The following is a 71,378-nucleotide window of genomic DNA, read 5'->3' as shown; positions in this document are numbered from 1 at the left end:
GAAATACAATTGTGGCAACGTGCAACGGAGCGAGTCGTAGGTCTGGTGCGAGATACTAGTTGGACTCCTGATCATTACAAAAGTGGCGAGCCTGCCAGGATCCAGCTAGCATACTGACCGATACGACTTCCGTACCGTACAGAAAGACCACCATGGACCTCGAGAAGCTGACAGCGCTAGGCGTCCAGTACGGCCTATCTGGGCATGAGCTCCGCGAGTGGGTTGAGAAGGAACGCGCCAACCAGCGCGCTGAACGAGTCGCTCAGCGGGAAGCAAACCGCGAGGAGGACGAACGACAGAAGGCCGCGGACGAACGACAGAAGGCCGCGGACGAACGCCAGAAGGCCGCGGACGAACGCCAGAAGGCCGCGGATGAACGGCAGAAGGCCGCGGACGAACGGCAGAAGGCCGCGGACGAAAGGCGCAAAGAGCTTCTGTTGCTGGAGCTCCGACTTCGGGAAACGCCGGCAACTGCAGGGACCCAGGAGAACGGCGTTGGACCGGTCGGCACGACACCCCCTGGAGCAATGGTCAATCCCCAGAAGGTTCTCCCCATCTTTGACGAGCGCCGTGATGACCTACATGCATATCTACAGCGCTTTGAGCGGGTAGCTACTGCACAAGAATGGCCACCAGAGAAATGGGCCACGGCCATCAGCATGTGCCTCTCTGGGGAAGCTTTGACCGTCATAGGCCGTCTTACAGCAGAAGAATCGCTGGATTACTCCGCAGTCAAAAAGGCTCTATTGCAGCGCTTCCGCTTCACTGCCCAAGGCTACCAGGAGAAGTTCAGGGGAGCGCAAGCCATGGACGGCGAGACTGGACGACAGCTGGCTGCCCGGCTCTCAGGATATTTTGACCATTGGATCGAGATGTCAGGTGTGCCGAAAACGTTCGAAGGACTCAGGGACCTTATCGTCTCCGAGCAGTTTCTTCGATGTTGCCACGCGAAGCTAATTGTGTTCCTGAAGGAGCGAGACTGCAAGACGCTGAGATCTCTCGCGGACCATGCCGACCGCTTCCTGGAGGCCCAAAATATTACTAACCTTGGGAATGGCAGTGAAGAGCCGCCCAGAGACGGAAGTCATGCTCAAAAGAAGTCGCTAAAATGCTACTTATGCAACCGCACCGGCCACACTGCCCCTGACTGTCACGTCCCTTTTAGAAACCCGGCAAAATGCAAGAGTTGCGGCAAGTCAGGGCACAGCGCTGAAGAGTGCAAAAACGAACCAACCGACCCGGAACATTTTGTCTCGTGCGCCTTCACACGGTTTTCTCAGGGTCATCCAAACCGGGTCTCCACTGCTTCCTCTATGAACGCAGACGAAACATCAGATTTCTATAGCCGAGGGGACTACAAGGCACCTCGATTTCTAGCAGACGGCCTACCCGTTGTTGAAGGGCGTGTACTCGGGCAACCTGTACGCGTTCTAAGGGACACGGGCAGCAACACCGTTATTGTTCGGCGCAGCCTCATTCCCGACAAGAGGTTTTCCGGAAAAACAAAGGAAATCTTCTTTCTGGACGGGTCGGCGATGCAGTTACCAGAGGCGAAGATTCACGTTGACACGCCCTACTTCACAGGGGAAGTCAACGCCATTTGCATGGAAAACCCCACTTACGATCTCGTTCTTGGTAACGTGGCTGGAGTACGAGCAGCACTGAACCCAGATCCGTGCTGGGAGAGCACAAGCAGCCGGGACGAAAAACAGATTGAGCCTTTGAAAGAGGAAAGGCCACCAGCCGTTCCAGTGCTGATGTCTGCCATTGTCAAGGCGCGGAACAACAGCCGTTTTTCCAAGAAACTAGGAGTTATGAGCTCTCTTTCGAAGGACGAGATAGCTCAACAACAGAGCAGCGATCCTTCATTGAAATGGTGCCAGCGGAAAGTCGGCAAGCGAGTTTATTACCGCAAGGGCCACTACAGCAACTTCCTACAGGAAGACAATATTCTGTACCGGCAGTACCACCGAGTGATGGGTGAAACGTACAGCCAGATCCTGGTGCCTAAGCCGCTGCGAGAATCGGTCATTCGAAGCTCACACGAAGGTACCCCGGCCAGTCATCTCGGGGTACGGCAAACGCTTAACCGAGTGCTAAGAGAGTTTCACTGGCCTGGCGTCAACGTTGACGTGCGGCGGTTCGTCGCATCGTGTACCACCTGTCAGCGAACATACTCTCCAAAAGAATCACCGCAAGGAGGTGGCGCAGGTGTCATGGAAACCGGCTGGACCCATAATCGACGAACCCTTTAAGACGTTTTTTGGTGGGACTGAGAATAGTTGTTATAACAACTTTCTTAAAAGGGGGGTAATTGTGGTAAGGTGAACGGAAAGCGTGTGTGGCCAACCCCTAGGACGGTCAGATGGCTGGATCAGGCTGTGGGAAGAGGAGGAAGACGAGGAAGAAAGAGAGGACCGGGTAACCGAAACTGCCCGATCAGTGGTTCGGGCCGGCGTCTTGGATCTCCAGGCCGGCGAGAAGACACGGCGTACCTCTCGTCCTTCGTCCGGAGGAGCGCTCAAACAGCCCTGGTGCCCGGTTGCCTCGCGGCGTAGGCCCGAGGAACTAAACTTCTCAGCAGTCTCGGCCAGTCACCGACGCTGACATCCGAGCCGGGACTGGGGTTTGGTGAGACGCCGAGAGGACATTCTCCAGAGACTTGTGTTTTGCGTGACTGCCCGTCTGTGTGTGTTGGGTGCTGGGAACTATTCGCCAGTCTTTCATTTCGTGGTCTTGTCTTTGTGTTGGAAATACAATTGTGGCAACGTGCAACGGAGCGAGTCGTAGGTCTGGTGCGAGATACTAGTTGGACTCCTGATCATTACAATGGCTTCTTTCATGGATATGCATTTTTTATGTTCTTTGTTCGCTTATTGCTCGCAGGCTTTTATCAAAGATTTGGAAATTTTTAGTGTTGTGAACTCTATGCAGCGAATTCCGACCTGTACGCATTTGGTTAAGCGAAACCTTATAACCTGGCTCCAAGCTACTGTGCTGAAAAAAGATGTTTTCGGTGCTTTGATATATTCTAACTTTGTGTGAGAATATATGCGAGGACGTGAAATAATGCGGTATTTAGGTTATAAAATAAAATAAAGGCCATTGCTTGACAAAAGAGGATGTTCCCCTTTTATTCAGAAAACCTGTCTCAGCCCCACAATCAACAAGACGTGGTTAACTAGCACAAAAAGTGAAGTTAGCAAATTGGTTCCTAGGTTTTATTGGAGGACCATCCCTGCCCAAGATGACAGAGCCGCTCCATTTCATCGAACGGAAAAAAAACTGCTGTGCGCAAACACATGGTGGATACGCATGAGTTGGATTGGGTCGTTAGAGTTGAAATGATTCAAACTCAGGAGCATAATGGCGCACCGCGCAAAAATGGTCGAATCATGCTGTCTACCGAGGCTCCCTCCGGGTATGGTGAACATTTACGTTTCTTTATCCTACACTACTTACTGCTGCTTCTTGTACTAAGGATCACGCTGTGTAGGATAAACAATATCCTACTGGTAGCAAATGAATATTTAATATGTCTCTCTATCCCTGTACGCACAACTGATTGGACCTGCAGTATATTTACTTGCCGTGCGACCCGTACCAAAGAAGCATGCGCTTGCCTTGCGTAACATGCCTAGTGTGCAGCAGAACGGCAACACCAAGAACAAACAAAAAGCACGCACATGACTTCCTCGAAAACAAAAACATCCAGAGTTTGTAGTAAAGTCAACAGGTGCCACCACCGTAATTATCTCAGCTCCTGAAGCCTGTGGCCTTATGCGGTTACATACTCCTCTTAAAAAGGAGTATGTAACGCTGGGAAATTTTTTTGCTGTAACATGCACCCTACAAGTAAAGGAATAGTGGACAAATGATCAGAGGGCGATACTTCAACTAGTCTACGGCTTTCCCTTGTGTACCCAAGTTATAACGCGCGGTTGACCCAGAGGTGGGCAGGACGTTGGATAGTGGTGAACATTATTAAGTAGCTTGTGGTTCATCACTCGTGGCCCACGTTTGAATCATGAACTGCTCAGGTGTCTACAGATGGAGTGGAATTAATTTAAACGTGGGTCAAGAGGGGTCATCCCTGATGGCTCACCAGTAAATGCCCACTACTCACTTGTGAGAACAAATCATTATTTATTCGCCACGGGGAACCTGTGGGTTACTAGTAAATTTTCCGCATGCCTCCAGATTGGGTCATAAAGTGAGGGTGTCACTGCTAGTTGGTAGCCAGCGGCCTACCCATCGCCACAAAATTGGTGACCCACCGGCGAGCAGACCCACTAGAAAGTGATATTTGCGGCTCATGTGGTGACATACACATTTAGACAAACCAAAGTTCACGGGTTACTTGGCCCAAAAGACTTAGTCAAAGGAAGTCGTACCAAATGGTTTCACCATTCTGGAAAATTGCTAAAGAAAGTAAGACATTTCTAATGAACAAAGACAAAGTCCGCTTTCACCGAATGCAGTTCAAGCCCTCGCGAATATGCAAGAAAAATGTGGTCTCTTCAGTGGTGATTTTTTACAGCGGTGCTGTTCAAGCTGTTGGTTGGGCTAGCGAAGGTGCGCAGGCAAACCTAGTCGAACGTTGACATCATTGAGCGCGGCGGCACCGCATTACCGTAGCTCTGGCAGGCGCGCTCAGGCGGGACGCCTGTGGCCACCGGCAGAGGCGCTATGCAACGGCTTTGCTATACGGCTTTGCTATACCGGTATGCCATACAACTCCGTGGGGAGGCGCAATGTAACTGGTACAAGTGCCACACCTAAAATAGCTAACGCAGCACCAATTATACTTGCCCGCCGCTCTCCTCGTTTTTCTTTCTCCGCAACCAGGGCGCCGCGTCCCTTCAACTTCGCGATGCTGCCGCCATCTCTGTTGACCCCATAAAAGCAGGCGCCATCGCAACTCTAAGGCGCAGCTCGATGCGGACAGTTTTTAAAGACGATTGTCTTTCTTGGGCTACTTAAACCCAGAAATTTTGGTCTGTCTGTATGTCTGTCTGTCCGTCTGTCTGTCTGTAACTCGATTCAGCCACCCGACCAAAGTAAAATGCTTACAACGCAATAGTCTTATATACTCACAGCCAAATGTAAACGTCTAAGCCTGGTTTATATGTTCATACTTGTCAACTTTGTTGAACAAGAACGAGATATTACGCGAATATAAGACAGGTAATTAGTACACAAGGGATATTTACAGTGTACCTTTAATAAAAATTTCATGAATGCTTCGTTTTTTGATAAAAAATGATATTCTACATCTACTGAAGAAAACCGCCGCCTCCTGGCGGGATATGAAAAATCACGCGGCAACAGCAACGCAAGGTTCCACTAGCTAGGTTCCGCGTTCTGCTTCGAACGCACGTGGAGCACGGCCACGCGGTTCTATAAACCTTGTAGTCGGCCGCCTCCATTCACGCGCGTCTCCGCCGTACTGCAGATCTGGCATCGAGGAACCCACTCTGTAGCCGTGGAAAGCGGTATATTCAAATCGCCTTGCGCAAACCTTTAGTGTGTTTACCTTGGGATGAGTTCGACGGTACAGGAACAGCATGAAAGGTGAGCGGGAAAGCAAAGGGGGGCGTTTCCTTGGCAAATGTTTACAAAGACTATCGTCTTTTGACGGCATTTGCCACGAAAGGAGCAAATACGCGGCCACTTTTTTTGGAGTTTACTCTTGTGTAGGCCCCAATCGCTTTTTTTGCAGTATTTAGAGGATATCTAGAGCCCCGTTTTACCAACATGCACAAAGTGAGGTCGTTTTGTATTATATATTTTGTCTAGAAGAAAAGGTTTGTGCAGGGTGGATGCCGGTAGCGCGTACGCATAGCGCTCGCTGTGTTTGTTCACGTGTCCGGCATGAAGCGGTATGCTGCAACATCTCAACACAGTTTATGAATGTGAAAGGATCCAACGTGAGGATTTCTAATTACTCGCTTACGGTAATTCTATTCTTGAATTCGCGTGTTTGAGTTGTCGTGCAATCACTTTTCAGAGGGCTTGCGCATGGTTCGCGGCTTTATAGAACGCGTCATTCACAAATGTAGTTGGAGCGCTGCGCTGGCTTCCTGGCGTTCGGATTTCGTGTGCTGGTTGTAAATCATTAGCGGCGCTTAGTCTCAGCCGAACATTTATTACCGACATACATCCAACATTATTTCGTGCAGTTTCGAATGCTTTGACATTTTTGTCGAATATGTTTATTTCCCCTTCGTGCTGTTATAAGCTGATGTGAAAAATAAAAAAAAACGGAAAGGTTAAAGCTCTCGCGTCTCTTTATTGGATACCATGATTATGGCTGTACGTTTGGCAGTGTCCGTGGCGTGGCAATGTTCGGGCAAATGGCGTTAGCAATTACGTCGAGCAGCGAGTCCTGGCTTAGTTGGGCGTATATCCAAAAGGCCGGCACAAAGAAGTTGCAGTTAATCAATGTTTAAATGGCTAGCTTACAATGAGGTGTTGTGCCCTGTTCAATAATAACTACCGTACATCAATGCCAGAAGCGCGCTGTAAGCACAATTTTGAATTCATTTTACGCTTTACAGCCAACATGGATTCATTTTTGGGGTTTTATAATTTACGATTTGCTACAAGCGAGTGGGGTGGCTGTACTGCCAACCGATTCAGCAAACCAAGACTTTCGGTAATCAAGGAAATAATTTATTCTTGTATCTTATGAAACGCGTGGTGCAAAAAATTAGACCCACAGCGAGATAATCCATCGCCATGTTGTACGGGACACGCGTTTTACCGAAAGTTCTGAGCCAAATTTCGCAAGTTGTGACGCCCCGCTTTTGTGCATGTGTGCACGTATAGTGAGTTGAAACATCACTGCTTCCCCGAATTACAGCCCGATACATTAAATTCCTCTTGCAGCGGTCCGTTCAGTTGCGAAGCGAGTGAAAAATCTAGGCACAGAATTCTGGAATAGGCACCAGAGAAGACTGCGATCAATCGACCGGTTAAACTGTGGAATTATAGATTGTGGCCTAGTTCCACCAGGAACAATATATATATTACAAATTGCTCATGCAAATAATTACATTTTTTACTGGACGTGATCGCACACAGGAGTTTTGAATGGAGGGAAAGACACATAAGTTCTTTGTTCTGGGATATATTACGGCACAGTTGAGGCTTTTTTTTTTTCGAAATAAGCCAGATCCACCTAACGCGAATTTGAGAAACAAGCGGCAGTTTACTACCAGACGTAAATGCAACGCTGTCAAAGCTAATACATGATATATGTTATATGTCAGTTAGACGATGTTTATGGCCACAAGTAATAAAAATATGCCGTGAATTTGAGCAATATTGGAGGGGTGAGTTTGGATTTGGCTCCTATTGAATTGAAACACTGAATTTGGTGCGTCATTCGTATGAAAACGTTATTTAATACGACTTTTAAGCATGGTGCGATTGAGTATTGGTGGAAAAGCCATTCACAATATGAAACAGGCCTTAAGAACAGTACAAAATGCATGGAGAGCAGGTGATCCTCTTGGCACCATTAGTAAATCTTGTCGAATTCTTTCCTATGATAATCTTCTTTGGCACGCCTGAAGGCACTCACAAGGTAAACAAGCGTTTCATTGCTTTGCCATTGCTTCCCAAGAAGGATGCTCACATCTTCTGCACCTCAATGAAGTGGTTCGTACTCTCAGGGTTCGGGGAGGTGGGGGGGGGGGGGGGGTTTGTAAGCTGTAGCTTTTTAGTTAAATACTAAAATAATAATAATAACAGTCAAAAAATAAATATAACCGGAATTACTTCGCTGGGACGGGCGCGACGAAATCCAATCATTGTTTATTTCATTTCAGTCTGAGTTTCACTTCGTTCACGTCGTCTTCCGTTCACTTCATCTTTGACATCCCGGACAGATCTATAACCATCTGCTCATTGCCGTCTGAATTTATAATAGGTCATCTTCGAAAAGCGGAAAAAAAAATTCCGAAAACGCCCAATAAACAGCCTGCACAGTCAAGCCAAGAGCAAACTCCCATTGGGCAAATAGATTTGACTCTTTTTGACCCGGGAAACAGCTGGATCTGGCTCAGTTTTGATACAACCTACGATCTCCGTACACGTTTTCACGGTGTCATCTCAACTATTTTCTTGACACGCCTTTTTTAATGGGAAGTAGCCGAGGTTTTCTTGCCATTGCAGTTTTATTCGATTTAGTTTCGGTATCTGGATCTGGCTCATTCCGTAAGAAAAACGCCTTAATTGTGCATGGCAATAACGCAGGAATACATGCGAAGCAACTCCAGAAGAGAAACCATATATTACAATGATTAACAAGAGAAAACAATACGACGTATTAGAAAAAGTTAATGGCGCCACCAAAAAAAAAATTATTGAAACAAAAGTCTGTAATGACGTCGGGCAGGTGGCTTGTGCTGCTGAGGTGGTTTGAAGTGAGAAAAAATACTGAGAGTGCCATTTGGTATAGGTTTTTAACTCCAAACGTCTTCAATATGCTTTTCTCAACTGGGTACGTAGTGAAATGATCCGATTGAGAAGGAAAAAAATCACCACCGAGTCTTTGATGCGTCGCAAACACTCCGCAGGTATAGGGAATAAATGCGCTGCAGAAGAGTGTTAGCCACCGCTCAACCGTGGCCCAGTCAAATTTCGTGTCCGCGCATCTGCGCAGTGCCATACTCACGTTCACTTTGCGGACAGCGAATGCGTTTAAGAAGCGCGTTACTCGACAAAGAAAAAGTCCTGCTGAAAATATATTTGCCCGTTGTGTTTTCCTTCACATCGCAACTACCGGATACACTACGCCGTTGACAAATGGGCTGAAGTAATCGCGCACACAGCAAATGCACGGCCTTATGTGTAAGGCAAACGTTCAGACGTAATGAACGGCGCTCCGTGCACTACCCATACACGGAAGAAAGGGCGTACAGCCAATGCTGGCCTAATATGCATTTCAAGTGGGCACTCAAACGTGCGACAATTTAACAAAGCAATAACTGAAGTTGCAAATCAAACGTACGTCAACGGCGCGATCACTTCATTAGCTGGCACAATTTTTTTTGCTAACCGCTAATAGTTTCAATACTTTCTCTCAATACCCACAATGTGCGGCGCCCCGACCAGGCACATATTACGCAGAAAATTGCTCCAATACCATAACAGCGGCTTTCAATATCACAGGCGCTCGTATACACAAACATGATTTCCCGCAAGAAAGAGCTCACACGCACTCGGAACACCCACACGCTACACGGTCTGCCGCAAGCATACGTCGACCAAAACAAGCGTGAATTCGGGTGAGAATAATTTCTGCGGCACGGCAACCTCACGACAATCCGACTGGACATGCTACGCCACTGGTACTTAGGCGAGGAAGTAAGCGCGCACACAAAAATACACGGCCTCCGGTCCAAAACGAAGCTTATGACGTGACGAACTCTCCGCTGCTCGTAACGCCAACTCAGAAAGGAGTGGACGACCATTCCGGAGCGAATACACACTTCTGCGTAAGTGGCCGCTCAAGTGTGCGCCTACTTCAACAAAACGATAACAAAAATTCCAAAACTTAACTCGAAAGGCGTGATAACAGCATCCGCTCGAAGTTTCCCGTCAAAATCTATGTAAAAAAACTTTCGCCTAATTGCAACACGTTTCCCTGTCGGTATTAAGAAGTATTTTGCCATCCCTGATCCTATTCGAGCAGCCGAAGGTACAACACACCGGCATCGCTAAGCAAAATAATGCGGCACTGATGCCACATTTGTTCGAAACAAGCAGCTAATTCTTAGTTTTCTATCCACTGGCGCCTACGATAAAGCTGGCTTTGAGGCTGCAGGCTCACATAGTCACGTTTAAAGGCATCAGCTGGCCACGACGCAGGCAGAAAAAAAAGTGCCCCCGTCGCATGCCCCCGCGCGAGGGACACCAGTAAATGCAGAGCATTGGGGGTGGTCACGTGGCGTAGGTTGTGGTAGTTGGCGGTGGTAATTGTAGTTGTTGTTGTCGTACGGGTGCGTCGACGGCGCTTGAAGGCCAAGTACGACGAAATGCACGAGGCGTTGGAGCACGGGGATTTTGCGAGCTTTTACGAGTTCCTGCGCGCCTTCGACGTGCGGTCCGGGGAGGAGTACTCGGAGATTCTGCGGGCTGGCGCGTCGCGTCCGTGCGTGCTTCACGCGAGGACCCCCGCCGAGAAGCGCGTGAACGCGTTCAACCCGTGGATCGGAAGGGTTCTCGACTCCAACATGGACCTGCAGACCATCCTCGACCACTACGCGTGCGCGTCGTACGTCGTGGACCACGTCAACAAGGCCGACCGCGGCATCTCGTTCTCGTAACGCGGGGTCCGCCGCTCGCCGCTGACGTTTCGAAGCCGTGTCTCGCTATCGATTCGATGGATCCGCAGCTCGACGCTGACGACTGGCGGCGGCCTGTCGTTCTCGACGCTCGGGATCGGCCGCTCGACGCTGACGCTTCGCCGCTGCCTTAGCGCGCGCAGTAGAGGGAGAGGAGGTAGCACCTGCTGCTGCAACGCCTCTTTACAGCGCCGGAGCACGCGCATGCGCGTCCGCACCTGTTGTTGAGAGCGGACAACGCCGAGGGACGACGGGTGACAGTGCGAGTTAAAGAAATGCTCTGCATTTAAAAAACGGCAGACCTGTCACGTGAGTCTTTCGTGGGCAAATGGCGGGCGGCGCTGCTCGGCGACGTCCGGCGAAAAATAAAAGGACAGAACGCTGAGGAGCTAGGGAAGGATCGCGGATAAGGGCGAAAGGTGACGAACTCGTACGTGGGCGCTGTCAGTTATTTAAGGGCCTTAGGTACAAGCACGGCTTCTGAAACGCGTCGCGGGGTAGCCCGCTCTATCGCTTTACGTGACGAGTGGGGCAATTTTGACGGAGAAAAAAGCGAAGAAATATGCTAAACTGAAAGAAGTGAAAAGGCCGAGAAGCGATAAATTTAATCAACTTCTTAATTAGTGTCGCACACTTCAGACCACACAAGGCGAACGGTGGCCACACTACGTGTACAAAAAGGTTGAGCAAACACTCGTGCCAATTCGGCGTCTGATAACCTTAGAACTTCACCGGAGAGCCACTGGGCACGCGTACATTGTACATAACATAATGGCCGAGTGTCTATTGCTCTTTGAGGAGCTATCGATGGTACCACGTAGAAAACGTGTTTGAGTCTCAAAGTATAACGACGCAGAAAACATGATCGAGCTTAATCATAAACTTTGCTGAGCCAAGAATAATCTCGGTGGCGTCGCCAGCCTCGCTGTTGGCCCAGTCTTCGCGCCATTAGTGTGCAGCTGCAACAATTCTTAAAAATCGCTGGGCTTCTGTCCTCAAACGACACTGGAACCCATAAGTGCTCTGTAGATAGAGAGATAAAGAAATAAAGAACAACATTTATTGCCGGAGAGTGGCCCTGAAAAGTGGACACCTTGGACGGTCTTCCCTCCCCCCCCTCCCCCCCCCCCTAGCCGTAAGCCAGGGTTCCTTGGATCCTGAGATAAAAAAAAAATCCTTTGTTCAAGTGCTCTCCTGTCTCCCCTTTCTATGCTCGTCCGCCTTTTGCGCTACACGAAGTCATAGATCCTAAGGTGGCTTTGGCCACCCGGACCACTCTGAGTCGTGGCTCCGGCATGAATCTGAGCACAAGAGTACCATTGTTATATTGCGTTAACATTGTATCTATTAGGTGTATTGATATCCGAATCGCTATTATTGTCGGTAGTAATTTTTAAGCTCATGGGACGACCATAATGCCACGAACCATGTCTTCGGTTTGTTTATGTTTTTTTTTTTTGCCGACCGTCTGCGCCGGGCCACGTTATCTGTATTTTCCGTGAGCCCAGTGAAGCGCATGTTCTATTCTTTATGCCTCACGTGTAATCTCCTTTGATTGAAAGAGTTGCGGGCACTAACGTCGCCAGCCTAGAATAATACTCTAAGACTTTACTGTCGGACTTCTCTGCTGTTGCGCAGATTGGAGAGGTATAAAGCATGGTGTGTATACAAACGGTTGAGGAAAACAGGGCTTAGAAATGTTTTTGTTTAATTCTTAAAGCTGGCAGCTTCGGTCGACCCAATAACGTGACTTTGGAGTAGAAATATCTATAAACACACCTGCAGAGTAGTTGGAAAAATAAACACGTAGGGCCATCACCTTCAAACGGTCAACGCGGTTCCTAAATGACTTCCAGCAGTACGAGATGACAAGTGAGATCAAACATTCGACCCTCACGTACCCAGACCTTTTATGCGTGTTTAAGTTACGCCATAGGTTTGATGTCTCTTTGCATAAAATTATTCGTATACTGAAGTACCAAATGTTTAGCGCACATTGAGGAATTGGAACAAACTTGGTACTGGAAAAATTCCAGTGAACTAAGGACACGTATTATTCCACAAGGAAAGTTTGCGTCGTGTAAACATTGCGTTTTCTTTTATGTGCTGAGCATACCCTGCACTTGCGCTGCGTAGTGTGCTGGCTACTGTCGTGTTTGTCAAATCTATTCTTCTTCCATTTCCAGATTTGCCTGTTTGGACAGTGTGTGTCTTGCGCAATGTACTCCCCTCAATGGGACGACTGTGACAAAAGCTGACTTATATATGTTTGTCTGAGATCGACACATGTAAAAAGCTTAAATAAAATGAACAAACAGTCTCAGAAGAGTGCTTATAAAATGTCAAAGCTTGTTCTTTTTACTTCGAGTCAGACCTGCCTCGTAGTTCACAGGCATGCGATGCTTCCATGAGGCAGTTAGTATTACAATCTTGCGAACTCTTTGGCTGCACTGCTGTGCGTAGGTGAGGCCAAGCACGAAAAATTACACCATACATAACATAAATGTACCCATAGCTGAAGGCTGGGAGCCAGTTCCGCTCGAGCCCGATCACCCGTGTTTAAATACTACCGAATAATCCAAAAGTTAGCGTGCCGAGCTCTAGAACAAACGTGCACTTCAATTCATTCTTGCCAAGGACAGCCACCGACTGGAACCACCTTCCCGCCTCCATCGCCAGCAACCCTGACCTATCATCGTTCAAGACGGCCATTGTAAACCTTGTATAAACCTTACCCACTCCTCTCCGTAACGCCCTCCGAGGCCTGGAGAGTATTGTAATAAATAAATAAATAAATAAATAAATATATACAAGTTTTGTGTGAGCACAGCAGAACTTGCAGCTGACTTGTTACAGCAGGGGTTGAATATTCAATGGTAGCGAATTTCGTTTACACCTGGTACAAGCATATTTTTGTCCGGTAATATTGTACGCTGGCGTTCTAACCCCTATTTCAAAAAAAAATCTCAGCGAAAATGTTGCTTAAAATTGTACTCTTGTTACTGACGTCGGCCTTTATTTCGTTTGTTCCTCCCGTCACGCCGCATTCTAGGAAATAGAATATATGGGTTCCCGCCATCTCCGTACCCCAGGTTTTCTATAAGGAATAACGTCAACTCGAAATATACTTGTGTGCCATTGACAATTCGCCCAAAATAACGGTTCACAATGAAGAGACTGTTTGCGCCACGCTGTTGAAAACACTTGGCTAACACGCTTTATTTTATTTTGTAGCTACATATGCCAAGAGGATTGCATATGAGTCCGGCTGTGCCGGTAGCTGCATTGCTTTAGCATCCAACGAGGTAATAAAACCTGCGTACGGCTCCGACATCGTAATATAATAATTTTTCTGCACTACGTGTGAGAAGCTGATAGCCCCGATGTTTCAGGAGTTTTACCATAGCGGATGCAGCCTAAATGCGCTGGTGCCTATTTTGTGTTCATTCGCCATTACAGAATTTGTATGATGTACTTTTCATATCACTACTCTTTTCGATATAGCCCTGCTCACTTGCCGACAGCAGCGCCACGTTCAGCGTCACTAAGCTTGCAGACATCCAAAAGCCCTGTTTGCGATTCGTATTAAGACAGCGTTTAAATGGTTCCAGAACATATAGGTCACACTATCATTGTTTTTTTGTGTGTGCATCTAGCCAAGTCATGAATAAAAGCTTCAAAAATGCTGACGGGCCATATTGATCCGCCATGTATTCACCGATCTCGAGATGAGAACTTCAGGCTACACATACTGCTTGTGGGATTATGTAAATTGTAGCAGCGTAACACAAGCGATCTCAGGCCTCACTAAAAGAATTCGCTCCACTACTGAAGCTGTGGGGAGTTTCAAGTGTACTTTTATATATGATTCAACGCCTGCTGGCCAAGTTTTGAGCGCTAGCCTTAAAGGAGCCATGAAGACTAAATACAAGTTTATTTATTCAAACTATTTCATGTTTTATAGTGCCCCCGCTGCTTCTCCGTATACAAACGATGCTTTATTCCCTGATAAAGTAATCAATTTAGGTTACAATATTGATGTTCCCGCTAAATCGTGTGTTTTCGTCACGGCAACCGACCGCTGTGTAGCCGATTCCGAAGCCTTGTTTACCGTTAGTGAAACTAGATGGCGCCACCATACCGTTGCAAGCTGTTTTCTGCGCTGGGTGTGTTTTTGACCATATTTAAAGCTGGCTTGTTTTTGTTCTGGGAGACGAATGAATGAATAAATTTATTATAGAAAGGATGTCACTCTGGCCTGTTGGGGGAAATATGGAAGAGGTTCGGGGTTAATAAAGTTTAAGTTCTATTGACGAGGTAAGCCTCCTTCACGAAGGCCCACAGTCCAAGTAGCACGTCGTTGGCGTTATCACTTGGTTGGCGTTATCCCTTGGCCCTCCGATCGACGTCTGTCCACTTCCCTACATACTGGCCGGAGCGCTGATACGTCGGCATCAACGTCTGGCGAGATGGCATGAGAGTGTCATCACCTCCTTTGATGATTAGGCCCATTTAACATATGCGTGGAACTCCCGATGTTGCTAATCTCGCCAATGCTAGGTTGCTTTAACTTGCTTACGTTGTGGAGTTCCGCAGCTCAACTTCTATATGCACCGCGCTGGGCTCACCTCCTCTCGTCATTGTGCTCTTTGTGATGAACCCGAAACTATAGAGCATTTTTTCTTACATTGCCGCGGTTTCTCTTTAATGAGAAAATACGTCGTTGAGCCAATTCGCCGCCTTCGACCTACCCTTTCAATGCTGGTCGTACTGTCGTTTGGTGCCATTTCGCTTGGGTTTACTTAAAGGAATGGGGTTACATCCGTCCACACCTACGTCTCAGAGACTAGGCGTCTACCCTGTTAGCCGCTCTTCTTGTACACAGACGAAAGAAGAGCCTTTTCTTGCAAATTTCCGCAAAGCCTTTTCTTGTGAATTCCTGCATAGTGCGCACTTTTCTTATACAAATTCCTGTATTTGCTCTGCGATAACCCGCCGCGGTGGCTCAGTGGCTAAGGCGTTGCGCTGCTGAGCGCGAGGTCGCGGGTTCGATTCCCGGCCGTGGCGGTGGCTTTTCTGATGGAGGCGAAAAGCAAAAACGCCCGTGTGTACTAGATTTCGGCGCACGATAAATATCGCCAGTTGGTCAATATAATCCGGAGCCCTCCACTACGGCGCGCCTCACCGCCTGCGTTGCGTCGGTGCGTTAAACCCTACAATGAATCAATCAATTTGCTGTGCGATGATTCTGATCAACATATTTTTTCTCCAATTTCTTTTTCATAAATCAGGCACGTTTGCCCCAGTAAAGCTCCCGATCCTGACCAATCCCCCAAGTGGGTATGCGCCACAAAAAAAGGAACAGCAACAACAACAAACAACAACAAATAGAGCGCATCGCTCTGCGGCCACATCTTGTAAATACATCACTTCACCATCGCCCATGGTTCGCCTCGTCATTGTCCTCTCGCCAGAGCAGCAATATGTTGTATGAATCAAAAACACCTGCGCAGAAATTCATACCGCTTGGCATAAAGCTGTGAAAGTTAAACGTTTGATTTCTCTGTTCCGGTTGGTTGCCGTAAATTTTTTTTTTTGAAGTTGACCAAACAAGAAAACACTTGCATGACGAAAAAGTATGTTTTTTTATGAGGTAACTCCGTGCTCGACATTTTACGAAATGTGCGTGCGGAGTTGTTGTCCTGAGGGGCCTCGTAGGAATGGAAAAACTCCCACCTCCCCTCGCGGGAACCCCTGTGTAGATGCGACGCATAGGGGGTTCACGTTGCAGCATTGGACAGCGGAGGAACGGCGCTGGAACGATGGAGCGGAGCGGCGCAGGCACCGTGTTTTATAGCGCGCATAACGGTGAGGGGACGCGCCGGCGCCAGTGCGTCTGCCGCGGCTATGACGCAACACAATCCAACACAATCCACTTTAATCCAATCCAATCCAATCCAATCCAAGCCAAGCCAAGCCAAGCCAAGCCAATCCAATCCAATCCAATCCAATCCAAGCCAATCCAATCGAATCCAATCCAATGCCCCTCGCGAGAGAGTGTTCGCTATGGGAGAGGAGAGGGGGTGAGCGGCGGAGAGCGCAGCTCGCGCGGCGAGGAGAATGGGGGAGGGGTGTGGACGGACAACGACAACGCCGCATGGAGGGAAAAGGCGAGTGAATGAGATGCAGTCGCATCTAAAATACTTGCTCACCCGTTCTATGCGGATTGAACCGAAGCACTCAAGATTTCACGTCGTGGTTGCCTGTGGCTATAGCGGGATACTTGGCTTCGGGGAGATTATCAGATATGAATAATTGTGCGTAAAATCTCCAGGTATGGCTCCCAGAAAATGTACTGCTTATGAATCAAACAGTTCATTCATACTATCTGAACAGTGTCACCCGTAAGACATGCTTTCACAGCAAACTGCTGCAGTTTAGCGTAAACCACTCCAATGTTATTATGGCAAGTGATAATACTCCCAAAAAGGTGGAACATTATAAGAATGCCGTGGCAGGCTACTATAGATTTTTCGGTTCAGTATCATAGCACTGTTGTTTCAGGGCTTCTAATGCTGCAGGTTGCTTTTTCACCAATTCTCACTACCAATCTGGGTTGCAACGGTGCTTAATCATTTCGTCGAAAACAACGAGGTGGTGATATGAAGCTAAGGAAAATGCTACGGCGGTTTGTTTGTTCGTTTGTTTGTTTTCAGATTTGCCTGTTTGGAGAGTGTATGTCGCGCGACGTACTTCCCTCATAGAAAGACTGCGAAGATCACTAACTTGTATATGTTTGTCTGCTTTCGAGACAAGTACAAAGCCTAAATAAAACGAACAATTAGTCTCAGAAGAGTGCTTACAAAATATTAAAACTTGGGCATTTAAAATTTTTATTTATTTTTTTTACTTATTTATTCATTCATTTTTATTTATTTGTTTATTTATTTATTTATTTATTTAATGAGCAATACTGCAGGTCAGTAATTTCGCCCTAGTAGCAGCGGCTGCACATCATCCCTAAAATATGAACAAACTCAAGAACAGCAAAAATGATGAAAACAGTAAGGCAATATCAACGTTAAAACATCAAAGTTTACAAGGTGGCACTGGAGTCCTTTCATAAGATAGCGGGTTCAAAAATTTTGGGGGCAAACAATTTCATACGGAGACTGTTCAAGGAAAAGATGTAAACTTGTGTGCGTTGGTTCTAGGGAAAATTGGGGATAAGATTACCCATGGCTATGTCTAGTTGTCCTTGCAGTAATACGTTTTATGAAATTAGGAAGTACGGCGAAACTTCGGCTAAATGTTGCCACATCTTACGACAACCTGATTTTTGCAACGGACAAGTTAGTACACACAAGTTAGGACAAGTTAAGTCCTGGTGAATTGCCGCTGTGCACTATCACCGTAGGCAGATGTTACTCCACTATGAGCAAGTAAACCCGCCACGGTGGCTCAGTGGCTAAGGCGTTGCGCTGCTGAGCACGAGTTCGCGGGTTCGATTTCCGGCTGCGGCGGCCGCTTTTCTGATGGAGGCGAAAAGCAAAAACGCCCGTGCGTACGAGCTTTCGGCTCACGTTAAAGATCCCCAGGTGGTCAAAATTAATCCGGAGCCCTCCACTACGGCGCGCCTCATCGCCTGCGTTGCGTCGGCGCGTTAAACCGTACAATCAATCAATCAATCAATCAATCTGAGCAAGTAGTACAGCCCTGGGAATATTTTGAACATTGCAAGAGCCATTTTCGCGATTTTGTGAACGTGATATGATTATAAATTACTGAAGAAACGACAAACAAGCTACGTGGAAAAAGACAGACCAAGGTCGCGGGTTCGATTCCCGGCCGCGGCGGCCGCTTTTCTGATGGAGGCGAAAAGCAAAAACGCCCGTGTGTACGAGATTTCGGCGCACGATAAAGATCCCCAGGTGGTCAAAATTAATCCGGAGCCCTCCACTACGGCGCGCCTCATCGCCTGCGTTGCGTCGGCGCGTTAAAGCCCACAATCAATCAATCAATAAAAAAGACAGACGATATCACGCATATATAGCAATGTCCTTGCGAACCAGCACGCCGGTTGATATCCAGGTCCGTCCCTTTGGCGGTCGGATACCGCATGTCAGCAATTGCAATTCTTAATTTGTTACAGAGTATAGCAAGTCCTTTTCGATTTTCTACGGATTGAAAAGAAAAACGTTGTGCTCTGTTGTCTCCTAAGAAAGCTAAAATATGTTACTTTACGCAATGTATAAAAAGAGTATGAATGATTCTAGAGCTTGCACTCGCTGCACACTGTTTTTCAACCCTTTCACTGACTCCCTATACCCCCGAGCCTATTAAAAATTGTCAACCCCCTCCTCCCTCCCCTGTCACATGGAATCTCAAGCGCCCGTGAACTGCCTAACATTTCACTTCCAACGGAGTTGCTGGAAGTCTTTCACGCGATTCTGAAGGCAGGTAAAAGATTCCTAAAGGTAGTAAAATCATCAACTACATTGTTATGGACACGTCATGAGGCACTACATCTACCAAATTTCTCACATAAGAAGAAACATTAGCGGATCTAAAACAGTCCCCTGTGGAGCCTCTGAGGTAACAGAAAGTGCACTAGACGAACAATAATCGATTTCCACAAAGTATTTTCTATCGGCTAGCCACGAAGCAATCGACTTAATAACGTACAAAAGTAACTTTATACACTCAAATTTATAGAATAGTTTGGCATGAGGTACTCTTTCGAAGCATTTAGATAAGTCTAAAAAAAGAATCTCAATTTGACCGAATTGATTTGACTACTTGTCTAATGCCCAAAAAATAAGCTTGGTTGTAGAAGACTTTTTCGAAAGCCGTGGTGATTAGCGGACAAAAAATAGTTTTAATGACAAAATACTGCATAATACTCATGATTATGTGTCCTAAAAGCTTGCAAAAAGTACTACTAAGCGATACAGGAGGGTACGTTCGAGAAAATAGCCGGTCGCCGGTTTTATGTACTTGTAGCCTTGCTCCGGAGGAATACGATCATCATAATCATTATCGTCAACCGCCTATTTAGGTTCACTTCAGGACGAAGAACTCTCTTGTTTACCTCCACCCGCTTCTGTCCTATGTTGCCCCAGTCCATTCATTGCCACCGACGTTTCTCATTTCCTCTGTCCAGCTAGTTTATCGCCTTCATCTTCTTCTACACCGGCCTCTCGGTGTCCATGATGAAAATTACAATTAAGATGATGATTGCCAGTAATACTTCCTTTGTAATGGCGTAATGATGTGTTACCTTACCAAAAAACGTAATATATCTATGTTTTATAGTCTTCGTTTAACACTAACGCTGCTCTTTAAGCAGGCAGAGGGATGCTATCCTACCCACCTACCTGCACTTCAGACAGATCTATTCCTCGCCCCACACTACTCCCAGTAACTAACCGGCCGATATCGGTCACCGCCTACAAACTGGTACTTCTTCAACCACATGGTTCTGTCCCACGTTTATTCATCTCTCTTCCAGCACAACTGCCCTCCTTGCAACATTCCTCTCACTACCTACCACTTGGTGCCTTCATGCCTAAAGAAACCTAAACCCCTTCCTGTTATGTTTGGGGCTTGGATCGCTTAATTACTAAGACTGCCATGCAATGTTTCTTTTTCTTTTGTGTACACCCATAATCAAAAGTTTACGGACCACGAAATCAGCACATTTGGGGTATTTATATGGCACGCGGCAACCCGGGGTACTATGTGGCCTATTTTTCATTAGTTCAGTAACTATACGACATCTGACTTGCACACGGCAGTTTATCGGGCTGCTACCGGAAGAGAAATAACCCAGAATTGCCATTAGCCTGCTCTGTAAGCTTTTGATCGTGGCTGTACGTTGGAGGCCCGTACGGCCTAGAGGTACCGAGAGGCGTGACGCGCTACAGATGGAAGCACTTTCTTCGAGGGCATTTTTTGTCTTTTTCTCGCGGGCGGCGGACACCGCTTAGCGCTTCGGCGGTAACAGAGAATCCGTTGGCCCTAATAGACCGATCCCACAGGCCAGTTTCGCGACGCCACCGCTGCCGCGGCAGCCGCGGTGCATGCCGGTACTTGTAGTCGTCCGTGCGCACCAGCCAGCCGGAGTGCCTGAGCGTGCCCTTTTCGAGAGATTTTTCGGTCGTGTGGAGCCGTCTTACGATGGGAGGATTTACGTGCTGTGTTCCTGGATGCTACAACAACAGCACAAGGGATAAAGGCTTGAGTTTCTACGTCTTTCCTAAAGAGCTAAAGCTTCGGGAGACGTGGATTCAGCGTATCAACAGGGCTGGACGGGGCGGCAGGTAAGACATCTTATTAAATGTATGGTGCCGCTTTGAAACTAAATAAGCGTATTGCGGTGGTTTCTTTTATCTGAATGTGTAATCATGAAGCTTAGCATACCAAAGAATATGATCTTTGCTCACTCTGCCTGCGTATAGTCTTACCGGATAGCTCAGCCGCTGCTCGCGGTTGTGCATGCCGGTCATGTTTTAGCGCATCTTCCTTATTTTAGCGTTTTTTTTTATCGCTGCGTACTAGTTTTAGCATATCGTTACCGTGTTTGCGGGAGTAGACTGCGCAGCGCGAGGGTTACCGCGACGGTAACTTACCGGCACAGGCTTCACCGTCGCCAGCGCTTCCAAAAACGCGGGAAACGGTAACGCAAACACCGTAACGATATGCTAAAACTGCCTACGAAATACGGTAACGATATGCTAAACGAGTTGTAGTGCTGAGGTCTTTTAGTTTTCCATGTTGCGCAAGTGCAGCACCGCGTACGTGGCTTGCGTTTTTTTTTTTTTTTTTTTACAACGCAAGTGGCAAGCATGCAGGCATAAGGGGAAGGCAAGACGAGGCTCTCGTAATAGTTCTACCGTACCTCGAGACCTTAATTTTTAGAAACGACGTAACGTACTTCACGGCACGCTTGTAACAACTTAGCCAGAACTCGTAGTGCCAAAGGGCGATTAGCTTTCGCGGATCACCCTCGAAGCAAACGGTGCCTCTGTAATCTCGTCCTTTCCGCAAAATAGTTATCTGGCGCATGCACGCGGCCGATTTTGCTGCACCTATGCAGATGAGTGGCACAAACAGCTGTATAATTTACGTGTGTGTGGCGGTGTCGAGTAAAGCCCCAACCACATGGAGCGATTTTGCGAGCGACTTGGGGCGCGACGCGACTAGCGACGAACTACTTTTCGCCGCGCACCAAGTCGCTCATCGAATCGCTCGGTTCTGGGTCGCCAGAAACAGTCGCTCGCCTCCCGGAAGTGGCCTCAGCGACTAGCCAATAGGAGAGCCCCTACGTAAGCACGCAACCTCCGGTTTTGAAAGAGAACGGGGGGAAGATTTTGCAAATCCACGCAGACGACGTTTGCGGTGCAGCGGCAAAGAAAGCTTTGCGTGGCAAAGCTTGTGTACACGCTGAAGCAGAAGCAAGAAGGCTCCCGCTCACACTGGGTGAGACCCGTGTGGGAAAAACGACGTCAAGAAAGCGAATTCTTCACGGCGTTCATGTTGGAGCCGAGAAACGAGGCGCAGAAGGAAAAGCGTGCGCTATCGCTAACCCAAACCAGTTTTAGAGATGCAACGAAGTGCAAAAAGCAAGGTAGAAAGGCGTAATACTTTTTAGTCATGCTTTTTATGACAAATGAACAAAAAAATGTTTGCAAACATCCAGCGTACCAAGCGCGTTACTATGCGCAGTGCGGAAACATTGAAATCGCCATCCTCAGTCGCATGCTCAGTCGCTCGAGCCGTCGCTGTCATGTGGTTGCCTCGGCGAGCGACTTCGGTTCGGTGACTGCGGATCCTAGTCGCGTCGCTCGTCGCGTCGCTGGAAAAATCGCTCCATGTGGTTAGCGCTTTAGGCTGAAAATTAAAATTCCATTTGTCATTTGCCCTTGACTGATATGGAACTTTTTGTACGTTAATCAAGAGGAAGTGATAGTGTTGTCTCGCAGTGGTAGCATGCAGACTGGACATTTAAAAGGAACCTGAAAACGCAGTAGGTGATGTTCACTGTGTCATACGTACGCAATAATGCTGGAACTTTTTGTGCTCAGGTTCTCCAAGTTTACCCCTACCACGGGACACCGAGTATGCGGTGCCCACTTCGAAGGAGGAAAAAAGACTTACATGAACAGAGTGCCCACAATCTTCCCGCTGAGACCGCAAAAGGTGGAAAGGAGGCGACCACTGATAAGGACACAGGTAATTTGAGCGCAAGCAACGCAGAGAAATAGCATTACGTTGTTGCATATGCACCACTGAATATTTTGTTATGGCTTAATGCAGGCAATGGCTACTTAAGGGTTGTGCTACTGCGTAAAAAAAGCTATGATGACGAGTAAACTTAAACTCGTGTGAAGGTATATAAAATGCAGTATACGAAATCTCACCTGCAGCTGCACACTGTGTTGTAAAAATCACTGAAACACATGGCTTTCTTTTTTTCATTTTCCCCTGACAGCCGGAACTTCCCAACAGTCCAACTGTGGCACCCCAGCACGACCCAGAAGTCTCAGGCTCTGCCATCACTAGTAGCAGCAGCGACAGTGAGGACACCGCACAGCAAAGCACTCTACTCATGGACCATGCCTACTGCAGCCAAGAGTCAAGCTATGACCAGCTTGCTAAGAAAGTTGCTGACCAAAATGATACAATAACTGAGCTAGCAGAAAAAGCTGAAGCTGCTTACGCGCATGTTGAAGAGCTGAACCGCCAGCTAAAACGCTCTCAACAGGACCACGCTGAAGCAAAAAAGCTATGTGACCGCCTTCAGCAGAAGAATAGGTGCTTGCGGCTTGAGCTATCCTGTATGCAGAAGAAAGTCAAGAGGTGCAAGGCTGAAGCTACACAAAAGATTGACATCACGTATGAAGCCCTTGTAGAAGATGAAAAGAAGCTGCGGTACTACACTGGCTTTACATCCAGAAAGTGCTTCGACAGTTTTTGGTCCCTACTTGAACCAGATGCGAAAAAGCTGCGGTTCTGGCAGATGAAGGAAACGGAGAACGAGGACCGGAACTTCATCCTGCCTTTGAAGACACAGCTTGTGCTCGTCCTGATGAGGCTACGGCTGGGCCTTGACGGCCTTGACCTTGCGTACAGGTACGCTGCCAACGTTCAAGTGTGTTTTTTTTTGCATCAGTACTCATTTTTGCTTTTGCATAAGGTCCAAGTGGAGTGACTAATGAAACTGTTACCATGCCAATACATTTACGAGGGCATTCTGTGTATAATGTTATTTATGAATATACTGTGAGGGAAACAAGCAGAACCCAATCAGCCCTAAAGAAGCCATGAAGACAAAATACCAGTTTGTTTTATTCAAAAGATTTGGTATTTTACCCTTAGCGCTCGTCCGGGAGCAAACGAACTTTCATTCACTGAGAAATTCAACAGTTTAAGCCAAAATTTCAGTGTTCCTGCCGAGCCTAGCTGGTTTTGTTAGTTACTTTGTGCACTGAATGCAGCATGCTGTGTATTCGCACGTTCATCAAAATATCAGCAATGGTATGCAGCACTTTTTCACTTGTCGTTTATAATGAAAATGACTGGAAGTAACAAGATGCTTAAACAAAGGGAATTCAGTACCGTTTAAGCATCTTCTGCAATGACATCTTCACGGCAACTGTAGGTTCTTTTGTTTGTGCTGCGGAAAATTACTGATGTGCATTTTTTGCAAATTTGTTTTTCGTACAGGTTTGGCGTTTCTACGTCAACCGTTTCGAGGATCTGGGTAACATGGCTGGATTTCTTGGACAACAGGCTTCGCCAAGTATGTCAGCACCAGTTATCTTTTTCCATTGCCTTTTGTTTGTGGTCTCTGTGATGGCCGCGACAAATTGCAACATTTATGGGAAGGGAGAAAGGGGGCTGGAAGTTTAGGTATAAAAGGCCAACTGTACACTGATCAGTCGCGTAGCCAGGGTTCTATTTCAAGGGGTGTTTGTCAGCCCTCCCTCATGGCCAGAAATATTGACCCCCACTACTGCCTTTCTGTCTGTCAAGATACCTGCTAAGAACGTACAGGTAATTTAATTCCCCAAGGCATGCTTTTTTAAGCTTACTGCAAGATCGCTCAGCTTGAACACCTTGTGTTTGCATTCTAAGACGATCAATTGAATTAAAGTAGATTTCAGTAAAACGAATCGTTAGGCAAGTTGGTGCACGCTTGTAAAAACCAGAGCGCAAAAGACAAGCACTCACTCTCAGCTAAAAATTATTGGAAGCAATGTCACATGTCGCCTCACCTTAAATGTACTGATTTCACTTTTTTTATTCTGTGGCTTGCTACGTGGCTCAGTGCCCGAGGCGTTGTGCTGCTAAGCCCAAGGATGCGGGTTCGATTCCCGGCCGTGGCTTCCGCTTTTCTTACGCAGGCGAAAAGCGAAAATGCTCGCGTGTTCGAGATTTAGGTCCACGGTAAAGGTTCCCAGGTGGTCAAATTAAACTGGAGCCCTCCACTACAGTGCACCTTATAACCTATGTAGTGCCTGTGCATTATAACTCATAATAAATCAATCGATGAACCTTCTGGGTCTTACAGCAGATGCCCAATGCAGTAAATGATTTTATTTATATGTAACGATGCTTCCAAAAAAGTTTTTGTTGAGAGCATGCTTATCCCAGCATGCTTCGCCTGTGCCGGTGTTTTTTTGCTAATTTTTAGGGCATTGGTAGATTCATTTGACAGTGTTACAAGCTGTGATGGCTCATCTTGCGGTCTCAGAGCAATGCCAGTACTCGCGGCAAACATCAAAGGTGGAGAAGGTGACTTTTTAAATCTTACATTAAGAGCAATGGGGAGATCCATGTGCATTGAGAATGTAGTCTTAGATCCTTCGCATAGATCTACCACTCTAAGACCACTCCCCCTGCCCGTTCCTAAGCCACTGATGGTATTAATGTAAAAAATATGAAAACCCAGTTTTCCTTCTTTTTTTCAGGTCCCAACTTGGATGCCTCCCCACCTGTGCGACAAGTACAGGCCACAAGCTTTCATTGACAAGGGCTACACCACTGTTGACGGCATCCTCGACTGCACCGAAATTTTCATCGAAACCCCCTCGTCATTCCGTGTGCAGAGTGAGACCTATTCCTCGTACAAAAAGCACAATACTGCAAAAGGGTTAGTTGTGTGCAGCCCGAACGGCTTTGTCATGTTCGTGTCCGATCTTGCTCCTGGGAGGCTGTCTGACAAGGCCCTAACAAAGGCTTCCGGTGTGTTGGAAAAGTTCTCACCAGGGCGAAGTTTGATGGCTGATAGGGGGTTCACCATCGAAGAAGAGTGCAAGGAACTTTCACTGCACTTGAACATTCCGCCATTCATGGAAGGACGGCCTCAACTGTCGGAAGCAGATGAAACTGAGACAAGGCTCATTGCAAGTGTGCGCATACATGTGGAAAGGGTTATTCGGAGGATAAAGACCTACAGAATACTCTCACAGGTGTTTCCAAACAGCATGTCTGGACAACTGAACAAGGTGTGGCATGTTTGCGCACGCTTGACAAACTTTGTGGGTGAACCATTGCTGTGAGCAGGTGTGAATGAAGTCTGCATGTCTGCTGATAGGCTGCGCCAGTTCGCTTGCACTACATTTGACTACTTTTTTGGCCATGCAGCACAGCCAGAAATGGGAAGGACAAAGGCCTTTGTGCCTATTCTAGGAAGTGCTCACCGCCCCTCCAACCTTTTTATTCACCTTAGCCCAAAACAAGGAGCAACCCACTCCCTTCAGGAGGGCACGTACGAAGGGCCGTCTCCTTCCCGTGCACATTCAAGCATCATAAGAAATGCCCCTGCCTAGGTTTTGTATTCAAGTTTATTTGCTTTGTTTGCTTGGCCATTCCCTTATTCTCTACATTTCATGAGCACTACGTCTACTTGCATGAAAAGATGTGTTGTCTGTATTGACCCCCCTTTTTTGTTGTCATAACACATTGCTACCTGTACTGTCATGAATGTGCATTATGCATTGGCCATACTCTCTTCATCTCTATGTCACCATTTCAAACAGCGGCATGTTTTGATGCTTGCCATTAAAATCGAAGTGAACCCATGCCTGGCGGTGTTAATGAATAGGTACATACATTTATTTCGATAGGGTAAAAGCTCGTGATCGTGGCTGCATTGTGTCCAGCCATCCAGTCTGCTGTGGTTTAACATAAACATGAAAGGTTAATTAACAGGCTGACCTAGCCTTGTAAGGTGTGGCAGCATTCATTGATAACCTGAAGCTATGTTGAGTATCATTTCCTGCACAGAAACCAGCTGCAGGAGGATAATGGAGCTGCGGAGAAACGGCGTTACACAGTGCTTGAGTAAATTTCATGAAGCCTGCAGCCGCCTGTTTCGCAAGAACCAGTTGTCTAAAAATATTTTCCACATAGTGCTCCAGTACAGTGGTTTATTTGACATAGTCTGCATGCTTCCCGTAAACTGTGTAGGGCCTTCAGGAAAACAAAAAAGAACAGGTCAGAAGGCACATGATAGTACAGGCCTACACACTAGCAGTGGTGGGTAAAAAGTAGGGCCATAAAAAAAAAACAGGTCACAACACATCATAGCGCAGACCTACACATTAGCAGTGGTGGGATAAAAGTTCGAATAGCTCATGCCATGTGACACGTGAACATGATGGCATGTGAACAGGTGCCTCGCTGTCCCACAAAACACTGATTCATGGAAAGCTGTGGCATGTGTTACCAGTCTGCTTGTTTAATTCACCTTCAATGAATTCAAAATGAAGGTGAAAAGAGAAGTACAGACAATGCAGCAGCAAAAGAGCCCGTCAATGTAACATTACATTGAATACAAAGAAGCGGGAATGAAGACAGACACAAATAACACAAATACTCTGTATCAGTAAAGAAGCAGTTAATAAGTATCACCAGGATTTTTACCTCCACAGTACGTAAGCAAGCTCAGGTGCCCCAAGAATTTTTTTACAATTCCACATAAGTTGCTGTTTTGGAGCAAGGCCAGCCCTTACAGTAGCACAGAAGCCATTGCTATGAATATTAGTAGCAACAATAACGCCAACAGTGCAGTTTCGTGTGCTTCGTGGCATAAATAAGAAAGCCTATGCCTCCGCAAACTTAGCGTGAAGCACACACGCTTCACACTGGAGGGCCTCGTGCTCATTTGTACTATTTTTCTCCAGCGTGGACAAGTTATGCACGTGAATGGTGTACAAAGAAAAAGGGTAGACTGTTCTTGTTAACGCAGAACAAAAATGCACAAACCTCGTACATAAACATCTTCGTTGCAGAAAAGGTAATTTACAAGCACAGAAGCAAAAGTCTGGTGGACTACTACTACTGGCTTCAAGTATTTATGGGATGACAGAACACATGCACAAGCGTGAAAACAATTTCTAGCTTTACTTTACCAGTTACTGGAAATGTAGGGAAGCAAGTATCTGGAAGTAAAAAATTTGCAACGTTCTATGAATTCCGTGAAGAAACTCTGGTCAAATGGCACGGAGATTTGTCGGCACTCTTCCTTGCTGTAAACAAACAGCACGCAGGTGTTCAGACCAGTCACACCCATCTGCACTTGCACCTGAGTGTAATAGCCACTGCTTTTTTTTAGTTCCCCAGCATGCAACTGCCTTTTGGCAAAATCTTCAATTTTTAGGGGCACTTTGATCTCAAGCAGCCTTGGCGCACAACATTTACACTTCACAAGCCCATCTGGGCTTGCACCTAGAAAAGTGTGATGACGAGAGAGGAAGAGGCCAGTTTCAGTCACCTCAAGCTCCATGTGGCTGTCGTTTTTGTCCTGAAATGCTTTCCTGGCTTCAGGCTCACACAGCAGGCCCCGCTTCATGGCAAATGTTGCCCTGCCTTTCTTTTTCCCAACCACTGCCGCGATGAGACGTCGGGGATCATGCGGCCCCATTTTGGTTTGGCACGTCCTGACCCACGTGTAAACTCTATGCGCTACAGATGCAGTGATCAGACCCTCCCTATACGTATGCCAAAGGAGGCAAGCACTTTGCAGTCGTGTGGCTGCCTCTACGGCTGTAACTTCTTCGTCTGTGTATGACAGCTGAGCATTCCCCTGTTTGGCTCGCTCCAGCCACCTTACAGGTAGTCCAGCCACATCTTCGGTACCGGGGCTCTCAACTTTTCTTTGTTTTTCGGGAAGAAAGTCATTTGCTTCAAGTACGTCTGCGAAGCAATCTAGCCCACATTCTTTGAAGTTGCCATGCAAGTTTATGAGGCTCAGTGTTGAGAGATTCGAGTCTTGTGTTCTCAAGCATGAGTAGGCTGCTCGTTTTTTGTGAAGCCTTGGTGCATCACTAATTCTTTCAGTGGTGTCCTTGGAGAATACAATCTGTTGAAATTGCTCAGTTACTTTTTTTGGATCCCGCGGGTTGTACCACTGCCGTTCACCTTCAGTGCATGCAATGGCATCTGGTACTTCAGCGAGATCATGTTGCGCAATGTGCATCAGCCCGTACAAAACACAGCAAACATGTTTGCAGACACCACCTTTCCCAGCAACACATGAGCAGCTGCCACTGACAAGCTCCCCATCACACTTAAGCAACTTCACCCCAACACTGTACACTGCCCGTGTTGCCATAGATGCCAGAACTTGTGCCTTCACCACGGTCTCTGCGGTGTCTTCAGTTGAAAACACCAACTTTTGCAGGTGGCCTGATGTGAAAAGCCGCAGGCCAGCATCTCGATGTTTTCTAGCGCCTTTACTTTCAGTGTACCTGCATGAAGAATAAACGTTCACAATTACATGCTTTGCAGGACTTTTTCCTTCCAGAATATATATTTACACATTCCACCCTCTAGTTAACTGTTGCATAATAAAAATAATCCCACTTTCAGGCCTGCAGGAACAGCTGAAGAAATTTTTGTAATTGCACTTGGCTAGAACAGTTGGCACCTTTTCATTCCTTACACAACTTTGCACACTCCCAGTTTTTTTGTCCATTGTGCAAGTTCTGAAGATATAGGACTAAAACTAAATTTAAGAAGACTGTCTACTGCAATAAGATATGTAAAAAACTTCATTCTAAAGTGACCTCAAATTGTAACAGCAAAATGGCTCGAAGCTACGCTAGTTGGTACATATTCGGATGGGAATCAGTGGAACTTTGTCGAAAATACACAAGACCCTGAGGAAACACACGGCACACTGTTGACTATCAACTGAATTTTTACTGAAGGAAACACACATATACAAAAAGTTAAGACGGAAGGTCATTGAAAAGGGAATCGCGGATGCCTGCATAGAAACCCTTTTTCATTGTTCGATAAGGCCACAGATAGCACGCTGACGCAGTGTTCTCCAGCTTAATCTATCGCCAAGGCTTCGATCATTTAACGTCCGAGCTTGTTTTTATTTTTTCCCGATAACAGCTATCTCCTGGAGGTTTGCTTTGCATGTGCAGTCTCGAACGTGAAGGGCGAGGTGGCTTGACGGAGTTGTTTGAAGGGATGCAACTGCTCTTGGGCCCTGTCATTCAAGCAGCGGCAGATGTAAACGGACCCGCAGTTAAGGGGTATTTTGTACACTTCATTTTTGCATTACTGGGTAAATCTGGTCCGATGTTTTTTTTTTATCGCAAATGGGTCCCTTCGCATAACTGTTTACCTGACGGCACATGCCGTATGATTTGTTGGAAGCGGAAAACAAAACCCTGAAACCATGTTTTGTCCCCACTTTTTTTCAGGCCATGGGAGAACCCGTGTACGTACGGCAAAACTGCAGAGACCCATTTGCGAATAATGTCGGACCAGATACACTCAGTGCTGCAAAAATGTAGTGTTCAAAATACCCCTCAACTGCGGGTCCGTTTACATCGGCCGAACTGGCCGCTGCTTGAACGACAGGGCCCGAGAGCATGCTGCATCCCTTCAAACAACTCCATCCGGCCACCTCGTCCTTCACGTTCGAGACTGCACGTGTAAAGCAAACCTACAGGAGCTTGTTGTTATCGGGAAAAAGAAAAACAAGCCCGGACGTAAAATGATCGAAGCCTTGGCGATAGATGAAGCTGGAGAACACTGCGTTTGCGTGCCACATGTGGCCTTATTGAACAATGAAAAAGAGTTTCTCCGCAGGCATCCGTGATTCCCTTTTCAATGCCCTTCCGGCTTAACTTTGTGTATACCTGTTTCCTTCAGTAAAAATTTAGTTGATAGTCAGCAGTGTGCCGTGTGTTTCCTTAGGGTCTTGTGTGTTTCCGACAAAGTTCCGCTGATTCCCATCCGATTATGTAACAGCAAGTTGGCCTGTATCAGTATTTTAGAGTACTGTGAACACAAATATGCCAGACACATGAAAAAAGGTACTGCTGCCCTATACATTTTCCAGCTTTACACTTTGTGGCATCACAAATTGCAAATGGTGAAACGGGTTTGGTGAGGCTTGTCAAACAGTTCTTTTGAAACAAACACTGAGGTAGGGACAACTTAGAGTAACATAAATGTATGTGGGAACCTTTTAAAAGGCACAAACCCCAGCTAGTAAGCACAATAACATATGCTGTCTCAGCCCAAGCAGTAGGCTTTGTTTGTTTCGGTTTCTACCTTGTTGAATGTTTCACTTGCATACAAGTGCAGTCGAAAGATGCATGCATACAGGTGAACATGAGAGCGTACCATACCTACAGACCACCACTGCATATATATATATATATATATATGAAACAAGTAACACAAGCAGGTATTATTAGCGCTCTCAACTTGAAACGAGACAACCGTCAACTTCTTTGATCCACGCCGTGTGTATTTTAAGCATCTTCTCTTGCATGGTCTGGGCATTCCTCAGAAAACTTCGCCGGCATTGTCATGCCCCACCAATAAGGTAGGAGGTTTGGTAGCCGACTTCGATCATACGCCACCACACCAAGATGGTGTTAAAAAGCAATTTGTGATTGGGAGTGACGAAAGTAATAGCCGACGAGAACAAGCTTTCAAAAAGATGGGGACGATCAAGTAAAGTCGGGCTCGGCTCGATCTGGGCGCGTTGTTACGTGGTCTGAAACTTCACGAAATAATGTGAGGGGAATGGTGGAGAGAAATGCCACTTTAATTATTTATTTCTCAGCAATCAAGGGTTGTTGGCCATTGAATAAAAGCTGAGAAAGCTACGAACGGTGTTATTTTCCAGCTAAACACAAAGTTATTCAGACCCGCCGCAGTTGCTCAGTGCCTAAGGCGTTGTGCTGCTGAGGGCAAGAACGCAGGTTCGATTCTCGGCCGCGGCGGCTGCATTTCTGATGGAGGCGAAAAGCAATAACGCCCGTGTTTTCAAGATTCCAGCGCACGATAAAATCCCCAGGTGGTCAAAATTAATACGGAGCCCTCCACTACGGCGCGCCTCATCGCCTGCGTTGCATCGGCGGATTAAACCACACAATCAACAAAGTTACTGAGCCTGTAGCGTACCGCTTCAATAAAGAGAAGAGCCTACAAGATGGGTAGAGCTTTGTGGCACTAGTAATAGTTCAAGAAAAATTACACTTTCTGAAACATTTGGGTGTCAGCATGCTCTTTTTTTCCCAAATAGCACTTATCAGTTTTAGAGAACCATGACTGCCGAGTTAAGTTTGCATACCTGACAATGTGCTCCTTTCCAAAGTATGGGTTCAGGGAGCTTGTTTTGCAGGTCCACCCTTGACTGTTGTGGTTGTGTAATACAGATGCCATGGCACAACATTACACGGAGCTGAAAAAAAAAACAGAGCCTGAAGGTTAGTTTAATCTGAACACAGCCAGCTAACCTTTCTGCTAAGCCAATACACTTTCTTAGATTACATATTTTTATCATGACGTTACCATGTCTCTATTGGTGGAACATACAACATCTGCATGCTGCGTACTCCTATAAACGAACCCCGGGCAGTGCCAGTCAATCGGTGCCCGTTGGCCACGCAGAAGCCAGGCCAATGAACCAGCTGCACGTATTAATAACATAATATGCCTCCACTGCATGATGCTCGTACCCGATGAGGAGTAGTAACGACGTGCAAACTAGTTGGTGTGATAGCATCATGCAAACAAGCACAAAAAACACTGAAAGGCAGCAGTAGTTCTCATGAGAAGAAAAGAGAAGAAATCGCTCGCCCTGTGAACTTCCTGACACCGTGTTTTTCGCGCTGTTTTCAGGGCCTTATCAGTACCAAATCTTTAGTCACATGGTAGTAATCCCATGACAGGGACTGTGCTTTACTAGTGCTGAGATAATCTTCACTGTTGCACATACTGCACACAGTAAATACTCTTAAGAGAAAAAAGCTTAGCGAAGTAGCTATTACAAAGACCGTAAGCAACAGATGAGGTTAAAGAAATGGCAAATAAGGCTATAACAACGGAAAAAAATAACTGCAAATGAAATAACGCAGGAGCACGGCAAAAGCCATAATAAAAACGCAATCCATGAAAAGAATATTGATTATTTAAAAATGCATCACTGTACCGCAAGAATGCAGTTTTCTAGACGATGCCGTTCTCCAACCACACGAACCTGCAGCTCTCTGGTAACTGCATATACAGAGGTCAAAACTGTTAACAACGCTCGAACGCGTGGCTTTTGATACGTGCAGCACAGCCTGCTGATAGCCACTGGCGTAACCAGCGAGATTAGGTGACGGCGCTGTGGCGGCTTGGCATGCGAAAGCTATTGCCCATGCTTCCTTTTTTTTTTCTTGGGGGAAGGGGGGGAGGGAGAGATTCGACATCAAAAGTCCCTCACCACGACCGTCGCCAACGCATAAAATAAACGATATCTGACGCTGATAACCAGCGAAGTCTCGTTCGTTTTCGCCTTTGGTATGGTTACTACGTTCCCCTTTCTTTATATCGAAACTATACCAAAGGCGATAAAAAGACTGCACTGGTTATCAGCGTAAGATAACGTCCCTTGTTGGCTCCGTATCCTTACATGCGGCTCAACCGACCAGTGCGAATGACTGATGAATGCGTATCACAGCTGCTAATGGAGAGCGGCGCGTATGCATATTCACGTGCGCGAAACATGGGACACTTATTTAACGCTACACAGTCAAAGAGTTTTCAAAATATAGCGACCGCGCCGTTCGATGGACTAAAATCAAAACGCCACCCAGATTAAGAACTTCAAATATTATTGCTACCAAAGGCTGTATGTTGAACGCGAAACTCGTGCACGTAAGTGCCATAAGACACGAAAGGTTCGGCGCCGCATATAAAGCCTGTCCCCAACAGCACGTCACTGAGCAAACAAACGTTGCAATCACCGAGATGCACATGCGAAAAAAACAGTAGCGCAGAACAACCGCTTACATATACATCACTCGAATGAAAACCGTACTCAACAGGTAATGAACGGGTGACAGTCCTGAAGTCCCATCGAAACGAAGGAGTAGCAGGCACTTATGAGCGAAATTCGCGTCGCCTGCTGCCATTAACAGACAATGTAGGTATTGAAAATACTCACATGACGACTTTTTCTTGCTGGTGAAATCGGAGAGACGTCCGCGAAGCTCCTTCGCAGTACTCAAAAAGCGGCGGCCACTGCGTAGTCGCTGTAGTCTGGTTGACCGATTGACTACAACTAAGATGGCGGCGGTGCAACTTCCGGAAAACCGGCGCATGCGCTGATCGGCCTGTGGGATCGGTCTATTCTCGGAAGCTTGCGAGGGGGGATTGCCGCGTGGTCCCGCACCAGGCGCGTTGAGAGTCCAGGTTCGGGGGCGGGACCAGAAGCGGCAGCGGCCGGCTCATAAATCGGTGTGTGGACTCCTCGTGAAGGCGAGAAATGTATAAGCGGCGGCCGCGGTGGTGACGTCTTTCTTTGAAACTGTAACACCCTCTGGTTTATTTTGAAACAGGTAATTCGGGATGACCGAAAACAGAGCGACAACTGGACGTACACTCTCAAAACCGTTGGCAGAAAAAACGGCTTGGTGCGGCGACGGCGACCTCTCGTACACATGCGGCGACAAGCCGTAGGCGTTGGTTAGCATGTGGGGCCCTGGAAGTGTAGACCTTGTCTGGCCATTTGAGGCCGCTATCGAATCGGTGTAACAACTCGTCAGAATTGCTTAGTTTGCTTTTCGTTTCGTGACGTCCAGTTTGCGTGGGAATGGGAAAGTAGTTTAGAACAAGTGGTCGGGTAATTGCTTAATAATGATCTCCGACTGTGACGGCTGTCTGGCTTATGAATGGCCAGATATTTTCATTATGTGTCCTTTTCTCTCTCTTTGGTGTACCCTTTTTTGGAGGCGTGGTTTTTTTTTATAAAACCAAGGTTTTCGGTGTAGAGGGAGAGGAAAGAGCCCCGCTTGATGCGAGCTCGTCTCGAGCTCTTCTCGAGCTCGGATATGCCGTGTCTCTTGTATTACGTGAGCTTTAAATATTGTAGTAAAGGTAATTATCGTACAGTTGACCGTCCTAAGCTATGTCCCTTAGATCAGCGAGACATCATCAACATCTTCATAATTATCGATCACGAATTTCAACTCATCCTCAACCCATCACCTCAGCAGAGGGAGTTTGCTCTGACGGGCTCGGCTCCGCAGCAACAAGATCTGGTAGGCCGGGCACTGAAATCAGCGTGGGCTCGCGGGCTTCCGGACTCAGGAGGCTGACCACTTCCACTTTTACTCCTTTCCTTTTGCGATTAATAAACGTTTATTACAACTTCTACACATTCCAGGCAGCAGAGGCAATATACGCTACACAAACTCTAAAAGATAACGCGCGCCCTGCGGTAGCGGTCTACATTGAACCTAGCGGGGTCATTCCGTTTCAAGAATCCCGCTAGTTCGTAAGCTAGGCTGAACGTAAATTAAACATGCCAGCGTCCCCAGAATACACCTTACGGACCGATGTTATAAAATTCACTTTTATTTACGAAAATATTCCGTAGAATCGAGCCAAGGAACCACGTTGTAATAATATCAAGAAACAGTAGTCTTATCACAAAATTTGGAATTGCTGGGGCTTCAATCGAGGCTGTTCACGTCTGAAGACGTGATTCCCTCCTTAGGTTACTTAAACCAAAAAGCGGCGTACTTTTTTAGGTTCTTGTAAGGAACAAAAAGAGCGTTTCAGGCTAACCGAGAGACGGCGTTCGGTGCATACCGCAAGTGGCGGGATTTCACCAATCTTGGGACGTAAGGTGTCGGCTTTGAACTCTTCGTTCTAATACCCCGTTCTGTTCATAAACCGCAGCTAAAGCACACTCTGTTTTCCGATGCAGCTGCCAGCAATCTTTGCATGGTGACTAATCTGGCCACTTTTGTTAATTGCGTAGTAGCGGCCGTTGCAGGGACGCGTATTGGGCAAACCTGGCCTTCTGGGTGTATCCGCATCTTTATCGCGTCGTACTAGAAAAGGTCGAATAAGTAATCACCATTTTCTACGTAGTTTAAACCAACCTGAAAGACACGGAACTATCTTTTTTTTTTGAAAAGAACGCGTACATTTGTGGCGTAAGACCAAAATGTTGAGGAGTAAAATTAATTTCTCTTTGAGAGAAAGCACAAGAGTAACTGGTCTGCTAGGGAACTCTACCACTAGGTCACTTTTTTCTTTACTGCAACTTGAAATTAAAGAATACCAAACTTATCAGTCAACCAAAGAGGTGCTAATCACGGCAGCCAAAATAAGGCGTTCGTCAAAACTCGGGCAAGCAGACAAACGCGTCCAACAGATGCAGCAGTTTCCCGCATCAAGGCAGCCTGTTCCAGAAAAATGGACTTAGTCGAACAAGGGCGTTCCGCATGCTGGTCAGCCAAGTGCCGCATGACTGGGACACTGAAGCCGAACAGCGAGAACTGTTTTGTGGTCGGTCGAAAAGATAGAGAAAATGTTCCAAGCGAGCCCGTAGATGTCGGTAGTGGGGTGCGTCTAGAAGGCCAGCTTTGTTGATCACGCGGTTGGCTATGATTTAGAGGGAACGCAACTATGCCAGAACGACACCCGCTATATCTAGCTACGAGCTTTCCTTTTTAGACTACACTATTTTGCATGCAGCCTCGCGGGGAACGGTTCATGCCCGACAGACGGGACTTTGTGAGGTGCGGCACGTTTCGCTCGTTCCAACAATCGAAACAAAGCAAAAATAACGGAAATTTATTACACGAGAGGATGTGTGAAGCAAGCTACGTATCTATTATGTTGCAGTTTCTTTATTTTTACTTGTATTTCTCTGATTTAATGAATGAAATCAGTAACACCACCAATTCAGGATTGGCTTTACGTAGTAAGCACGCTGTGCACTTTTGGTTCCTGCTTTCCTATGAAGGTACACTTTTGTAACGAAAATTAGCCTTCCTATGTTCGTTAATCTTTGGTACCGTTAGAAACTAGCGGGTCAATCCTCGAAGAGCAGTTTTGTTTCCTAGCAGAGACCCTTGACCGACATTTTCTTCAAAGCACTCTGAACAGTGTTTTAAAAGTACGTGAGCAAATAACAAGTGTACTATAGTGTTTATTATTTGGCGGTGGTCGCCTGCCCGTCACCTTACGTCGCGCTTTAATGCAATCAGGAACTCGATTGCCCTAGCAAACACCGGCAAGGAATCGCCTTTTCTTGATAATCTCACGTGACATGCTGCGAAGTTGAAGAAGAAAAGAGAAAAGATTTGAGTGGAGCAGCCAGTCACAACTGACTATTCAAGCTTTCGTACCCGTACCAACCGAGCGGGTCAAGTGAGATGAACGCGCATGCCGCCGACGCTTACTTCAACGGAAGCGACTATTCCGTGGTTGTACAGTCCTCATTGCTACATATGATGATGCCGCCACCGCGACTGCAATACAACCCTCCCCCGCCGGACAGAAAAAACGGGTGAGATGTAACGATGTATATAACATCCCTTAACTTGACGCATGACACTGACAATCCTAACTTTCCCACAAACATAGGTGTTAAGCGAATTATTGGAAAAATAACCCCAGTCTCCTAAGGAGTTCCTGTGTGTTATGTCAATAATTGAATCGCCTATATTGTCTGCGTTCTTAGGCACCCTTCGTACATGTTCTTTCGCCCTTCCCTTTTCTGACACCGTTGCGATCTGCCGGTTATCCTATTCAGGCGAAACCTCGTCATCTACATCATCTCGTTGTCGTTGATGTGCGTCTTCGTGGTGATCATGGTGTACGCGGCCATCGACATGAGGCAACGGCGGTACGATATGATCATGGACGGCGCAGATGCCAACCGAACGAGCGTTTCTGACCTGAGACGGCGCGCAGCCGACGGCATCACCCAGACCTCGCGGCCGCTGCTCCGAAGAGGAGACTTTGGACGTAGAGAGGCAGACTACTTATTCTTACCTCCCGATTACCCGTGAGTAGGGCACAAACAGTGTTGTCGAATCAAATAATAAACTCCAAAGCTTTATGATAGAGTAGAGACAATAAAAATATTACTAATTAGAATCTGCAATATAATGTGCTCGTCCAAGATGGTTCTGCATTTTCGGTTGCTCCTAAGGGCACATGCAACGGCTTTGTTCGCCGCCGCGTACAGGTAGCTTATGACGACATACATTTGCTTTGTACATAACGTGCCGGTTGCCACACCAGGTTGTCGGAGCCATGTAAAAATGATGTACCCCTCCGCCTCACGATGGCGATATTTCAACGCGAAGCTTTCTCTGGGGGGATTGTTTGGTTTTCGTCTGAGTTTGAACTCTGACTCACGACGGTTTGGATTTTTATTTGCCCTTCACCGTTTCATTTCTCAAAAGCAGGCGCCACGTTGAACCATCGGCGTCGTTATGCGGAGGAATTCATCCTTTCTCTTTCTAATTTTGCATGTTCATGTACCGCTCTTCAAATTCAGGCGGCTTCCATGTTGTCGGAATAGAGCAAATGAATACACGTCGCCTTCACAACACGAGGGACGTGGATTCAATTCAAACCACGCGAAGCGCTTTTACATTTTGTTGCCTCACCATCATCATCATCGACATAAAATGCTGGCTTTCCTGCTGTGTGTTTTCGACACGACGTACGACATCAGTGAGACATCGAATTCTCAGCTTTATATGCAGAAAGTCGCTTAACTAATGTGAATCCTCGTGATGGCGCTCCAGCTTAGGGCAGCGTTGCTTGGCTATTCTGAGTTTTCTTTTGTATTTAGTTCATTTTGCTACCACTTTGAGGACAGCGTAAATTGAGCTTGGCGTAGTCAATGTTGTTGGCTAGCTCTAGCAGCATCACGCCAAGCATCGATATGTATTCAAGCAGTTCTCCTGTCCATATTCTGAAACTTTTTCGAGACGACAAAGGTTATCCAGGCGATACACTGCAAACAGGAAGAGAGAAAGCCCCGCTCACTGGAACCAGCCTATATTGACGTAAACGTCCTGAGCATTAGTCATGCGGATGTTATTTGTAAACAGTAACAGTGTTAGAATTAAGACACGTGAGCAAATAGGGTAACTCTCTTACAGTCACGGAGTTTACAAAAGTAACTTGTTACAGTTACAGTTTCGACGGAAATGTGACGTGGTTAGGATACAGCTGCTTAAATATAAGCGTACGCAAGTATTCGGGTAGTTAAAACTTCTCGAGGTCAAACCGTAGACGAAGAGAATCATAAAGGGGGCTCACTCGAGCCCCACACCACAATCGTTGTCGACGCCTCATTTTGTTGCAGCAACTGTTTTGTTGATGCATGCATCGGGGAATTTCAACTCATTAAAACTTACGTTGAGCTGTTCCTGAATGTGAGCATTCTAGAGGTTCCCTTTTTTCGGGGATCTAATTTTCAGTTTCTTTTTTCTTCCTTGTTTACGCTCCACTGAAGATGAATGGAAAGTTTCAAGAAATACCTTTAGACCGACTTCCGACCTCGGTTTTCTGCAGGAAAGATAATCGTTTTACTGAACTCCTGCCCTAAGACGCGAGGGTAGCCGCGCTATGGAAAGATGAAAGGTAGTGAAGATATGGAGGGAAGAATCCGGAATAAGTGCAAAGTGCGAAGTGTACGTCAGCCTTTAACGAGTGTTGCTGTTAGAAGTTTTTTATGAAAGAAACGGACGTAACTTCATCAATATTTCTTGTTACAGCTGCCGCTTAAAAAATTATGTTTACCGCTACAAGTTCCTCTTTCTCAAAAGTACCTAGCCGCAGTTACAAATTCACGCAAAAAGTGACTGGTTACCGTAACGCTTTACTAGTTACTACTGTCCAAGACTCCTGTGCATAGACCGCAGTTACCACGCTTCCAATTGGCCGGCCACAAATTAGCAGCTTTTGGTAGCTACGTAGTGATTGCAGTAGTGGGAAGCACGAAAGGGTCACGTACGGTAGCAGACAACGCGCTTCGAAAGCTTTGCTTGCAACGCGACAAACCTTGGGTACCTGGTATTGTCCAGTAATACTTTTGTGTTTGCTGAGCACGAGGTCACGGGTTCGATTCCCGGCCGCGGCAGCCGCTTTTCTGATGGACGCGAAACGCAAAAACGCCGGTGTGTAGGAGATTTCGGAGCACGTTAAAGATCCCCAGGTGGTCCAAATTAATCCGGAGCCCTCCACTACGGCGCGCCTCATCACATGCTTTGCGTCGGCGCGTTACAGCCCACCATAAATCAATAGTTGTGTGTTCCCGTGCCGCATTATTTCCTGCGTCACATTTGTGGTGAGGGTTCGCCATTCGGCGGAACTACACTGCGCGCCATCGCTCTTCCGTATTTGCGTGGCATTATTTGACTGTATCTCCTTAGTAAACCTGCTTCACTCGCGAGAGATTAAATTTTACAAAGTATAGTGCCTATTGCTGTTGTAGTGGCATTGTTAGATCCTACGTCTTGCGTTTGCTTGAACATCAATTTTGGCACAACTGTCTGACTACGGGGTCTCTATATCTAGCTTTGAAATCATAAAGCCTTAGGCGAGACAGCACAGTGGCTTTACTCGATTAGGAGCGGAGCTCAACACTGCATACACACGACGATCAAACTATCCAACAAGGGAAGCACTGGCATTGTTTACCTTCACGCTCTTGCGGTCTTCGTAAAATATACACATTAGTATAAATATATGTTTCCGCAGCTTAAAGTTTTTTTCATCCGTCTATTGCGAACAAAACTCGCAATAGCCTGGATCACCAAAATTAAATTCCTCAAATTAAGATGTTCACTGGGTGCTGCATACCGGTGTCGTCTGAACGCAAACGTGCGGTCTGCAAAACAAAATGAACCGCAAACATAAAATGTCCTTGCGAAGTCCATAACAATTTCAAAGCGCTGCCGTTAAATGTTCAACGGCTTCCCGAAGCTCTTGCTTAATTTGGTTGCCAAGGTTCCTTCATTGCTTGCAAAGCACTGAGAGAATGTGCTCTTCTCAGGCCTTAAAAATAGGGCATGAATAATAAAGCCTATGCGTTCTCAACCTAAGTTCCTCAACCTAAAACAAAGGAGTAGGACACTTAGTGTCCAACAAATGTCAACTCTATATACTCAATCCTTTCTTTTTTTATCAGCCTGCAAGGAGACGTGCCCACGAGGAGGCGAATACAACCACCCAGAATGCACCACGACACCGTAATCGTACCTTTCGACGTATCAAAGGAAGCGACGCCACCCCACAGGCCCGAGCGGACTACCGGAAGGGAAACGAGAGCCATGCCCAGGGTCGCCGCAAATATTACTACCTCCGAATCAGCAAGAACGACGCGCAACTACACTAGGACTGTAAGAGTTCGTGCCACCGTTTCTTCGAATGAGCCATCGAAGCGGCTGCCTGACTCTTCAGTTCCACCGCGTCGTCGGCTTTCAACGAAACATTTACCAGAGCTTTCTACCCGAGGAAGGCCCGAGGGAAAAGCAGGCGGTGTCCACGGTAGTGTTCCCAGCGCTATCCACATCTACAGTAAGCGGCATACTATCATGCCTGACGGTGACAAAAAGTTCCATGCCGATATGAAATAACTGGGCTGCGAAGCCAAACGACGCAAAAAAGATAGCTTTTTTACGACGATGTAATGCTGTTGTTTGTAAGCAATAAACGGCAAGATTGTTAACTGTCGCTAACTTAATAAACGTACCAGTGCAAATAGTTTCGTTAAGAACAAAATGGCTTCGGCTTGGCTCAGCTAACCTTAGATATGCAAAGCAAAAGCCTGGCGTAGTCTGGTTGAGTCTTGGTTTCGTTTAGTTAAACAATTGATTTAGCTGTATTGGCGACCACGTGTGAAATCCGTATGGTTCCGTGCAACGCTCACAGAAGGAGGCCGGGAGAACGCGGCGTTCATTCATGGCGAACGCACCATTCCCTTCGCCCGGCGCTAGACGAGTTACGTTTTCTGAAACGACACAGCCCCGCATGCATAGGAGGCTGCCGAGGTGGTTGGCTGCCTGGGTCGCACGGCGGTGGCGACCACTGTGGGCGCGTGCAGGCGCCAACAGCGGGCCCGGCGAATCACGCGATGCGCTTCGAGGGGTGTGTCACCGGGGCTGTATCTCCGGTCAAAAGGTCATTTGCGAAACCTCCACGAAATCGCTGGACTAAAGTAGTAAAACTTTGCTTTGAAAGCGACTGGTTGAATTGTTGGCGCACCTTCAATATGCTCACTTGATCTAGACGAGTCGGCTGCACTCAGTTGCGGCGCGCCCTGCAACATGCCCTTCAACCTGAGAAACATCTTACTCCAGATCTGAGAAGCATTCACCTTAGTGCTGTTAGTTTGTAGCCGGGTTAGTTAAGATTACATACACTAACGTTAGTCGCAGAGTACAAACATGCGCACAAACAATGCAGTTCTAGTCAATTTGCATCAAGAAATAGTAGTTTTTATGCCTTACTGATGGCGCAAAAAGCGACAATGAACTGCAAGAAACTAGATTTACACAACAGGTTTTCCGAAACAGTGATTATAATGAGTAAGGACACATCAGGTGCCTCAAGAAAAGATTGGTCGCGTCCGTGAAAAGGTTGTGTAAAATGTCGAAAAGGTATCTTTTACCGCCCCTGCTGCTGATCTACGGTCAATCTCTCCTTCACGGACCTCTCACGCTCTTCCCTTCCATTTCAATAGTTCAGCGATAAACACGGAGAAGGTTTAAGCGCCCATTGGTCGGTGTTCCTCTGCTTGCGCCATAAACTGAAACCTTTTGTTCCTCTTTAATTTGAAACACGGCCACTAGATACGAGCTCGCTCGGACTGTTTCCGTATTTTCCGGTCAAACGATTGCTTTCAACGGGGATCTTTGATTTGCTATCGCGAATTTCAAGCTCATATTTATTTTCAATAAAAGAACACTGCAAGTCGCAATGGTGAATTTATTTGTTGCTTTTAATATGTCTGATGTTTTTTTTTACTCAACACTGTTCAACAGGATCAAATATGTTTTCACATTTAGTGTTTTGGAAAAGTTTCGGTTATATAGCTTCTTGTTTTATAAATGCTTACCCTTTCGGCAGGATGGTTAAATCGATCGATGAATAGGCAGGCACACAGACCAAACTTTGGGGTTTATGGAGCCCAAGACAGACTATCGCCTTTAAAACACATCTTCTGGCGATTACGGTACTCTCTAATGCGACATACTATGCGACATACTCTAATACTCTCTCCTCCGCTGTCTCCTCTCCTTCAGGTGCTGTGAATATAAAGCGGGTAGCGCGCTGCGGCGGTTCAGTCAGCGCTCGCTCTCGTTCGACTTCGCGTCACAACACGTTTCACCCGACTTAGAGAATCAACCCACCGGAAACACCAATTGAACCCCCCGTTGCGTCGCATGACACCAGGGTTCCCTCGCGGGAAGATGGGCGTAATTTTTCTTAAGTGCACTCATGACTGGTGCTCTTATTCACCTGGATTACACTCTATTGATACCCGCCGCGGTGGCTCAGTGGCTATGGCGTTGTGCAATTGAACCCTAGGACGCGGGTTCGATTCCAAACCGCAGCAACCACTTTTCTGATGGAGGCCGAAAACGAAAACTCCCGCGTGTTCCAGATTTCGGCGCTCGTTCAGGATCCCAGGGAGTTTAGAAGTAATCCAGAGCCATCACTACGGTGCGCCTTATCGCCTGTGCAGCGTCGGCGCGTTAAACCCTATAATCAATCTAATACACTCTATTGGCCCTTGTTCGAAATTTTATTTGTGATCTGTGTATTTCTGTGACCTCGTAGAAGAATACAAATGCCAGTGTGATCAATTTGCTCAGTTTAAATGAACCTATTTTTGCCCCCTTCATCCAAGCCATTTTGCGAATTGCTTTAAAAGAAGAACATCCAGTATTTGTTTTGCAAGGCTGTTGCGGAATCCAGTCCAGTGACAAAAAAATGAGATGGCTGTTCGTAAAAAACACAGAAGGTTTTTTTATAGGCATGCCCGATAAAGCAAAGTTTAGTGTCGCTGATCTTCCGCAACCCCAAGTTCTGGGGTCGTGTCCTTTGAGAAAGAAAGCTTCAGAATGAATGGCTCGTGGCCAGATTTGGGCTGCATGAGGGCGTTGTTAGAAACCACCAGTGCTTCTACCGCTTCGGCCACATTTCGGAACTCTATTAGTCCTGTTTTGCAGAGCTTTGACTTCGATTCTTCCATTTGAGTTATCGATGCCTTTGGGATTGCCTGCTCCTGTAGCATGCTCAGTAAGTCCTCTTGATTCAGTGTGCGGGGAACGTTGTAAAAATACAAGACCCGAGATGGCGCAAAATGCCAGTCTCGAGAGCGCCCTTCTCTGGAATTGTAGCGGTTCTTGTTGCTGCCAAGAAAATTCATGTACGAAGGAGAACCGTCAGCTAGCTTCCAAGGCTCCTTCACCTCCGGCACGTAAGGAATGGGCATCAAATTAACATTCACTTGGAATCCCAACAATATAATGCCGTTGAGACGCCCTGCGGCCCGTTCGGCACCAAGTGCATCTTCCATCTGTACGAGGGCGCAACACACCTGCTTCTTCATGAACTGTATACGGAGAACATTCCCGAACACGCATAGCAAGTTGAAAAGCTTTTGCGCGTTCATTTTGCCGCGCATTCCAGCAATCATAAGAACGGTGCCATTATGCGGAGCTGGCAAGAGTGCTTGTGGCTGGCCGCCCGAGGCGTTGCCCGCTCCAGACGGAGGCGAAGGGTATGCAGCGGTGAGTTCCCAACAGTCGTTGTTGTTTTTGTACAAATCAAGTATAGCTTGCTGATCTTCTGGATATTTTACCTGCAGCACGCAGCAACCGGGATAGATGTTGGCCCCGTGAAGGCGCTCCTTGGCACGCCCTGCCGAAGCGCCACTTTCGAACTCGATCGCACCGTGGACTTCGGCTCCTCTTCCAACGACGCGCAAAGCAACGCGTCGGACAGTGCCACTGTGAGCGAAGATGGAGCGTACCACTTCCGCCGTTATAGGGTAGAGAGGGTCCGTGATGGTAAAAAACAGGGTGCTGTTTGGGGTCACTCCTTCGTCCAATCGTTGTCGCTTCTTTGCAATGCCGTCGTTTCCGGGAGCAAGCATTTCAGTAGAGTTTTGTGCGCACAATCTTCGAGCAACGCAAGCGGGTGCAATCGGACCGCCACATGGGCCCTGCTGCAGCCGTTTCTTCCTCGTTGAAATGGTAGCGATAATGATTCATATTTCAGTGATGGTGATGGGGGTAATAATAAGGATGGTGGCCCACATTCAGAACGCGTCTTCCCTCCTGGTTATTCTTCTCTGAAGCTGAGTTCCTGCTGAAGTGACACTTTGTTTTGAAACAGGTCATGCTAAGGAACATTTTTTTAAGTCTTTCGGCTTCGAAAATTTCTAAGCCATTCCACTCTCTGAAAAAAAATGTATGCAGTGAAACCGTAGTTCGAATTGTACGCAGGGTCCTTACTACTAGGACAAATGAGAAGGGAAATACCGAATTGAGAGCGATAACTTGTCTTAACACGAGGGTACCACCACTCCGGGAAGCCTAGGCAAACTAAACACGTAAGCGCTTTGTGCGGCGTCAGATATAATGGGGCGAACGTATACGTGGCCAACGCGGGGCGCGACAGCAGCAAATCTTTGAAAGCTGTTGTAATTAAAGCAAAACTTTCTATTCAACACGGAAGGTGACGTTGCCTCGAAACGCACTGTAGGAAAGCCAACTTTCTCCGACGTTGATAATAATCGAGGGGGAAGGAAAAGCTGGCTGAAACGCGAAGCTTTCTCTCACCGAAAGCCAATGTCGTCAAAGTCCAAAGTCAAAGTACCGTTTCGGAATCATTGCGCCGAAAACGCGCAGCAGGAAAGCCAACTTATACAATAGGTTTTCGCAAAGGCACATCAAGCGCCTCGAAAGAAACAAGCCTTTTCCGCGGTAGAAATCAGATCTGGCTCCCTCGACTTTGAAACCTACGTCTGTGTGATGCGCCATTCCGAAATGGCCAACATAGTCTGGATTTTAGAGTTTGACTTTGACTTCGCTGCGCTAAAGAAGTTGCTTCTCATTTTAACCTTTGCTTTATTAAGAATGGGGTTTTAATGTTTTCTACCTGAGATTACGTTGATAATACAAATTACGAATATTTATAGGAATTCCCAGAACATGAATACGAAGCTACACAGGCGTATCAGTTTTTCGCACGGTCCCAAATTTTACACTAAATTCGGGAAGACAGTTTTTGCCTGAAAAAAAAAAAAAACAAAAATAAAGTTTCAAGCAGTAAACACAACCCACACGTCAACTTAATGAAATTAAGCTTGACGTCGGTAGCGTTGTTTTTTAGCTCTGCAAGCGCGCCGCTCATCATTAATGTCGGTTCACATACTTGGCCCGGTTATTTCTTCCTAATAATTTCCAGGAGGGCACAGGAAAGGGCACTTTGTCTCCCCTCCCCCGAGCCTTCTCCGAACATAGCAATATTGTGATTCTGTGGGCCGCAAGAGACATGCTCCTTGCCGTGAAAGAGGCAGCTCACGCTGCATCGTAACTTCCGGGCATTCCCATCCTTAAGGAGCCATGAAGAGAAAATACAACTTCATTTAATTTGAAAGAACTAGGATTCAGTATCTTACTCATCTTCATTACAGCCACAAGAAATCTTTTTTAACGAAAAAAAAGCACGAAGTATTTAAAAGCTTTAAAATTTTGCGCCACAGTGACGTGTTATGAGCAAGAAGGACGTCATACGGGCTAACAATAAAACATAATTTTCAGTGCGTTAACTGTACGTTAGCATTCAAGTGATGCGGTCAAATGGAACTAGAGGCCTCATTACAGACGTCCAGTCATGTGTCGTCGCGACAGGTCAGTTAGGCGGCCGCCAATCACACAAACAAGGTTCCGTGGCGTCATACAAAAGTTGCGGAAAAATGGCTAGGGGGTCACGACTGCTTCACACGTTTTCTTTTTTATCTCCGTTATTTGTTCGAAGATTGCGATGATATTGGCATCATTATTATCGGGACTAAGCAGTCTTTCTAATCCACTCAACTTGTATTTTGTCTTCATGCCTTTTTTAAGGCAAGATCCCACGACTATCTCGGGATCCACGATCTCCCCTCTATAACCACTGGAGCCTACATTCAAGCATTCCTGTCCCACTATTGGCACTGCAGAACGATCCATCCTCATCTTTACCCAGACACACAGGAGGCCTCAAAACCTCCTAGACCCAATCGCTGGCATCTTGAAGGTCAGGAGAAGTCAGTTCAACCACGTCCGCTTCACAAGATGGCTACGCTTCTACCATCGACTGAGCCGAGCCCGCCCTCCCCCCCCCCCCCCTTCCCCCCCCACCCCCGCCCGCATCCTTGTCTCTTACGCATCTCGAAATCCCACACCAGTCATCACACCCGACCATTTTATGGAAAACATGAAAGACCGAAGTAAGCCGCTACTTTGGTATCTCGCCGAAGGAATTTCTGCCAATCGCCAAGCATTGGAGCTCATGCACCCTCTCCTTAGTAACATTCTTTAAGATGACGAGCGCATAGAATTCCTCACCGATTCACCAAAAAATGGAAGTTTGAAGATCCGCTCAGGCCAGCAATCTTTTGGCCACGAAAAGACATCTATCACTAGTGTAGGTTGGCTGATGCATGCGTCGGAAACATTTAAGCTATGGATTGCCCTCACATCTGGCAACGCTTGTTATTGTTCTCGAAACATTTATTTGAGCTGATGAAAAAAAATAAAGAAATGTGACTCGTTGTATCTTCGTTCGTAATGCCGCGACCGATTGCTGCTGCTCTAGCCCGGTGAGATCAGGTGTTCCTGCGTCTTGATTCGACAGCTGGTCAGCCCGCACTCCGACTTCTCCGGGCTCGGGGAAGGGAAGGGGCTCGGGTGGTCGGCGAATGCCCACCCATACGAGGTAGTACGTCCAGTTGGAAGTACGTCTCCTTGGGCCGTGTTAAGGGAATGAGTGGGAAATATGTTATGAAGAATAGAGGTGTGCAAGTATGTTGGATCCGGAGTGCTCGCCATAGCCGTGAGTCGCGTGTGTTGTGGAAGGCTTGAGGGGTTGGGTGACGGAGGTGGTTCTGATGGTTAATGGTAATAGAGGAGAATATCGGTGTAATGACTGCTAAGAGGACGGGTCGCAACTTGTACCCGCTTACGCAAGCATGCAGAGGGCTGAATATATTAAAAAAATTCTGTGTTTTGATAGCGGCATTTATTACCAACAATGAAAGCAAGTTTTAAGGATATATGGTTGGAGTCATTGTGAGAGCTGTGCATGGCCAATTCCCTTCAGTTTCACCTGCGCGCTGAGTAAAAGAGCAAGAAGAAGAAAATGTCAACGCTGCGTTCAGTCCCAGGTATGTTGATCCTCAATCTTTCTTTTCCGTGACGAATGCTCCGTTACTCGTGGTGGAGAACAACATTCAGAATGCTCGAAATGGGGTATCACTTATCGTACCAACGACTACACAGCAGTGAGACACCATTTCATAACTGGTAGTACGTTACTATATTGAGTAGGGACCTGCTATATGTCGCGCTCATGCTCTCACATGACACGAAGTTCAGCTGAAGTTGTTACGCTTGCATATCTTGGACAAATACAACATACTGATATAGTCAACAAGATATATCGAACGTATGCGGTTCACAGCCGTCACTACTTTCCGGTTTCCTTGAGTTGGTTATTTCTATAATTGTGATTGCCAAAATACATTTTTTTCTTTAAAAATCTTCTCAAATTTGTTCAAAACTCAATGACTTAAGAAACAGTAGCAACATATTACTGACACGCAGACCGGTTGCGGTCAGTGGTAGCAAAGGCGTAAGCTACGCACTAAAGGCACACTACAAAAGTAACCACAAAGGCCCGTTTCATTGCTATTTCACTGAACGTTATTCGCGACCTCGTGAAGGCAACACCATCAAGTGGTATGTAACATTATGCTGATATATTTATGTAGAAAAACTTCCGCGAACGAGTGCTTTATTCTATCAGGCACACATCGGGCTGCCTGTTCAACAACGACTTCGTAATACGGCTCGTATGGCTTAGCAGTAGCGGGTTCATGTTATTTTTTAGGGCCAGGTACTTCTAGTCGTCCGTTATTTCTTTTGAGATTGGACTCACCATAGTATGTAGTCGCTAGGCAGTATACCGACGTTCAAGTGTTTTTGAATGTTCATACAAACTGGAGTATTGCTTGGGACTGGGCGAGTGGGTTCATGATATCTGGAAAACCTTCAGCTGGAACGTACGCAAACGAAGGACAGTCGGGAGAAACACGGACACAATGCTGGCTAACAATAGAAGTTTACCGAAGAAAAAACACACATATTTACACCGAAACATTGCACAGCGTTGTGAAAATTTGGCACAATCAGTCCTCTGTATACACCCGAAGCACGTCCTTTTCTTTGTCGGTTAGTGTGACGGAAGCGGTGATAACGCACGGGTCGCCCTTCTTGTCGATAGCAAGGGCGTCAATAATTTCTCGTGCCAGAGCATTGCGTTTCCTTCCGATAAATTCCGCTTCGTCAATGCGGGCGCTGCAAGTACAATCGCGGCAATGGAATGACTGTCCTTCGTGGAATGAAATGGACCGTCAATCGTTTCCGTACGTTCCAGCTGATGGTTTTCCAGTGTTCATAGAAACAACATGTTAGAGCAGCTTCTATGAACCATACATTTCCCGTGCAAGCCCAGGTATTTACACAGGATAATTCCCATTTTTTTACCTCTGCGCACATCTAATCACCACGAAAGAAACACGCTCCGCATATTCAGAGCCTATATTGAAAGACAATTGCGTTTTAATTTGTTGAATAAACATGGGATCAGGTTTTCATTACATTGAGAGGTAGAGAGCATTTGCGAGATCGTTAGTTTTTCTTCATATCGTCTTGTGCTGACGAATCAAGGATCGAAGAAATCACGCTGTGTGAGCCGTACAGAGCTTCAAAGTCATTTAAAACTCGGTGTATTTGCCGCAAGTACAGGAAACTCCGCATAGTTGATTGATTGATTGATTGATTGATTGATTGATTGATTGATTGATTGATTGATTGATTGATTGATTGATTGATTGATTGATTGATTGATTGATTGATTGATTGATTGATTGATTGATTGTAGGGTTTAACGCGCGGACGCAACGCAGGCGATGAGGAGCGCCGTTGTGGAGCACTGAGGAGTAATTTTGACCATCCGTGGATCTTTAACGTGCGCCGGAATCTCGTATACACGGGCGTTCTTGCTTTTCGCCTCCATCAGGAAAATTCCGTGTAATGGTAGAGTAATGTAGGCGCCAATTTATTATATGTTATTTGAAGGTATCCTCGTTACTGAGGTCTTCATGAGGTATCTGCACGCTGAACTATCTCCATTACCTCAGTTATCCCGAGAGGAGCAACACAGCACTCGCTAGAATGTCGCAAATGGTGTAGTGCCGATGGTCTAAAAGACAAATAAATCGCGATGAGTAGTGGACCGTCAACAGCTTCATCGTTGAAGTGTTTCTATTATAGTCACACCCTAAAATACACCAACTATAAAAAGACTTATCTAACTGCAGTAAAGGCTACTTCACGGACAGAGCTAGTGATGATGTGCGCGCACGTGCGCATTGGCGACTGCACGTCACAGAAAATGCAACGCCCTCTGTATTCCGGGGAGTTAGTGCGCTTGTCGTAGCTTACTCTAGTCAACACTCCCGGACGCAGCTGTAGCGACAAGTGGTACTTTGCAATCCGCGCTGATGGCGGCGCCAAGAGTTCTAATATAAGCTTCGCCAGAGTTACGCGTCTGATTTCTCCGAGGAACACCGCCGCCAGTCACACCGTGGCATCAAAAGGCTGCTTCCAGTGCTGCGCGCCAAACTTCTTCTCAAGTTGTGTGCGGGTGAGCCGCTTCGGTTGCGCCGTGCAGCGGCCTGCGCAGTCGGCCGCACAAGCGCGCTCCAGCTTACTCCCGATACGGCGACGGGCGCAGCGGCTCATGCAGGCGTAACAGGTTGCTTTTCCAAGGCACGCTGTAACTCAATATGGGGGATGGACACGCAACTCTGCTCCTGTAGGAGAGCTATACATAGGAATTTTAGCGTCACCCAGAACACAGTGCCACCTCGTATCCCGCAGAATTTGTAGTACCTTTTAACTTAAGCGTGTTCCAACGCGCACCGCGTAGAGCGTGTTGGAGTATAGTGGGGCCATTCTTCATTTTGCTTTGACGTGACGAACGTGGCTTTTCAATTCTGACGATGTTCCGCACATAGTTAACCTGCCTTGGAATCGTTTCTGAACGCAGAACAGTGCAGTGTTCAGTGTAATATATTAGGAGAAGCAGGTTTATTAGGCTATTTTTTGTGCGAAATTATTTTAAAGCAAAGCCTAATACCTCTTCTTTCGCGGCGAGCAGGACAATAAACTCCCGAAGTGGTGGAGGCAGCGGCGAGTGGGGGGAGGGGGGGGGTTGAGGGGGGGTGCGTTGGGTTTGTTTCACTCACCGAGCACACTGTACATGGCCCGGTGAATTTACCCAGCGTTCCCCGCGCGGAGCTGCCTGCTCGCCGGCGCGCGCATCGGCGGTACTGCATTGTCATCTGCGTGAGCGGCGGTTGTTTTGGCGCAGCTTCGTGTCCATTGCGCGCTTTCTTCCCACGGCTTGATTAACTTGTTCGACAGCTCCTCCTGGGTAACCCATACCCGACGTAATTAGGTGGTAGTAGGGCAAAGATACGTTAAAGAGTGGTTTGTAGGTTGGGAAAACCAATTGTAGATACCACCTAAAGTCATCTGGCCGCCAGAGAAACGCTACCTTTTGCCCACTGCTTGCCATGAATGGGACACGGTTTTCTAAATTGGTGAATAACAATACGGTTGGGTTTTACGAGGTATCACAAACGGCGAAAGGCGCAACTGGTTCTGATAAATACGATTATTAAGTTTCCTCAGCTTTCTCGCAATTCTCGAACTTACTAAACTACCTAGTTTTAATCGGCATAAATGGAAATCACTAAGCGGTCATGCCGAATTGTTTTGGTGTCTGCGCTTGCGTTGCGCGGGCGTGCAGTCGTGAGCTAGCACATCACGATGGCTAGGTTCCTCTTTCTCTTTTTTCGAAAGACGCTCCTCTCCGTTTTCTTTCTGCCGACGCAAGACTCGGCTACCGCGGCGGCGTCCGCCGCTCTAGCGCGGATGTGGCCGACGCTGCTGCATTCGTGATACCGCCCCTGCGGATTCCAGGTAATGGTTGGCAGAATGTCTGGTTTCACTCTTTGTAGAGCCACGTGTGTGAATTCAAGAGACGTCGCATGAGAAACTATTGTAGGTGTTGTTTAAATCTTAGCTTTCCAATCACCTTCGCAGCGTGGATTGGAGCCAATTTATATATCCTCCAAGAACTGTAAAATTTTGTTAGTAAAATACCTTACATACGCCTTCGACAGCAATCTTAAATAAAAAAACTGTTCTCTAGGAACACTTACAGGGAGCAGACAAAAACAAGGCGCTATCTTTGAAACCTCCTTACACGGACATTTTAAAGAATTGCCCGTTGAAAAGACAGGCTTTTAGATGCGACGCTGAGAGCCTCTCTTGTCGGCGGCACTGTCCTTCCTGCGTGCGTCCGTCGTCGTCGGCGTCCGCACTCTCCTCCGCTCACCCCCTCTCCTCTCCGATAGCGAACACTCTCTCGCGAGGGGCATTGGATTGGATTCGATTGGCTTGGCTTGGCTTGCATTGGATTGGATTTATATTGGATTGGATTAAAGTGGATTGTGTTGGATTGTGTTGCGTCATAGCCGCGGCAGACACTGGCGCCGGCGCGTGCCCAGGTGAGAGCGAACACTCTCTCTCAACATCTTCGGGTGTGCGGCCCAGCGCGCTCTCACTCCGCCGGTGGGCGGCATTGCACGCGGTGCTGCGCATGTGCAGTACTATCTCTCTCCGCTCCGCGGTCTCCGCGGTCTCCTCTCCTTCGGGCGCGCTACGCATATAACCGGTGTGCCGCTCTCCGGCGCCCTTTCGGTCGACGGTTGCTCTCTGCTTGCGCTTGAACCCCCCTCAGCGTCGCATCACACCAGGGTTCCCGCGAGGGGAGGTGGGCGTAATTTTTTTTAAATACTATTTCTTGGTGACCAGTTTACTCTATTGTGGCCACAAAAGCTCATTGTGTTAATCGGATGGCTGACTAGTGTTCACTACTTTGAAATCCTGAGACATTTCTAGCAGCAACTTTATGGGCAAAAATACGACCAACAAAACCTTTTGTGTAGTAACTTCAGACAGCATTGGCGTGCAAGGATCACACGAAACTATAATGATAGCACTAGAATCGCTTGGAGCAGCTCTTGTGAGCGACATCATAGTGGCGGGAAAGGCAAGCGACTCAATATTTAAGTGCGGCAACTCTTTCCTTATTACCTAGAAAAGCTTTTAACGACTGCGTCAAAGTTCTAGTGACAGTGGACGGGAGATAAAAAAATGGCTCCAATCCACGCTGTGACGGTGATTGGGAAGCAAAACTTTAAACAACACGCACAACAATTACCCATGCGACGTCACTTGAATTCGCCAACGTGTCTCTACAAAGAGGGAAATCAGGAATTCTGCCATCCGTTACCTGAAATTCGCGGAGGAGGTATCCCGAACGCAGGAGCAGCGTCGGCCATGGCAGGGCTCTATAGAGCGGTTGACACCGCCGCTGTAGCCCGGCCGTGCGTCGTCTAAAAGAGAACAGAGAGCAGCATCTTTCGAATTTCGAAGGGTGAGAGAGGAGAAACTAGCCTGATGTGCTAGCTCGGTGCTACACCCCCGCTCGACACAGGCGCAGACACCGAAATAATTCGGCATGTGAGCTTAGTGATTCACATTTATACCCATTTAACCTAGTTATTTTAGTAAGGTTGAGAATTGGAAGAAAGCTGAGAAAACTTCTATAATCGTTATTTATCAGAACCGGTTGCTCCTTTCGCATTTTTAATACCTCTTAAAACACAACCGAATTGGTATTTACCAACTTAGGAAAAGGACTCCCATTTGTGGCAAGCACTGGGCAAAAGGTAGCGTTTCTCTAGCGGCCAGATGTCTTTATGTGGTCTCTACATTTTGTTTTCCCGCCTTGCAAACCAATCCTTAACGTATCTTCGCCGTACGACCACTTAATTCCATCCGGTCCGGGTTATCCAGGAGGTGTTGTCGAACAAGTTAAGCCATGCGACAGAAGCGCGCAATGGACGCGAATCTGCTCCAAAACAACCATCACTAAAGCAGACGACGAAGCCGTACGGCCAACGCGCCCACCGGCGAGCATGCACCTCCGCACAGGGAACGGTTGGTAAATTCCCCGCGCCATCTACAGTGTGCTCGGTGAGTGAAACCCTAGGCACGCCCCCCCCCCCCCCCCCCCCCCCCTTTTCACCGCCGCCGCCTCCGCCGCGTTGGGACTTTATTGTCCCGCACACCGCGAAAGAACCGTTGGGTGGTAGAGGTAGAAAGCTTTACTTTAAAACATTGAAAATAACCACTTTTGTATTTTTTCTTCGTGACCCCTTTGACCAAAGCACCCCTGGAGCTGCGATAATGCGATATGAAGCTTTCTATTCACTTATTCAGGCCTTGGCATCCCTCATGAAGTGCACGTCCATTGCAGCACAAATAGAAATGAGACAAGACGTGGGGCAGGACAGGTCCGCACCGCAGACAGGCGTCAGCGGCACAGCTGAACCTGCAGCGCCAGCCTGGAGCTTTGCACAACTGGTGCCTATCCCAGCACCAACCAAGAAAGATGATAGCTCTGGCACTGCCGCGAACACAAGCTGCCCGGGAGACGACCAAGTACAGAGTGGTGTAGGGCGACCCGCCCCACAACCCGAGTACACTTGCCGATTTTGCCTCCGCAGAGACAAGCAAATGAGCATGGTTCTACCTTGCAACTGCAAAGGTATGCTCTGCATGACTTACGCCTTGCATGAGGTGGCCTGCGGTGCAACGTGAAAGAGTGCGAAATTCCACTCTGGCAATAGCACATCTTTGAAATCATGGAACTGCAGCAGAATTTTAAAATATTAGGTGCTTGCAAAAACTTTTAACGCTGCTTGCACAGTGACTTAGCAGAAAAATAAGACTGCCTTTAAGCGTAGTTGGTTGCCACGCATTTCTTGATTAAAGAAAGGATAACTGTGCTAATGTACCGTGCTCGTTTGCCGTAAGCTTCATGGGGTCGCTTATACTGTTATGGTATTTCGGCCATTTTCAAACGACATATCGCTCTATATTGTGGTCAGCAATTTCTGTCAAAGCTGTGAAACAAAGTCAAGCAAAACACTGGTAATTCGGATATCACGGGATTGGGAAGAATGTCCGAATTAACCGACTGTCCAAATTAACGCGAGTACGGTCGCAACTACTGAAAAATGCATTCAACTGCATTAAACTATTATTGAAAACAAATAAGTATGATAGTTTGCTTTGCGCAGGTGATGTGCGGTTATATCATGATTTTGCGAACTTCCTGGAGCTGGTTCAGTCCACACACACTGTCACGCGAAACCGTGCAAATATCCTCTATATTTGCCTATGAGAGGTACGCAAGCTCGTTCGTATCCCGTTCCGATCTCGAAGAGTTTAGGTGCTCCTTTGATTACTGCTGTGAATCCGAATTAGCTGAAGCTGACCCGCTGCGGAAAGCGCTGCTATTTCTCACCTGAACACGTGGGGATTAAAAACTAACCAAATTTCGGATGAGGCTGGCCGAATTAATAAATATTTTCAGCCATGCAGCCAAGCAGGGTTTGGACGGCACCAGACGCCGTTTCCCATTTGCCTGAAGTTCCAAATTCACGGAGGCCGAATTAGCGCATTTTAGTGTATATGCTCTCAGTATCCCACAGAAGATGCAGTTTTTATTGGCACTGAATAACCCCCAGGAATGTCCCAGCCATTCCGCCATATATTTGTTGCGCTAACAAGTACCAAGCTTTCAGATTTAAATCACAAAGTCGAGTACATTCGTAACATAGTGGTAACAAATGGTAGCTCTTAGCCTACCACGTTTGAATGCAGCGGCCTTTTTATTTATTTATTTGTTTATTTATTTACTTATTTGGAATATTGCTAGCCCCAACATGCGGCTATAGCGGATTGCAGTACGACACGCTAAAACAACAAAAGCAACAGTACAATGCTGAAGTCATCGCACAGAACCATGGAATTGAAACAACATAGAAAAGGCCTGACGTGCAAACAAAAGCAAACATTGCTGGTCAGTTAGAGACCTATTTTTAGAGGTCATCGATACAAGTTTTTTCAATAACTTTACTGTAAAGGTCATTCCATTCATTGGAAGTGCGCGGAAAGAAAGAATACTTTTAGAAAGATTGTTTTTTACCGGAAAGGAACTACAGTGTGCTTGTGACGTTTTCTGGTAGAGTAACGGGGAGAGAACTGTAAGTATTCTCCTGTGATGCTGTTCATTCGACCATTAAATATTTTAACAAATAACAACAAACAATGAATTCTATTCCTGTCTGAAGTTTGGTTCAATGCAGCTTTGGCAACTAATTCAGACACCAAAGTTAAGCCGTACTTATTGAAAATAAATCGGGCGGCCTTGTTTTGAATTCTTTCTAGTTTTTGAGTATTGACATTGGTATAACGACTCTAGACCATGTTCCCATATTCAAAAACAGGTTAAATAACAGATTTACATGTCAAAAGGTTAGTGTCGCATGACGAATATTTAACAGGACGTCTCAAAAATTGTAATTTCACCATTGCCTTGTTAGCTATGTAGTTGGTATGTCGATCACAGTGGACGTTGCTACATGTATGTAAACACAGATTCTTGGACTTAGTTATTCGGTTGAGGATGTTACTCGATTTCTGTAATTTGTTACTCAATTAAGGATATGTGGTTATATGTCGCAAATATTCTTGTATAGCCGAAAAGCAGTCAACGAAATCACGTGCGCGGACTGGTATAGGCAAATTGAATGCCGAGGTGTTATCCTTGCGAGCATTTCATCCTTCTGCGTTAATTCTTCAAGAACCATCTTATCATATCTAGAACGTTGGCTATCCACGAAGAACATTCGGCACGTGATACACTCTTCCTATCAAATCAGATTGGCTGCGTGGCATACAAAATAAACAGATGGAAATGCGCGCTTCACTTTCACCTTGGATAAGACGATTCGGTGGGGCCAGACGCTGGAAACGACACATACAAACAAAAACCAAAGGATATAGCTCGCGGCAATACTTCAGCTCAATGAAGTCGCCAGTGCGTACACGCATCTTAAAGCTACACATGCACAAGTGCACGCGTGCGGCTGATACCATTTCTTAAATTTTGCTGCTTGCTTCTATTTTTTCTGAACCTAAGCATAATCATACAAAAGTTTTGTTGGCATTGCTGCGGAATTTATACAACAGGCTTGTCTTTGAGGCCAATCTTTGATGTGTTGATGTGTTTTTAAATACCTTTATATAGCTGTTTTCAATTTATTATTACGTATTTATTTGGTTATTTATTTTAATTTATTTGCGTATTTTACCCTCAGTGCCATGGACATCTAAGAGGTGCGTGTATTCAAATGCAAAAAAACTTGAAATACCTTATTGTAAAATGTTAGCGAGTGATTGAAGAAGCAAGTGATCATTACGAATGAAAACAATTTCCGCTGGAAGGCGCTTGCGTTTCTCAGTACCATTTGCGAACAAAAGACAAAGCACAGCCTGGCGTGGCGCACCATGTTTATGTAGCGTACCTGCCTTCCGCCGCATTTACGCTGGGCTGTGGCTCTCTCGGTCTTCTCGTTTTCACGCGGACGCTCCGACACTCGAAGCCATGCTGCCGGCCGCTGCGTATCCGCCCTCTTTGTTTGGAACCACAAGTACCCAGTTCTTGTCTGACTGTAAAACCGTAAAGCAGCGCTAAGACGTTAATCTTACTGGGCTACTTAACCCCAGAAATTTTGGTCTGTCTGTCTGTCTGTCTGTCTGTCTGTCTGTCTGTCTGTCTGTCTGTCTGTCTGTCTGTCTGTCTGTCTGTCTGTCTGTCTGTCTGTCTGTCTGTCTGTCTGTCTGTCTGTCTGTCTGTCTGTCTGTCTGTCTGTCTGTCTGTGACTCGATTTCGCCACCCCGCCAAAGGGATACAAGGTCTGCGCAATAGTCTTATATACTAACGACCAAATCTTAACATCTAAGTCCGGTTTATATGTTCATACTTGCCACGTCTAAGTCCGGCTTAATGTTCATACTTGTGAAGATGGTTGAACAAGAACAAGGCATTACGCAATTATAAGACAGAAAATAATTACACAGGGGATATTTACAGTGTTCTTTTATAAAAAATTCCATAGATGTTTGATTTTTGCGAAAAGAAACACTACGTCTACTGCAGAAAAAAAATCACACAATCGCCTTTTGTCGCCCGCTCCAATATAGCTTCTGGCAGCATTTTAAGCATTCAAGCGGCAACCGTTACGAAAGGTTCCACTAGATAGGTGCTATGGTCTGGTTGGAACGCACTTGGACTATAGGGCAACGCGGTTCTATGAACGTGGAAGTAGGGAACCTCGATTTACGCGCGTCTCCGCCCTACGGCAGCGCCGGCATCGAGGCACCCGGCCTGGAGCAGTGGAACGCTGTAAATTTAAATTAACTTCAGCAAATTCTTAGCGTGTTTACTTTGGGAGGAGCGCGAAGCCAGAGGAACAACATGAGAAATCAGCGGGAAAGCGAAGGGAGGCATTTACTTTGCAAATATAGACAAACAACTATCGTCTTCTGTCGACATTTGCGAATAAAGGTGCAGATACGCGGCCAATTTTTTCCCCTAACGGCTGTTCTGCGTCCTGACACAGAGTATTTCGTACTCCACAATTCAAAACCATAATTCATAATTCGATGCAGCGATGGCGTAGAGGTAGAACACCCGTCTCGCGTGCAGAAGGACCGTGGTTCGAATCCCGGTGCCGGACAATTCCCACCGGATTAAAAAAAAAAAAAAAATCCGCGTATTGATGGAATTGCACAAAGGGGCTTGGGGTGCGGCCTGACCCCGGCGACCATTGCCGGTAATGCACTCCCTCACCAGAGCAGGATTGGCCACCCTGGTGTAGTAATGACCACAACCTCCCATGAATACGCCAACTTAACCCTCGGCCCTCAGTCCCCAGCGGCTGCGAAGCAACTGACCACGCGGCGGTCAGACCTGTGACGCAGCAGAGGGTGCTAAGAATCCCTGGATCCGGACAGGCCGCCAATGGAATCTGAACCTGGCAACGCTTAACGCGCGAACCTTATCTAGCGAAGCAAGTCTCGAGGTGTTGTTCGAGGAATTAGAGGGCATTAAATGGGATGTAATAGGGCTTAGCGAGGTTAAGAGGGCAGGCGAAGCATTTACGGTGCTGAAAAATGGACACGTCCTTTGTTACCGTAGTCTAGAGGACAGAAGAAAACTGGGAGTGGGATTTCTAGTCAATAAAAGCATAGCTGGCAACATAGACGAATACTATAGCATTAATGAAAGGGCAGCAGGTCTTGTAATTAGGCTAAATAAGAGGTACAAGCTCAAGGTGGTGCAGGGCTACGCGCCCACATCCAGCCACGACGACCAAGTAGTGGAACGCTTCTATGAAGATGTGGAATCGGCAATGGCTAAAGTAAAAACACAGTATACCGTAGTTATGGGGGACTTCAATGCTAAAGTAGGCAAGAATCAGGCTGGAGACAAGGCAGTTGGGAACTATGGTCGGGGCTGTAGAAATAGCAGGGGGGACCTTCTAGTTGAGTTTGCAGAACGGAATAACCTACGCATAATGAATACGTTCTTCTGTAAACGGGAGAGTCGGAAGTGGACCTGGGGGAGCCCGAATGGGGAGCACAAAAATGAAATAAACCTTATATTATGCGATAACCCTGGCGTCGTGCAGTATGTGGAAGTGCTCGGAAGGGTAAGGTGTAGTGACCACCGTATGGTAAGATCCCGAATTAGGCTAGATTTTAGGAGGGACCGCAACAAGCTAGTACGAAAGAAGCCGATAAATGAGCTAACAGTAAGACTTAAAGTAGAAGAATTCAGGATCGCGCTGCACAACCGATATTCCGCTCTTAACGAGGAAGCCGAGATTACGACACAGGAAGCCAGCGACAACCTTACACGCATTATCACGGAGTGTGCAGTAGAAGTCGGGGACACTATGGCTAGACAGGATACCGGTAAACGTTCACAGGAGACGAAAGATCTAATCAGGAAACGGCAAACCATGAGAATCTCCACCGCAGCTGACAGGATAGAACTAGCGGAGCTCTCGAAGTTAATCAATAAGCGTAAGACAGCTGACATACTGAAGTATAATATGGAGAGGATCGAATACGCTGTAAAGAACGGAGGTAGCCTGAAAGCAGTGAAGAGACGTCTTGGCGTGGGGAAAAATCAAATGTATGCACGTAAGGATAAGCAAGGCAATGTCATCACAAATAGGGATAAAATAGTCACAGTGGCCGAGGAGCTCTATAGGGATCTGTACAGTAGCCAGGACATACAGGATAATGCGAACGAGACAATAGTTCACAGGAGATATACATCCCACCAGTAACGACCGAAGAAGTAAGGAAGGCCTTGAAAGAAATGAAAGGGGGCAAAGCACCTGGTGAGGATCAGATAACAGCAGACCTCTTGAAGGATGGCGGAGAAATTGTCCTTGAAAAACTGGCAAACCTGTATACGCAATGCCTAATGACCGCAATGGTACCGGAATCTTGGAAGAACGCGAACATCATCCTAATTCATAAGAAAGGCGACATGAAGGACTTGAAAAATTACAGGCCGATCAGCTTACTGTCAGTCGTCTACAAGGTATTTACCAAGGTAATCGCTAACCGAATTTCTGCAATCTTAGATTTCAGTCAACCTAAAGAACAAGCAGGGTTCAGTAAAGGTTATTCAACAATGGACCATATTCACACGATCAATCAGGTGATAAAGAAGTGCGCTGAGTATACTGAACCCCTATATATAGCCTTCATAGATTATGAGAAAGCATTTGACTCGGTCGAAACTCTAGCAGTCATTCAGGCATTACGGAACCAGGGGGTAGATGAGCATTATGTAAGAATACTAGAGGATATCTACAATGGGTCTACAGCTACGATCATCCTCCATAGGGAGAGCAGTAAAATACCTATAAGAAAGGGTGTCAGACAAGGAGACACAATCTCTCCAATGCTATTCACAGCATGTTTACAAGAAGTATTCAGAACGTTGGATTGGGAACAGGTGGGAGTAAGGGTTAATGGAGAATACCTCAGTAACCTCAGATTTGCTGATGACGTTGCCTTGCTAAGTAACTCGGGGGACGAATTGCAAAGCATGCTTTCCGCACTGGGCGAACAGAGTAGAACCGTGGGCCTGAAAATTAATATGCAGAAAACTAAAGTAATGATCAATAACCTCGGCACAGCACAGCGGTTTGAGATAGGTGGCGAAGCAGTGGAAGTGGTAAGCGAATATATCTACTTAGGCCAAGTTGTGACCCCAGATCCCAACCATGAGGCAGAGATAATTAGAAGGATCAGAATGGGGTGGGGTGCATATGGCAGACATTCTCAGATGATGAATAGCAGCCTACCATTGTCGCTGAAGAAGAAAGTGTATGACAGCTGCATCTTACCGGTACTCACCTACGGGGCAGAAACTTGGAGGCTCACTAAGAGGGTTCAGCTTAAATTGAGAACGACTCAGCGGGCAATGGAGCGGAAAATGATAGGTGTAACATTAAGGGACAAGAAGGGAGCGGAGTGGGTCAGGGAGCAAACTGGTGTTAAAGACATATTAGTAGAAATTAAGAAGAAATGGACGTGGGTAGGGCATGTAATGAGAAGGCAAGATAACCGCTGGTCATTAAGGGTAACAGAGTGGATCCCTAGAGAAGGCAAGCGTTGCAGGGGGCGGCAGAAAGTTAGATGGGCAGATGAGATCAAGAAGTTTGCGGGGATAAATTGGTCACAGTTGGCACAGGACTGAGTCAGTTGGAGAATAATGGGAGAGGCCTTTGCCCTGCAGTGGGCGTAAATAGGCTGGTGATGATGATGATGATGATGATGAATTCAAAACCAACTTTGTTGTTATGGCCAATGCAATGCGATATATACTGAGGCTATGAAAACACTTGATCATGGAGAGTTGCGTGGTAATACTATGGCTTATGAAAAAAAGTTCGGCAAGAAAGTGACGTCAGGGTGCTAAACATGGCAAGTTAACACTACTTTTCATTCTTGTTACACTTGCAGCCCCGTTGTAATTTGAAAGAACAAAGCAAGCTTAGTCATGTTAGCTTAGATGTTGTGATTACCTCCGCAGTATGAGGCTAGAGCCCCATGGACGTCACTGCCTTAACTATGTCATCGAATCCAGTGCCACGGCCGCTCAATGGTAACAAGATCTTGTTTCGATGGAGCAGCCGTGCCAGTGTAATGCGATTATTGCCTCTCGCTTCCGCAGATGACTCAAGCCGGGCCCACGCCAACTGCGTTGTACTGCAGGCAAGCCAGAACAAAGTGCCCCGTTGCCACATGTGCCGCTGCGAGTTCGCCATACGCATAGACTCGCGCAAGGTATGGTGGCGAATTTAGTTTCATTAATACCCCCAAACCCACCAAAATGACGTTGTCTTGAATTTTCCCAACATTATTTTTGTAGCTTTATATTGAAGTCTACGGCACCATTTCCATACTCCTCTCAAGTTTTCATCCCAAGTACAAACGAACTGATAAGACTGATAGGGCACAAAGCAGAACTGATAGGATAGAATAGGACACAACTGATAGAACTGATAGGACACAAAGCAGAAGGCGCCGCGCTAGGGCTAACAAATGAAGTTTTCGTTGAGGAGCGAAAAAATAAAAAAAAGAGTGCAACCGAAACTGCAGCCTGCCGCAGATAATGCGGACGGAATACCAAAGATACAAGTCGAAGTGTTGTCCAGGTAGGTTACGTTGTAGTATAAATAAAGACACAGGCAGCCAACTGACACACACGTCAAATTCAGTTTTATAAAACGATATTTCTGAAATATCACAGGGGTGCGCGTTATTGTGTGTATGCAAAAAGGTTGTGTGAATAAACGGAAAATAATAACAGCAATTGGAAAAATAAGCCGGCAAGTGGGATGTGGGCGTGGGAAGTTAAGGTTTTTCGGTGGGAAGGGAAGCGGAAATTGCTGAACTTGAAAACACAACGAACGTCGGAATTACTGTTTTTTATCCATTTTATGTTTTTGTCCTGGTTAAAATTGTAACCGCACACGAATCGCAGTTTAAATGAGCCAGAAGTCACGTACACGCGTACGTAGCAGATGGATTACAACTGTATCGTAAAAGTCGGCGACAGAAACGGGTCGAGCCGAACTGCACTTCTGCTAGTTAGTACGCGCATAAATTAGCTTTACGGATATCTTCTAATGATGCAAACTTTCCCAGAATGTCAAGGGAAAAGCCTACTTTAACAATATCTTCATCGGTTGTGAACGTTTTTATTGAACTTCGCGGCGACTCCCGTCACCCCCTGACCAGTCACTTGCACAACCCTCTCGCTCGTAAGGACGTTCAGCTCGCTTGTAATAGCTACGAGCCTCCTGTTTATTTATGTTCAACGTCATTTGTGGCCGTTCGTCGTACATCTTGGCCAGCCCCAGCACCCCGGACAACGCGCTCGGAACCTCTTTCCGCTAGCTAGCTAACACCATTTCCCGGCGCGTATTGCTACGCTCTTTTTCAAGGCCCTTCTCAGACCCAGCTCACGCACTGCCGTTTCACTTTCCTGGGGTGGCATGCCGAGCTCACGCTCTCCGAAACGCGCACCTATTTTTTGACCGATAAGACCACCTATTTTCTTAACCTCAGAACGCGAGTGTGTGAAACCTAGATATTTAAAACTATGGCAATTTAAGGTAAGATATTTAAGGCAATTCGGCCTTCTTTATAGCTGCCTACTGTTCCCGTTTGGTCACAAAGCAGACATACTCCGTTTAATACCGTGGTGACCTCTAGATGGGCGAATAGACTAACATCTTGAGGACACATTTCGTATGTCGCAGCGGAAGGTGGAGAATAATAGCAATGCTACAAAAACGTTGCAGATCCGCGCTTGCACATGATGGGCAGCTCTGCAGATGCGCATGAACAGCTTTAGGTCCGCAGAGGAAACCATCAAACACTCTACCCCAGAAGAGTCTTACAGTGTAAAGAACAGTGGAATCAACGGCGTTAGATGCAGCGTGTGCGAACGTAGGAGATAGAACAAGTGTATTCATTTGTATTAGCTAATTTGTATTTGCAATAGACATTCCCAGAAAGCAGAAATCACTTACCGGAACCTCTCAACCACCTCCTAGTACCAAGTCGTTCCAGCTGACACCAAAATCGTTGCATCTACACGTCCCATTATCCATCTATCAACAACAACGATGCCCACTTTCGGTGACGGCTAAAAACCAAGACGTACTATAACACGACTATCTTTCATAGCATATCATCAAAGGTGTGTCCCTACGAAGGCCGATTCATCAAAACCCCCAACAGCACATCAGACGTAGTGGGTGCTCGCCCCTGCCACACCTTATCCCTTCCCCCTACGAGCATAAGGTACGGAATCTGTCCGGATCCCTGCCAAACACGCAGCTTCACGCTGTGTCACTAGCAAGTCGCGGCTGCCACGGCCCGCTGACAAAGTTTGGTGCTCACTTTAAAGGCCAGTCGCCATGTTCGTTGCCAAGCAGAACCTATAAATTTCCGTTCTTGATTGGCTAAACCATTCTATGTAGAGCTGGGGTGCCCTTCTTCTAATTTCAATTATAACTACAAGGTGTAACCGAATCGTAATGAAACGAACTTCTTTCTGTGATACGCGCACATTTTGAAAACTGCGGTTGTGCCTGTGAAGTAGTTGGTCCGCTATGCACCCCATATTCAATTCCGTCTCTTAGGGTGAAAGCACCAATAGCGTGCCTCTGGAAGTTTCCCGAAACATCTAAACGCCTGTTAGGCATAAACACCACAAATTGCAATTATACGTGCTTGAAAAAACACCATAAAAGCCCTTCTTAACCTGCAATTCGTGCTCATATATCAAAATGGGTGGATAGGAGCACACGGTACAAAATAGGCAGTTGCCTGAAATTCGGTCTCTACTGATAACCTATACGACTTCACCTTAAATGTGGTCCTCACTACCTTATAACATTCGCGCGCATGCAGACCTTCGTCGACTGGCTCAAGGACAGGGAGCACCTGGCGGATCACGTGAAATTTGCGCTGAGCGTTTTCTTCACGTTCAACACCGTCCTGATGCTGACCTTCGCCTGGATGTATGCCGGCAAGACGATGCCGCGTGTTTCTCGGTTCCTCTCGGTGCCCGTCACTGTGGCACTGCTTTTTCAAAGCTTCACATGGTTGAGTTTAGCCTTTTTCATGCTCTGGTAAGTGCCTCGCTGCGAAACACTGCCCTGTTTTCGCTGTATTTTCCACCGCTAACCCGCCAAAGGGAAGTTGTGCTCAAGCATGAGACACACACACATCCGTAAAATTGGCGAACTCGCTGGGAGTCAGCGTTTATGATTGCAAATCATAAGCATACGTAGAACATCAAATGTACCGCAGATTTTATTATTGCACCAGTTTCTTCAGTAAAATACCTGTAACAGCCAGTAAAATACCTACAGCAACAACTCAATTCAATTTAGTTCATTTTATCTGTTATTTCTATCCCCACTTATATATATACGCAAAGCCCTGCTGTTTTATATCATCAGGAAATATGCCACTTTCAAAGCATAAAATATAAATGGGAGTGATCACTGGGGCAATGGTCTGGATGACACATTCCATGGGTTTAATTTGTGGGTTGCCAGTGTCTAAGGCTTTGCTGTTGGAAAGGTTCAGAAATATGGAATAAACTTCTGATTGATCAGTAGGCGCATGAAAAAAAGCTTCCGGGGGACTTTGGGGTCGGGTTATTTATGGGTATGACTTTATTACCAGGAGAAGCGATATTAAGGAAATATTCATTAAAATGCTAGGCCATTGTCTTCCTATTAGTCCCGGATTGTAGTACAATATGCTCTGTGGAAATGATCTTGTGTTTGTTTCACCAAACACGCTGTTCAGGAATTTCCTAGTAGCATGTGGTTGTTTGGGGCATATGTCAGCGAAAATCTGCAAATAGTAGTGTTTCTTTGCTCCCATAAGCTGCGAATTGAGTGCAATTCTTGTTTTCTTAAATTCCTCAAACACTGCCGGCAATCCTGTGGTAAGAAAGCATGGTACAGACAATTTGTTTTCCTTTATCATAGCAAGTGTGTTTTGGTAACCCATGGTTTTGTAATTTTTTAGCAGATTTTAGTGACTTGAAAGAAGAGTAGGAAGTGTATGTCTTTGCACACGATCGAAGGGATTATCGTTACGCAATGTTAACATTACTTATGTTTAAAACACTAGACCAGTCACGAAGGTTGATATCTCGTTCGCAAATTTATATGCTATCGTTAGTGACACAATGCATAAGAACTGCTTTATAACACGTGATGTATGTAGGTTCTCGGAGAAATATAATGCGAAAACCGGGCAATGATAACTGTTGTCAGATGTAATTGTCTCAGTTCAAAGAGCAGCTTTGTCGAGAATATTGATAGTCGAATGAAGTAGGAACGAGGAAAACGCTGTTACACCAGTTGGGGTTGTGATTGTGTTCACGAAACCATGTGAGTTTATGCCCGTTTGTAGTGTATTTGCAAGCGCTGAACGTTCAGATTAATAGGTATTAAGTAACGCTCGCTGAGAATTCGTCGATTATTCGGTTACATAATCGAGAAGAGTTTCGAAATTTGGAAAAATGGTGATACGTTACGACTGGGCGGCCTTTACCCGACAAATACAATAAATGGATTTAGCTTGACATAACATTTCATAATCTTTCACAATTTTAGAAAAATCTGAAACGAGCTCGAACTTACGAGTTAAATTACATATATAGCAGCTCCGCCTCCCCTTCGGTTCTTGCGATTACAAATTATGTTTTTTGCGATATTACCGTTATTATTGTGTAAACATGTTTTATTAATTTAGTCGTTTCGTCTCTACATGCTAAAACACTGCGGTTGTCTTGCATTGGGTGTAAGGGGTGGGCAAGCTGCAAGGAGCAGGCTTTTTTCTTCCGTCCAATCTCGTATTGTACTTTGTCCTGCAGAGAGAAATAATTAGATTGTCTATCTATAAGCACAAATGTGTTATACCCATCAAGCTAAATCATGTCCCCGTCATCATGGTACGATGTTTCTGTTATCCGTACGAGTTTGAACTTAAATTGAAATTCACTCGAGAAATGTGCAAATGTGTCGCCTTTGTTTGATGCGAAGCCAGCGTTTATATGCAACACCTACATAAATACATCTTTAAGCTAACATAAACATAAACGATTGGTGTTTGCTTGGTCGCATTTTTGGGGCTCTAAAGAGCGCGGGTCTGTTCATCTTTGCGGAAACTACCTGTTTAGATAAGAACTCCAGTGTGAGAAAAACGAAATATTCTTCAAAAAGCCCGGTTTATGTACGTTGCAAACATTGCAGCTTAAAGGGACACTGAAGTGAATTTGTCAAGCTCCCGTTTTTGCTTGCACTGCGTAGACTGGCTCGAATTAGCACACTTTTCATCGTTTATCCGGTTGACAAATCGGTAATTATTTTACAAAGCGCGAAAGAAGAAAAACTACCATGCGCGGTTTGCGGCGGCCGCACCAACTAAGGCTGTGACGTTGAGAGGAGGGGCGCCGTGATTGGACGATGCCCAAGGTTAGCAATCACACAAGTTTCGGTTTCGGTTTCGGTTCTGTAAAACATAACCAATGGCGTTGTTGGATGGGCATTCTCAATATCTCAGTAATCATCGTACCGCGCTTCTGCCATGTTGTCGGCTGTAAAATGCACAAGATAAGCCTCCCAGGACGGCTTGTAGTCGTAGCATTCACTAGCTGAGACCTACGCAGTGCATGAACGCCCTCCGCGTACCCGCAGACGCCCAAATGTCATGCGCTTTTCCCCCATATTTTGGAGCTTGCCTCCCTCATGCCTGTATCGTGAAAAGCGTGTTCGCACCAGGCCAAGGATCTGTTCATTCCGGCCTGTGCCCACTGCCTGCAAGCAGTCGGTGCTTATGGCAACAGCGCGCCAACGAGAACTCGCTAGCGCGCCAGTGCCAGCCTGCGCGCGTTTTGTGAACTAGTTCGTGTAGCCATGCACGTTGCGGCCCAAAAAAAGGTGAACTCAATATAAAAAACATTGGCGGAAAACAAAAAAGTTAACTTACAGAAAAAAAGCACGTACCTGCGGGGATTCGACCTCGTAGCTTGCAAAACATTCCCGGCGACATACCTACGCCTCAGACGACTGAGCCACGGAGAGGGACGCGGAGGCCTTGCTAATATAGGGTATAGGTATATAGGGTAGGGTACAACCAGTTTAGATTTTTATTTAGTTTTGGCATTTCAAGCAGCTTAGGTGACTATTTGTTGTACTGCGATCGTGCAGTAAGCGTCGCCCGAGTTTCCACAGTAGCTCACGTCTAGCAATTGCATTTCGTAGACGGAAAAGCGTTCGCAGATGCGTAGTCGTGCTGCTGACCGCTGTGCTTGTTCGCCCAGCGCAAAAAAGTGCTTCCCGCGCCCTAGTTTTACGCTGTACGGTAAAAATATCAGTTGATTTTATTTCCTTAGTACCTATATTGACTTCGCTGACTCTTCTCCCGCCTTCAAGAGGCCTTATATTTTCCTACTTGCGTACCAGTCAGCGAAGCGTCACATGTGCGCTTGTGCAGCACTTGTGTGAAGCGACGTTGACTTGGAGCTAGATACAGTGTACAAACAAACCAAGTAAAGAAAGGCACATTCTTCCATTCACAAACGTGTCCTGGCTTCGTTTCAACTAAGCGAACGAATTGCGACCAAGCAATTTTTTTTAACCTCCTTGATTGCGACGACCCGCCGGCGGCCGGCAGACGAAACGCTGGCCCGACTGACTCTGTCGGCCGGGGAGCCGTGCAGTAGCGCAGCCGTGGCGCAGCCAATTGCCAGCTCATCCCCTCCTGACGTCACACGAAAACGCCACAGAAAATGGGCGAGCGTAAAGAGAGGAGGACACCATTTTCGAATTAGTTTTTCTACTAAATAAAATCGCGTAAACGCGCCTAGAGTGGTCGAAACATGGCCTGGGGTCTCCGGACTACAATTTGCGCTAGTAATCCCGCAATGTTTACATATCACTTCAGTGTCCCTTTAAAGGATTGGTTTTGCTCAAATACGCGAAAAAAAATTCGAGGACCCTACGCCTCACCTTTACTGTCATACGTGACAATGTTATCTGTCCAGGCAATCAGAAATACTCTGTAGCGGACTCGCCACAGGCATTCGGCCGAGCATTCATCATACGGGTATGAAGAGTGCGCGCGTGCTACGATGTATTCTCCCCCAGTGTGACGTCATCGCACCTTTACAGATGCCCGTAAGCGGACAAGGGATTCCGCTCTTTCCAACACGCCATCTATTGAGGCAGAGGCACAGGACACCAGAAAATGCAGTGAGCGGTGCAAGCTATTTGGGGTTTTTCGTTCGCGGTCAACGCCAGCGACTATGCCACATGTTCTGCGCCCGAAAACTCGAATTTACCATCACAGTCTCACGACAAAAAAAAATCGGGGCCTTTTCGCACTAGTGGCGAGAAAACTGGGCGATGTGGTCCCACATAGCTTATTGTTGGCTCGGCTAAGTTTATGCAGTGGTTATCCTTGTATATGGGGCTGCTGGACCGAAGAACGCGAATTCAATCCGTGCCGCGGTGACTCTTTCTTTACGGAGGCGAAAAGCAAATACACAGCGCATCTTTTCCCCGCACGGCCGCCCACCAGCTCAACACCGCAATCTCTCTTGTTGCGCCAGTCGATCTTCTTTTATGATGCACGTTCCCCGAAAACAGTTGAGGCCGGCGGCTCGCATAGCTCTTTACGTTGCTGGAAGCTGGGCCAAGCTCACATTGGAGCCCTCCTGCTAGGGTAGGCCAGGTGGCCAGCGCTTGCCTGCAACTCACTGCTGACGCGCGCTGCTTTCGCGCTATCCCTCCTCGCCACGAGGCACGACGTGCGTCTCTTTACTTGGCATTTCTTCTCGTGCACTGCACCAGTCCGAGCCCAAGCTTTAACAGCTCCTCTGTTAAAACCGAGCTAACACGCGTCTCTTACACGGCACAGGTTGTACAGGATGGCGTACCTCCATTGGAAGAGTGCAACGTCAGCAGTTGAGCAGAGGGCCCTTGACATCCACGGCTCACATCTACGCTGAGAGACAACTTCGAGCGCTAGCCGGTGCACCACCGCAAGAAGTCAAGGCGCACCCCTCATGAATGTCTTCCTGGGGTAGGGAATCGTTGGCATGCGCAAACCAACTGATGTCCTCCGAAGAATTTCTTATATTCGTTCAGAAATAAACAACATCAATTCGCTTGTGTTGGTATAATAAATGGCAACGTACCGATCGCCAATATATTGGTGCGGTAGAACCTACGTCTCTCAATCACCGACGTATAAACGTGATAATGTTTAAAGCCACGCCCATAATGCTACTCAAAAAAAGTTATGGGCCCCTGTAAAGTCAGTGAACTCAATGAACTACAAAGAGCTCAGTGCGTGTTTCGCTCTAGAGGTGTACCGGCACGAATTTTCAAAGCGGTGGTAACTAATTTAAGAGCTTATTTTGCATATGGAGACAGTCCGCAAAACTTTTAAACCACAGCTCTTAAGGAGAATACATTTTTAGTCAATTTGGTTCTTGCGCTCGCGAGAAAGCGTAGATTGGTTACCCTTTCGACATCGGTATGAGCAGGGAGCGCGGAGCGCAGCGTCTTACAGTACCGATGTCAGGGTTCCCGTGACGTATTCGAGTCCACGGCTCCTGTTGGTGCGCGCTCCTCCGACTTGTCATCACTTCACAGCTCTTGAGACTGACGTCATGCTGCCCGAGCGCGTGCTACCATGGCCGGTATAACGCGCACGCGCGCGCGTCGAAACTGGCTCAAGAAGGTCCTCCTCAAGAGCGCTCTCCTGTCATACCGGTCGTTTGGGGTGTTCATAAACGAAGGTGTAAGCAAATATTTGCCCTGCAGTGGACCATCCAATGTCCCATTACACAATTACTTGGCTTTTAGGCACTCTTAGCAGCCCCCCCCCCCCCCCCCAACAAAAATAAACAATGTGGAGATTTTCGTGCCAGTAATCCTTGAGTTCACATCACAAATTGATTTTGTGTAGTATTGCAGGCGTCTCCACTTACGGAGTAAATTAGTCAGCCAATCAATGTTATGGTGCAAACGTGAAAATATTTTGACGCTAGTGAAATGAGGTAATACGAAGGTCGAGTGTACCTAAGCACTTATTTTGGGTAGTGCATAGGAAAGCACAGATATCTAGTTGAATCCCTGAGACGGCTTGTAGCCACTGCACAAAAACCAGCCCTCATTTTCAGCGGCGTCCATGCCCCACACGGCTCCAAGGGATACGCTCGCATCACCTGCAAAGGCGACCTACTCTTGCGGCTGATACAGAG

General features: G+C 46.6%; 3 protein-coding genes across 6 annotated transcripts; 1 reads left to right on the top strand and 2 right to left on the bottom strand.

Moving 5' to 3' along the window:
• Positions 1-20,383: 20,383 nt before the first annotated feature.
• On the top strand, positions 20,384-31,016 carry LOC144158856 (uncharacterized). Of its 2 annotated transcripts, XM_077690026.1 has the most exons (6): positions 20,384-20,677; positions 22,442-22,589; positions 22,849-23,489; positions 24,084-24,159; positions 25,331-25,469; positions 30,083-31,016. In XM_077690026.1, the coding sequence occupies exons 1-6, from the start codon at positions 20,535-20,537 to the stop codon at positions 30,136-30,138; spliced, it is 1,203 nt and encodes a 400-aa protein (XP_077546152.1). In that variant the 5' UTR covers positions 20,384-20,534; the 3' UTR covers positions 30,139-31,016. The 2 variants fall into 2 exon arrangements, with proteins under 2 accessions (XP_077546152.1, XP_077546151.1); XM_077690025.1 differs by lacking the exon at positions 30,083-31,016 and having other exon boundaries at positions 25,331-26,444.
• On the bottom strand, positions 27,660-34,013 carry LOC144158857 (uncharacterized). Of its 3 annotated transcripts, XM_077690028.1 has the most exons (4): positions 33,832-34,013; positions 32,833-32,897; positions 31,972-32,082; positions 27,660-29,113 (listed from the first exon to the last, which is right to left on the bottom strand). In XM_077690028.1, the coding sequence occupies exons 3-4, from the start codon at positions 32,061-32,063 to the stop codon at positions 27,772-27,774; spliced, it is 1,434 nt and encodes a 477-aa protein (XP_077546154.1). In that variant the 5' UTR covers positions 32,064-32,082; positions 32,833-32,897; positions 33,832-34,013; the 3' UTR covers positions 27,660-27,771. The 3 variants fall into 3 exon arrangements, with proteins under 3 accessions (XP_077546154.1, XP_077546155.1, XP_077546153.1); XM_077690029.1 differs by lacking the exon at positions 33,832-34,013 and having other exon boundaries at positions 32,833-32,980; XM_077690027.1 differs by lacking the exons at positions 32,833-32,897; positions 33,832-34,013 and having other exon boundaries at positions 27,661-29,113; positions 31,972-32,175.
• A 9,694-nt stretch (positions 34,014-43,707) lies between these two features.
• LOC144159924 (heterogeneous nuclear ribonucleoprotein L-like) lies at positions 43,708-44,811 on the bottom strand. Its single transcript, XM_077691577.1, has one exon. The coding sequence runs from the start codon at positions 44,809-44,811 to the stop codon at positions 43,708-43,710; it is 1,104 nt and encodes a 367-aa protein (XP_077547703.1).
• Positions 44,812-71,378: the final 26,567 nt, after the last annotated feature.

The sequence above is a fragment of the Haemaphysalis longicornis genome, unplaced genomic scaffold, assembly GCF_048455015.1.
Source record: "Haemaphysalis longicornis isolate Haplotype H1 unplaced genomic scaffold, Haemaphysalis longicornis Haplotype H1 scaffold_10, whole genome shotgun sequence".
NCBI classification, from domain to species: domain Eukaryota; kingdom Metazoa; phylum Arthropoda; class Arachnida; order Ixodida; family Ixodidae; genus Haemaphysalis; species Haemaphysalis longicornis.
The sequence above is the reverse complement of the archived record's forward strand: the minus strand, read 5'-3'. Positions and strand labels throughout refer to the sequence as shown.

Bases quoted from the DNA above. Each gene is read 5' to 3' on its own strand.
- LOC144159924 (XM_077691577.1), bottom strand. From the start codon at position 44,811: ATGCTTGCTCCCGGAAACGACGGCATTGCAAAGAAGCGACAACGATTG.
- LOC144158856 (XM_077690025.1), top strand. From the start codon at position 20,535: ATGGGAGGATTTACGTGCTGTGTTCCTGGATGCTACAACAACAGCACA. The intron at 20,678-22,441 runs GTAAGACATCTT...TTTTGTGCTCAG, and splicing joins AGGGCTGGACGGGGCGGCAG to GTTCTCCAAGTTTACCCCTA. The intron at 22,590-22,848 runs GTAATTTGAGCG...TTCCCCTGACAG, and splicing joins GACCACTGATAAGGACACAG to CCGGAACTTCCCAACAGTCC.
- LOC144158857 (XM_077690028.1), bottom strand. From the start codon at position 32,063: ATGGCATCTGTATTACACAACCACAACAGTCAAGGGTGGACCTGCAAA. The intron at 29,114-31,971 runs GTATGCAAACTT...TTCTTCATGCAG, and splicing joins GGAAAGGAGCACATTGTCAG to GTACACTGAAAGTAAAGGCG.